This window comes from Peromyscus maniculatus, chromosome 15 (assembly GCF_049852395.1).
Source record: "Peromyscus maniculatus bairdii isolate BWxNUB_F1_BW_parent chromosome 15, HU_Pman_BW_mat_3.1, whole genome shotgun sequence".
Lineage (NCBI taxonomy): Eukaryota > Metazoa > Chordata > Mammalia > Rodentia > Cricetidae > Peromyscus > Peromyscus maniculatus.
The window spans coordinates 59,462,611-59,534,699 of record NC_134866.1 but is presented as its reverse complement, the minus strand read 5'-3'; positions in this window follow the sequence as shown (position 1 = coordinate 59,534,699).

Here is a 72,089-nt window from a genome sequence, read left to right as displayed (position 1 = left end):
AGAAAGAAAGAAAGAAAGAAAGAAAGAAAGAAAGAAAGAAAGAAAGAAAGAAAGAAAGAAAGGAGAGAGGGAGGGAGGGAGGAAGGAAGGAAGGAAGGAAGGAAGGAAGGAAGGAAGGAAGGAAGGAAGGAAGGAAGGAAGGGAAAATATGTGTATGGATATTTTTTAAAGCAAAGAAAACTCCATAATTATTATTGTTCATAGGATGATTTTCAGGATATTTGCTATTTTTTTAAATCTGTTTTTAGTTAGTTCAGCAATATAGTTTTTTGTTGTTTTATTTTTTATTATTTCTTTATTCATGGGGTTTTTTTTGTTTTTTGTTTTTTGAGACAGGGTTTCTCTGTGTAGTTTTGGTTCCTTTCCTGGATCTCACTCCATAGACCATGCTGGCCTTGAACTCACAGAGATCCGCCTGGCTCTGCCTCCCAAGTGCTGGTATTAACAGCGTGTGCCACCACCACCCAGCCAAGCAATATAGTTTGAAAGAGATGAATTGCTTCAAGAATCTTGTGCATAAACAAAATTTTTTCAAGAGAGCTTCTTTTAAAGTATTCTGTAATCAGGCCAGGTGGTGATGGCACACACCATTAATCCCAGCACTGGGGAGGCAGAGCCAGGTGGATCTCTGTGAGTTTGAGACCAGCCTGGTCTATAGAGTGAGATCAGGGACAGGCACCAAAACTACACAGAGAAATCCTGTCTCAAACAAACAAACAAACAAAAAAGTATTCTGGAATCATTATTATTCACTCAATGACTTACATAATATGTTGGGGAAAGAATTTAAACTGTTCATGCAGTTTGATTAAATAACTATAAATTCCTCAGTAAAAATGATAGATATATTTTGTCAAAGTAAGTAAATTTTAATTGCTATGTGTAAATAAATCCTTGAATACTGTGTTATTTCTTGTGGCTTCTAAGGCAACTTCCTTTTTAGATCTTAAGTTTCTCTTAAATATAAAATGTGGAAGAACTTCCAGGTTTTGACTATCAGAAGAGCTTATTGTTCACAATAACATATCAAATAACTATATAAAGAGACAAAATAAGGAACAGAAAAAGTAGATATTTAACACGAACTTTTATGAAATCATTTTACTATAAGTAAATGCCTAAAAGGAAAAAGACAACTGATTCAGAGTCCAAAGAAAGCATAAAAGAGAACCACATCTTTCAGCTTCAGTATTAGTATCAATTTGGCTGTGTTGGCTTTTGCAGGAGATGAGGTGTTAAATAAGTATAGTGGGATTTTGAATTAATGTTGTCTTGGGTGATACTGTTGTGTTCTATCACTTTTTGAATTATAACTATAAGTTAATTTCTGAATTGCTAGATATAAAAAAATCAGATTTACAGACTGAGTTACAAATGTGTATGGTATTGAGACTTTTTTATTAAGAAATTTTATATTCATTTTAGAATACCAAAAAGGTAAGGTCTTCCATGAGAAGTCACCATAACCTGGTACATTCAGTTGAGGCAGATCCAAGCCCCTTCCCCTGTACAAGGTGTTCCACCATAGGTAGTGGGTTCCAGAGAGCCACCTCATGCACCAAGGATAGATCTTGATCTCAGTGCCACCGGGCCCCTATAGCAGACCAAGCTACACAACTGTCTCGCTTATAGAGAGGGTCTATTCCAGTCCCAAGGAGGCTCCACAGCTGTTGGTCTTATGTTCATAAGTTCCCACTATTTGTAGATTTCCCCATCATGATCTTGATGCCCCTTGCTCATAGAATCTCTCTTCCCTCCCTTCAACTAAACTCCTAGAGCTTGGCCTGGTGCTTGACTGTGGATCTCTGCATCTGCTTCCGTTACTGGATGAAGGCTCTATGATGACAGAATATTCACCAATCTGATTACCAGGGTAGGCAGGCTCAGACACTCACTCCACTATTGCTAGTAATCTAAGATGGGGAAATCCTTGTGGATTCCTGGGAACTTTCCTAGCACCCAGTTTCTCCCTATCCCCATGATGTCTTTTTCTATCATGGTGTCTCTTTCATTGCTTTCCCACTCCAGTCCTGTTCCAGCTCAACCATCCTGTTTCCTTGTGTTCTCATCCCCCACCCCCTACCCTCTATTGTGCCACACACACGCACAGTTTACTCATGAAGATCTCATCCATTTCTCCTTGCCAGGGAGATCCATGAGATCAATGAGGACTCTTACGGTCCTCATTGTTTCCTAGCTTCTCTGGAGCTGTGGGTTGTAGTCTGGTTATCTTCTGCTTTATATCTAGTATCTACTTATGAGTGATTACATACTATGTTTGTCTTTCTGAGTCTGGGTTACCTCACTCAGGATAATATTTTCTAGTTCTATCCATTTGCCAGTAAATTTCATGATGTCATCATTTTTTTAAACTCCTGAATAGTATTCCACTGTGCATATGTACCACATTTTTTTTATCCATTCTTTGGTTGAGGGGCATCTTGGTTGTTTCCAGGTTCTGGCTACTACAAACAATACTGCTATGAATATAGTTGAGCAAGTGTCCCTGTGGCATGACTGAGCATTCCTTGGGTATATGCCCAAGAGTGATATCATTGGGTCTTGAAGTAGATTTATTCCCAATTTTCTGAGAAACCTCCATACTGATTTCCAAAGTAGCTATACAAGTTTGCACTCCCACCAACAATGGAGGAATGTTCTCTTTGCTCCACATCCTCTCCAACATAAGCTGCCATCAGTGTTTTTGATCTTAGCCATTCTGACAGGTGCAAGATGGTATCTCAGAGTTGTTTTGATTTGCCTTTCCCTGATGACTCAGGATGTTGAGCAATTCCTTAAATGTCTTTCAGCCATTTAAGCTGAATATATTCTGTATTTTGAAAATCAGTCCTCTGTCAGATGTGGGGTTGGTGAAGATCTTTTCCCACTCTGTAGGCTGTCATTTTGTCTTATTTACCATGTCCTTTGCCTTATAAATGCTTCTCAGTTTCAGGAGATGCCATTTATTAATTGTTGCTCTCAGTGTCTGCTTGTATTTCTGCTCTCTCCAAGACCTTTATCATGAAGTTGTGTTGGATTTTGTCAAAGGCTATTTTAGCATGTAATAAGATGATCATATTTTTCCTTCAGTTTGTTTATATGGTGGATTACATTGACAGATTTTCATATGTTGAACTGCCTTGTATCTCTGCTATGAAGCCTACTTGATCATGGTGGAGAATTTTTTGATGTGTCCTTGGATTCAATTTGCCAGTATTTTATTGAGTATTTTTGCATTAATGTTCATGAAGGGGATTTGTCTGTAATTCTCTTTCTTTGTTGCATCTTTGTGTTGTTTGGGTATCAGAGTAACTATAGCTTCATAAAAAGAGTTTGGTTATGTTACTTGTATTTCTATTGTATGGAACAATTTGAGGAGTGTTGGTGTTAGCTCTTCTTTGAAATTCTGGTAGAATTCTGTGCTGAAACCATCAGGTCCTGGAAATTTTTTTTTTTTTTGGTTTGGAGACTTTTAATGACTGTTTCTATTTCTGTAGGGGTTATAGGTCTATTTAAATTGTTTATCTGGTCTTGATTTCACTTTGGTATGTGGTACCTATCCAGAAAATTGTCCATTTATTTTACATTTTCCAATTTTGTACAGTACAAGTTTTGAAGTATGGTCTCATGATTCTCTAGATTTCCTTAATGTCTGTTGTTATGTCTCCCTTTTTATTTCTGATTTTGTTAATATGGATGTTCTTTCTTTGCCTTTTGGTTAGTTTGGATAAGGGCTTGTCTATGCTGTTGATTTTCTCAAAGGACCAACTTTTCCTTTCACTGATTCTTTGTATTTTTTTTTGTTTCTGTTTTATTGATTTCAGCCATCAATTTGATTGTTTTCCAGCATTCATTCCTCCTGGGTGAGTTTGCTTCTTTTTGTTTTAGAGTTTTCAGGTGTGCTGTTAAATCACTAGTGTGAGTCTTCTCCAACTTCTTTATGTGGGTATTTAGTCTTAGCATTGCTTTCATATTGTCCCATAAGTTTGAGTATGTTGTACATTCATTTTCATTGAATTCTAGGAAGTCTTTAATTTCTTATTTCTTCCTTGACCCATCAATGAATCAATTGAGCATTATTCACTTTCCATGATATTATAGGCTTTCTGTAATTTTTATTGTTGTTGGAATCTGACTTTAAGCCATGGTAGTCCAATAAAATACAGGGGGTCATTCCAATTTTCCTATAGCTGTTGAGATTTGCTTTGTGACTGAGTTTTTAATTTTACAAAAGGTTCCATGAGGTGCTGAGAAGGTATATTCTTCTGTGTTAGGGCAGAATATTATGTAGCTATCATTTAAGTCATAACATCTGTTAGATACCTTATTTCTCTGTTAAGTTTCTGTCTGGCAGACCTGTCCTGTGGTGACAGTGGGATGTTGAAATCCCCCACTACTAGTGTGTGGGGTTGGATGTGTGATTTAAGCTTTAGTAATGTTTCTTTTACATATGTGGGTGCCCTTGTATTTGGACCCTGTTTTCGTATCCATTCTGTTGGTCTCTGTCTTTTTATAGATGAGTTGACTCCATTGATATCAAAGGATATTAATGACCAGTAATTGTTAATTCTTGTTATCTTAAAATAGTGGTAGTGTGTGTATGTGTGTATTACCCTTCTTTGGGATTTGCTGCTGTGGGGTTATCTATTGCCTTTGTTTTCATGGGTGCATCTAAATTCCTTAGGTCAAATTTTTCCTTCTAATGCCTTCTGTAGTGCTTGATTTGTGGATAGGTATTGTTGAAATCTGTTTTGTCTTGGAGTATCTTGTGAACTATGTCTATGGTGATTGAAAGTTTTGCTGGGTATAGTAATCCGGGCTGGCATCCATGGTCTCTTAGTGTCTGCATTATGTTTTTCCAGGATCTTCTGGCTTTCAGATTCTCCATTGAGAAGTTAGGAGTTATTCTGATGGATATGCCTTTATGAGTCACTTGATATTTTCCTTTACCAAGCCCACAGTCAGGACAAATCTTTGTCACCCGCCAGCCAGTCCCGCAGCCATTCAGACCCAACCAAGTAAACACAGAGACTTACTTATATTGGTTACAAACTGTATGGCCGTGGCAGGCTTCTTACTAACTGTTCTTACAGCTTAAAATTAATCCATTTCCATAAATCTATACCTTGCCACGTGGCTCATGGCTTACCAGCATCTTCACATGCTGCCTGTCCTGGCAGAGGCTGACAGTGACCCTTTCTGCCTTCCTGTTCTTTCTTTTCTCATCTCTGTTAGTCCTACCTATACTTTCTGCCTAACCACTGGCCAATCAGTGTTTTATTTATTGACCAATCAGAGTAACACATTTGTCATACAGAACATCACACAGCATTAGTGTTCTTTCTTTATTCTTTATGTTTAGTGGTTTGGTTATTTGATTATTATATGGAGAGGGGGCATTTGGGGGGGGGGCTAGTCTATTTGATACTCTGTAAACTTCTTGTATCTTCATAGGCATTTCCTTTTTTAAGTTGGGAAATTTTTCTTCTATGGTTTTGTTGTGCCTTTGAGTTCATATTTTTCTCCTTCTATCCCTATTATTGTTAGGTTTGGCCTTTTCATTGTGTCCCAGATTTCCTGGGCATTTTGTGCTATGACTTTTTTGGCTTTAGTGTTCTCTTTGACTGTCAAGTCTACTTCCTCTACTGTGTCTTCAGTGTCAGAGATTCTCTCTTCCATCTCTTGTACTCTGTTGGTTATGCTTGCATCTATAGCTCCTGTTTGTTTACTCAGATTTTCTATTTCCAGCATTCCCTTGATTTGTGTCTTCTTTATTGTTTCTATTTCAATTTTCAGTTCTTGAACTTTTTTGTCTCCTGTTTAATTACTTTTTCATAGTTTTCTTGACTTTCTTTAAGGGATTTTTTTGGTTTCTTCCAATTTTTTGTTTGTCTTTTCCTCAATTTCATTAAAGGAATTTCTCATTTCCTCTTTAAAGGCCTCTATCATCTTCATAAAGTTATTTTTAAAGTCACTTTCTTCTATTTCTTCTATTGATGTTCAGGCCTTGTTGTTGTAGAATCACTAGGTTCTGGTCATGCCATATTGCTCTTTAAATCGTTATATGTATTTTTGCACTGGCATCTACCCATCTCTTCCTCCAATAGTTGCAAAAGGTAGCTATGTCTGAGGGAGCTGCTCTTGGTCAAATCTGTGCTTGCTGTGTCTGTGTCTCAGGGGGCTGCTGTTGGTCTAATTGGATCTGGTGGATTCTGTGTCTTAGGAAGCCACTGAGGTAACAGGGGGATGGATGGGTTTGTGTTAGAGTGCAGGCTCTGATGGAGGTGGTGGTGGGGAAGCCTGCCTGCAGGAGTCTTCCCTGATGGCTGACACCTGGGACAGTGATTGGTGGGGGTCGAGGGCACAAGTTGTGCCCTAGGGCCTAAGTCTTAGAGGCGGGACTCTCTGGGTGGGGTATCAAAACTTAATTTAAAAGATAAGTGATGATAGCCTAAATGGCTTTAAAAGTCTGAATACAGACCTCTGGGACCTGGCCCTGGGACACAACCCATGCCCCCCAACCCCCACCCATCACTGCCCAAGCTGCCAGTCATCAGGGAAGACTCCTGTGGGCAGGCTTCCCCACCAACAACCCACATCAGACCCTGCAATCTACAAAACCCACTCCTCACCCCAAACCCACCAATCCCTCTGCAACCTCAGCAGTTTCCTGAGATACAGAATCTGTCAGCTCTGATTGAACCAAGAGGTGAGTGACTCTTCCCCTACCCAGAGCTGGTGGTTCAAAGAAAAATCTCACTACATATAACTGTAATTGTAACTATAGCTATAACTATAAATATAATATATAACTATATATATAATATTTCTGGATTATACTCATAAATATTATTATGATCTAAATTAAGAATATTTTAAACATTTAAAAACTATGTAGAAAACATTCCAACTTGGAACCAATAAAGCAAATTAAAGCACATGCACTAATTCTGGAAGAATTCATGCAATATTTTTGACTATTTTCACTCCACTCTTCTCCCCTGACTTTTCACAGTTCCATCCTCCACCTCCTCAAACTGCTATAATTTCATTTCCTCTGTTTTTTCAAGCCACAAAGTCCAACTTATGGTGTACTCATGTACACCTAGATGAAGTGAGAATATTGACTAGAACATGTGGCACCTACCAAGGGCATACCAAAAAAACAAAACAAAACAAACAAACAAAAACCACTAGCTCTCACTTTGCCAGAAGCCATCTATTCTCCAAAACTCTTCAGTTAGAGGTGGATGTTCCAGAGACCCATCTGACCCATGCTAGGATATTGACTGGCTTGATCTTCTGCAAGTCTTGTGCAGAAACCAAGTTCTTGTGAATTTTAATTGTCTAGGTGATGGTACCTGAATTCTTGTCTCTGTGATGAAAAGCCAGTGATTTAATGCTGTGAAGAAACAAAAGCCACTGTCCTTGGTCGATGCTGTTCATGTACTGGTGGCAAGAAACTTTCCTCTGAGCCTTTCCACTAAGTCATAACTTGTTCCTGACTCCTTGGATCTGGATCTACTTCTGAGATATGTGATCTGTAGCAGTAGAAAGAATTATCCCAGGCACAGAGCTGACAGGTAAAAAGCCGTAAAGAAGTAATGTCATTTATATGCCTGAGGAGACACAAAGAAGTATGCATGGCTGAAAATTTGGTGAAATGGTAGGATGCGACATCAGAGAGGTCACCTGGGTGGATGTCTATGTTGCTTTGTGAGTCCTTTTCCACTTGTCCTAAACCCACCAAGCCACTTACCCTCTGTGAACTTCAGGACAACTGCTGTATCTTATGGGCTGGAGACATGGCTCAGCCATTAAAGGAAAGGCTCACTTAGTTCTTACTAACAATACACATGAAGCCACAGGGGAAATGTACTGAAGGAGATAAATGGGGATGCGGAGAATAAAATGGGGATAAATATCATAGTTGGTTATACACATACATGAAATTCTCAAGAATATAGAAAAATTAAAAATATTAAAGCAACAATAACAAGACGACCATGATTTTAATGTTTTCTTTCTTGGTTCCACTGCATGGTCGAATGCTGTAGCAATGGAAGAATTATGCTCTCTTCCTGTTATCAAGTGGACCATTTTCTCAGCCCTAGCTGAGAATGGTTTAAACCATTGCTTCTGGTGCCTGCCTCTTACAGTGAAAGATGGTTTTTACTGTATCCTAAAAATTCTGGCAAGAGGGATATTCTTCCATGGATTTTATATCAATAGGATTCCTAAGATACACCCGGACAAAAAAAATCAACTTACATTATTAATATAGTTATAAAATGTTCAAGGGGAGGGAAGTATATCCACTATATAAAAAAAAGAGAAAACATGAAAATACTTTTATCTTTGATGATTGAGTAAACTTTTATTTTTATACTTTAAATGAGTTACATGAATGTCTACTTCTTAAAGAATGAACTCACTGACACTTTGTGGCAAAGGTGTTCTGTAATCATTAAGGTATACATACATCTCATTCTTCTTATGGGCTGTGAATTCAGTGTGACCAGCTGCCTCCACAAAGCTCCGTGCTTCTTCACCATGATGGACTGCACTGGCAAATTCACTAACCATTAATGTGTCACCAGCACTGTAATGTGACATGTGACTCTTCTGGAGAAGAATTGAAGCTTCCAATGTGTCCCTAAAGAATGTTTAAAAAAAAAACATATGCCAGCAGCAAATATACAATACAACTGAATCTCAAAAACACAGACAGCATGTACGGTGGTCCCCATAATATTCATGTTATTATGTAACATAACATAGATACAAAAACCTAAGTAGGACTTTGCCTCAAAATTCTGCTTTAACCAAAGACAACTTAGTGGTTGGTACAGGCAAATTATCTGTACTGTTTATTCAATCTGAACAGACTCCTATAAATAGTTCTAAACACACGGTCACACTTGGCCCTGTTTAAATTTAGTGCAAGGGGTAGAGCAGATAATAGAAATGAAAGGGCATTTGTTAAGAGAGGGTGAGATGACAGTAATCAGAATGCAACTATATGTGTATGAAATTATCAAAGAAGAAATTTAATAAAAGATTTTTAAAAATCTTTACTTCTAAACAGTATACTTAGAAAGCAAGAAAAACTATCTCATGATTATTAAAAATAGAACATGGTAGCTTGCCTCAAAAATGACGTAAATAATTATCTATGGTATTTCTACCTTCATAGAGTGCCCCATTTTGAGTCAGACTAACCTATGTAAGCAAAGGATTGAGAGAGTAAGTGTGTAGTTTCCAAAACCAAGTGGTTAAAGGATATTGAAATGTTTTTTTCTCATAAGCTCATTCCTAGGGGATCTAAATACTCTCTCATAAGGACACGGAACCAGTGTTATAAACTATTGGTCTCTTGCCAGAATTCAACATCAGCAGCAAGCTCTGGAAATGGAAGGGTATCCTTGAGATTCCATTATGTTCTCAGATGACTGCAACCCCTAACTAACTTCAGAATTATGAGACACCCTGTAATTCTTAATATTGTGAATGTGTCTGAATCTAGAATCACCTACAAGATAAAACTTCCATGTCTGTGAGGTAGTTTCTAGACTAGGTTAATTGAGATGAAACAGCTCACCTAAGTAGATGGAATAAAAAGAAATCTAGCTCAGCATTCATCATTCTGCTTCCTAACTGAACGATGTGCGCTCAGCTACTTTCTCCTCTTGCATCTGTGACTTTTCCCCCAAATAATGTACTCTTTTCCCCCAAATAATGTACTGAAAACGTACCACTGCCATGTTGGGAAGCTGAAGTAGGAGGAGCCAGCAGCCACAGCGCCATTTCAGGCTTAGAAGCCTGCAGTTTAAAGCAATAGGCTCAAGGTAATATAAAAAATAAGCCATGTAAACATGGCTGCCACCAGAGAATCTGGATTATGTTGTCTTTGATATTCGTAACTGAAGAAAAACATTTGATAATAAAAGCTGTTCAGTTATGCGAAAATGTATATTTTAAAGGTAACTTGACTTCAAAATTTAGATATAAGGATATGTTGTTTTAGAAAAGAGGCTCTGCTTTTGTTTCTACAGAAAGACAGAGGCTATGGATTTGTTCCAGATTAAGATACATCAGGTTTGACCAGCCAAGATCCCCTGAAAGGTCTCTGATGACACCATGGTCCAGATGATCCAACATCCAGAATGGTTTGAAGGCAACTGGCTCAGACAATACAGTCTCATGGACTACTTCATAATCCTAAATTTTCTTTGTGTCCCCATAAGATACAGAGCCCCCCTCCAGCAGGAAGTAGTAAGAGAAGCTATGCCCAAATTCCCAAATATACCAAGCTGGCTTTGGCATACTTAGGATTATGAAGTAGTCCATGAGGCTGTATTGTCTGAGCCAGTTGCCTTCAAACCGTTCTGGATGTTGGATCATCTGGACCATGGTGTCATCAGAGACCTTTCAGGGGATCTTGGCTGGTCAAACCTGATGTATCTTAATCTGGCAAAAGTTAAAACCTTCCTTTAAAAAAAAAAGAAAGAAAGAAAAGGGGGAGTGCTGTGGGATGGTCTGTATGTCAAATTACTCTGATTGGTCAATAAATAAAACACTAATTGGCCAGTGGCTAGGCAGGAAGTATAGGCGGGACTAACAGAGAGGAGAAAAGAAAGAACAGGAAGGCAGAAGGAGTCACTACCAGGCGCTGCCATGACAAGCAGCATGTGAAGATACCGGAGCCATGGGGCAAGGTATAGATTTATGGAAATGGATTAATTTAAACTATAAGAACAGTTAGCAAGTAGCCTGCCACGGCCATACAGTTTGTAACCAATATAAGTGTTTACTTGGTTGGGTCTCAGCGGCTGTGGGACTGGCAGGTGATAAAGATTTGTCCTGACTGTGGGCCAGGCAGGAAAACTCTATCTACACTCTACCTTCAAGCTGTGGGTCAGAACAAATCCCTCCTCTCTAAAAATGACCCTCTTTTTTATTAGTTTAACTTAAAAGGTGAATTAAAAGTCAGTGTTGGAAATGTTTTATTATGCATTATATCCTTAATTATTTTTCTTTCTTAAATTTAAAGCTTTGAGATATCTTCCTATCAACCTATATTGGCTAAATATTTTTTTTCTATTTATAAAACTAAACATGTTACTGCCAAAAAACTTGCTAGCAAAGGTAGTCGTAATAATAAGTTGGAATAGTTTTGGTTTGAATCAAAGATGCCAACAAGTTAGTTTCCTAGGTAGTCTTCTGCTCAGTTCAGTTACCATTAAATGCATTTAAAATCTTTGTAAGAAGTTAGAGACCTTAATAAATAGTTTCTTTACACATAATCATCCTTGAAGGACAAACAGGATCTATTGCTATGGATACATGAATGAATTTTAATAATTTTTCTGTTTTTATAACACACCTTCTCCTTGAAAATATATTTTCCTATTTGCTTTCTTCTAAATTGAAGTTATATTGTAGGGACATGTTTAATTTAATTTTACATGAAATATCTAAGTTTATAAATCCTTTCCTTTGGTACTTTTGTTATCTCTGAATTCAAATTAATGTGATTTAACTACATAGTTCTAGACAGCAACTCTGAGGAAAACACAGATACAAAAGATTTTACCTCCCCAGGCCAATGGCTCATCTATCAGAACACGCTAGGTCCCTGGTGTGGCATGATAACACTCAACTTCACTCTTGCTTCAAAAGAAATACCTCTCTACAAATTGGTCATGTAACACTTGATCATTCACAATGGAGAGGCCACTTTAAACCACAGTAATACACCCAAGAGAGTCATGGTTTCTACCCAAAAATCACAATAGGATTTTATAGTCATTTCCGGCACCAGAGGGAATAACTTCTTCCCAGAGAAATGCTTCAAAATGAAGTAACATGTTCCAGAAGGAACAAAATGTCTTCTTAGAATGAAGAAGCAAATTGGTTTGCTACAAGAACAACCAGGTTCTTCCAAAACTGTGCCAGACTGAACTTACTTTATTTTCCTCACCTTAAATCATCACCACTTTTAAAGTCAATGCCATTGTGTGAAATATTTCAAAACCTTAAAACATAAAATACTTTATTCATGGGCTTGAATAATTCTGTAATAAAATTTATTGTAACATTGAAGTAAAACATCTAGCTCCGATGAAAAGAATATTTAGGATAATCCAAAGATATAAAGCTATTTCTACCTTCATAATTGTGTGAAATACTTGAATCAGGTCTAAGAAACATGAGGAACTGCAGTTCCCGCATCTTGAAATGAGTCTTGACCAACAGAAGTTCAAAGCCGAAAGTGTAAGATATTCTTGGGAATGTTCCTTGGAACAGATTTGCAATCATGTATGTGTTAGGCACACTTTTACATGGAAGTGGCCAGACAGAAAACAAACCAAAAATACAGATAAAATGAACTTCAGGTGATTCCTGGACCATGTCAAACAATCAAGGTTTATTTAGGAATTCACTGACTAGAGGATAGCGTATTTCCCTCTGTGATCACAGGAAATTCTGAACTGCCAGCCATTCCAATATCACAACCAACCATTTCCATTGGTAAGTTTTTAATGCCCTCTGAAAGTGTATTCAGGCTTAGTAGATAAGGGTACCATGACTACATATAATAATTTACATACTGGATTACCATTTCCCATGACCTGGCATGTAATTTGCCATTAATGGCATGTTGTACATTAATTATAAAAAGTATTTTTTCATATTTTTAAACAAGTCAAATAATGTTGTGTCTATTAATTGAAAATATGTATAACTGTACTTCATCGACTCTGTGCCCTTGATTTTAAAGTCATAAACACTTTAAAGAAGGTATCTTGTAGTCAAGAGCACAATCAGCATAATATGTTTCTTTCTCAGCACCGAAAAATTGTTCCACAATGACAAGAAGTATAATCTTATAAAGAACCAATAAAACATATAGAAAAAGTTGATAAGAAGTTTGTATATATAGTTATATGTTATTATATTCTCTATTGCAACGCATAAATTATCTATCAAAAATGTACTGAAATAAAATCTATTGCAAACTAATAATTTTTTTATATATTTCTCCTTTTCTTTTCTTCCTTCCAAACCCTTTCATATACTTCTAACTGATACCATTAAAATTCATGGCCTCTTTTGTCAATAATTGTTATCAGTGCATATATATATATATATATATATATATATATATATATATATATATATTGTAAGTTATTATCTAAGAATACTATAACAAACACAGTTTTGTGTCTAACTATACATATATTGCTTAAATTAACTTTTCTTATCTGAGCTGGTCTTAATGTTTCCAGGAGCCAAAAGGCACCTGTCTTTGTTTGGCTTTCTATTGCTGTGAAGAGACACCACGACCATAGCAACTCTTATAAAGGAAAACATTTAATTGGGGCTGGCTTACAATTCAGAAGTTTATTGCATCATTGTCACAGTATGAAACATGGCAGTATGCAGGCATTCATGATGTTGGAGAAGTTGCTGAGTGTTCTACACATTGATCTGCAGGCAAGAGGAAGTGAACAGTGTGCCACACTGAGTGTAGCTTGAGCATGGGAGACCTCAAACCCACCCCCACATTGTCACACTTTCTCCAACAAGGCCATACCCACTCCAACAAAGTCACATCTCCTAATAGTGCCATTTTCTTTGGGCACCATTTTCTTCCAAACAATCACAGCACCTAACAAAACATGAACAGGCATGAGAAGTACTCTTTTAAGTTGTTGACCAGGGCTGTCCTAAGGACTTCCAAAACATTATAGCCTGTTGATTTCTCTTGTTTGCCTCTTCCCCCTGCCCCCCAAGGTGAAAGGTAAATCCCTTCCTGTTACTGATAATATCATGCATTTTAGAAATAGTGACTAGAATCCACTGAGCTGGAAATTACTTGAAAAACCCCTCCCTGAGACAAGCTTGCATAGTATCAGAAGGCATTATACAAGCTTCCAAAGGAAGAAAGAAACTAACAGTCCTAATTAAGTATGATGCCTATGATCCACATAAACAACCATCATGGTTCAATAATTCCAAGGGTACAGTATTGATCAACACATTTTTTAGGTAAACAACAGCTCTCTAAATGGACTTAATAGTTACCTTTGAAAGCAGCTAAAATACTTTAGTTATCTACTGAAATGTACAAAGAACTCACTATCTTGACAATATCCTTTTAATTTTCAAATATTGCAAAATGTTGTTATTTATCACTTTAACTAAGAAAGAATAGAAAAGCATATAGATGTAACCAACTGTCTTATTAAATAAGAAACAAAGAACCAATGTAAAAGAGAAAGCCAAGAGGTCAGAGCTCAGAGCTAAAACCTTACCCTTCCTCCTGCAGTGCTCCTACTTCTCCAAATGAGACCTACTTCCTGTGTGTATGTCTTTACATAGTCTTTCTGTTCTGCCTTCTCATTGGTTGTAAACCCAAACACATGACTGCCTGTCTTAAATCCAGGTCTTAAAGGCGCGTGTCTCCAATGCTGGCTATATCCCTGAACACATAGAGATCTACCTAGCTCTTCTACCAAGTGCTGGCATTAAAGGCATGCACCCCCACCCCCACGCTCTTGCTATGGCTCTAATAGCTCTAACCCCCCGGAAAGTTTATTTATTAACATACAATTAAAATCACATTTCAGTACAAATAGAATACCACCATAAAAGCAGGTTGCCATGGGAGGCTTTACTATAAATTGATTAACCATTAATTCTATTTCCTTTCCTCTTCCTTCCTTCCTTCTTCCTTCCATTTTTCCTGCCTCCCTCCCTCCTTCCCCCCTCTCTTCCTTCCTTCCTTCCTTCCTTCCTTCCTTCCTTCCTTCCTTCCTTTCTTTCTTTCTTTCTTTCTCTTTCTCTTTTTCTTTCTTTCTTTCTTTCTTTCTTTCTTTCTTTCTCTCTCTCTCTCTCTCTCTCTTTCTTTCTTTCTTTCTTTCTTTCTTTCTTTCTTTCTTTCTTTGATGTATATGAGTACTCTATCTGCACATATGCCTGCACACTGGAAGAAGAGATCAGATGCCACAGCAGATGACTGTGAGCCACCATGTGGTTGCTGGAACTTGAACTCAGGTCCTCCGGAAAAGAAGCCAGTGCTCTTAGCCACCAAGCCATCTCTCCAGCCCTATCTACTTTCTTATCATAGAACCTAAATTTGAATTTTGAAAATAAAATTTCCTCATAATATAAGCATTATTTTAATTTTGGAAAATATAAATGATCTTCTCATAGAAATTCATACATAATGCATAATTGAATTTATTGAAAATGAAATCCAAATTTCTATTTATAACATCAAAATACACATATCATTAAGATAAAATTAAATATATAGCAACCAATACCTGTGATATTAGAGGTTATAACTCACTAATTTAAGAATGTTTTATATTAGCAAATAGTCATGTACATAAATGAACACCTATATGAATGTTCTTTTCTCAATACTGAAAAACTTACAAAGCTAGCTGATGCATCCAGGTACAGTGATTTTAATAAATACAATATAATCTATTCATATGATTGAAAGCATTTATTCTGCCAAAAATGCTATTAGTAACACAAGCAAGCCCTACCAATGAACATGGAAGCAGTCAATGGCTGAGTAATAGTTGTCAGTCCTTTGATAGTAATATTTGGAGAAATGCAGGTCTTGATTTTGTTGCATTAGGAACTGCAATATAAGTTTTCTTCCAGATGTATTTCTTCTTCTGATTTATAATTATACCAAAAATTTGACATGGTGATTTGCACATGTATAGATACTTAAGTATTTTCATTGTGGTTCATTTTTATTTTGATGTTAAAGCCTTTCATCCTTTCTTAGTTCTCATGTAAACTTAAAGCTTCCAATAGAAACAAAATTAAAATATAAATACCACTAGAAAGCACAATGTGTGCATTTCAGAGTTTTCTATAGTGAACATACTTATTTTGCTATCATTATAACATAAGAAAACTTAAGATGGGAAATATACAACAATGAATAGAACTTAATTATATATGGTTTAAAACATATTAAACCAAATATGAACCATAATTAAAGACAAACTGATACTCTTATGCACAGTATCCCTTAGCTTATGTAAGGAAATCAGGAGCTTGTCATTAGTAGACACAAATTTAATTTTCGGCAGCAAAGGAGTGTTGAAGCCAGTCCATGTATGGAGCAGAACTTGGCACATGTAGGCAGTTCTTGACAACTTATACAAGTTACGTGACTTCTTCTTCCCATCCCTTCCACATTTCTTTTGTTCCTTTCCCATGGTTCCATTCTCTCATTTCTCTTACTTTGGAGACATTTCACGCTCATATTGAAAGTCACAAACTAAAGAAGTGGATTCATCCTGTACTGGTGACATTTGCCCTGGCGGCACTGACCTGGTCTGGGAGTGGGGCCTTCTTTGATCCTTGATGTGCTGTGAGGCTGCCATCTAAACACGAGTGCCTAAGCATCAGCTTTTGATTTGTTCTCATAAAAGTAAATTACATACTCAGAACTAGGATATGATATTTATCTCTAACCAATATTGTGAAGTAGTTGGAGGCAATATTTAAGTCAAATGACCAGGAAAAACACCGTAATCTGTCAGGTTCATTGTGTGTCTAGGAAGTTGTCTTATTCATCCTCAGTGTCTGAGACTTGTCTGATTTGATATTAAGCTTACAGAGCGCCTGACAATAGAGTCAGTTGCTATGTGGACTTTGGGAGCTCATTGGTTAACAGCATATGGAAGCAGTTTCTCCTCTTTTCATATGAATATTTAGCAGCTATACAATTTCAGAAATTATTAGAAAACAAAGTACTGAGATGCAAACAAAGAGATATAAATTTCTTATAAAGCTCAAGTGTAAATGCATTGTGCTACATATATATTTTTTTTCTGTGTTTGTCATGTGTGTGTAATTTTTTAATGCCATGATTGATATTTTAAAGGAATGGGAAACCTTGAGAATTTTAAGTCAAAGTGAATTTATCCAGAACAGCAGCGTAAAACTCTGCTTTAGGGAAAATTGAGAGCATATGTTCCAGAAGTCAGCTCTAATTTGCAATGAATTGCTTCAGTAAAACCACTTGTATCAGTACTGTTAATCTTAATGGTTACAAGTGACCCATGCTTTAATAATCCAGACCATGAGTTGAGGACAAATCTCTTTTTCTAATTAAGAATGTTTGACCACAAGAGGGAGTTCCTTGTCAACTGTTTACTTAGACTTAACAGATCTCACAGGCCGGAATTTACAAAGAAAATACCTTCAAATATACTTAGCCCCATAAGTAATTTGATACTGAGAAAATGATGACAATTTACTTAAATTTGTATCTTTTACAAAGTTCTGGAATGAAGCACAATTTATCATGAAATTCTAATTCTAACAGACTAAGAGTTGTTCGGGAATAAAACCATGTTTTAAAGCAGTTCCCAGACTTGTAAAATCTCAGCTCACCATTTTGTTGGTAAGATCTAGTGCGGACACACAGACAATACATTGAGGTCAAAGAGTATGAAATTATTTACCAATTTATTGAAATGGAATGTGTAAAGATACCTTTGCCTCTATAAATTTATGAATATATTCTATTGAACTTTTTATCACTAATAAGTAAAGTAGAATGTGACTTTGATAGTACAAACTAAACCAGCATTTTTAAGAAATAAAAAAGTTAATCTTCCAACTAGTAGACTTTTTAGAATACAAATTAAGTCTATTTTCTCTGTGAATAAGTACATAATATAAACAATAACTCAAGAATGTATTAAGACACTAAACATATTTTATTCTACCAAAGTTGTTAATAACTCAGAGCATTGTAATAAAGTGTGCACTGACCACAACTTCAAAGTATCAGCATAATTGAGAAATGATTTTGTCATACACTATTTCTCAGTGCCTGCTTTTAGATTCAAAGAAACTTTTCATTTAAAATGCATAATTTTTTCTGAGTATTATTTCTCTTAGTTTTATTCCCAAAATGCTGCACTACTAAACCCTAAACCTCTACTCAACAGCATCCTTCTTCATCTTACAAATGCATCAAAACTGCCTCCATAAAAATGTGTGAACTTTTAGACGTAGGCACTCAGGCAGTACATATTGAGAAAATTAATAAGTGTAACTGTAGTAAATGTAGTAATTTTAGCAAAACTTATTTGGAGAAAATGACTGCATCTCACACATGTTCCTGGTGTGCCTTGATAGCATTGACTATAAATATGGGATACAGAAGAGGAAAATACCAGTAATTCCTTTGGCTGTTCCCTCCCACCCCCTATGGTTCTTAGGATTGTATTATTTTGCACCATTTTTGACATATTTTGCTGCATGAAGTCATGCATTTTTAAGAGCTTTTCTTTCACAGTAACTGGAAATGACAAGTAAAGAAAGCAGAATTCTTTGGTGAGCCGAGTGGTGCCAAGTTCACTAAAAGGATTCTTCCTACCCATTTCCAATACACTCTCTCTCTCTCTCTCTCTCTCTCTCTCTCTCTCTCTCTCTCTCTCTCTCTCTCTCTCTCTCTCACACACACACACACACACACACACACACACACACACACACACACACACACCAAGTGAGGGGAAGGATTATGTGTGCCCACACATATTTAAGAATAGGACATCAAATAGGAGAAAATACAGAGAAAGATGCAAGACACAGAAAATACACATACACTGAACAATGTACAAAAAATAGGTTTGAAATGAACACCTTGTGAATAAATCATTCCTATAAATCAAAGACTAAAGTTAGGATGAAAGTATCCAGGACAAATGGAAAATTTATCTTAATCTCTTCAACAAATGGTTGAGAGACACACTGTATTATATTCTATGGCAATGAAAAGTGGTTCATTTTCTTTCCATATTTCATTCTGTCCCTTCTCTTTCCTCCTCACTCTGCACATGCTTACTTAAGCTCTCTCTCTCTCTCTCTTTCTCTCTCTCTCTCTCTCTCTCTCTCTCTCTCTCTCTCTCTCTCTCTCCCTCCCTCCCTCCCTCCCTCCATTTCCCCCTCCCCCAACTCTCCAACTCTCTTTTCTCTAACACATGCAAATATGTTCACACAAATACTTAAACACACACACACACACACACACACACACACACACACACACACACACACACACTACCTTCTTTGGGATTAATAGCATCAAGATTCTCAGGGGATGTCTTGAAAATATGCCTAGCAGTGAAACTTAGTGAAAACATCTGAGTGTTTTGGTCCCATGATGCAAAAGATCCAGATGTTTGAAACTCTGCCTGCTAACTGACATGTGTATGTGTGAGTACGTGTGTGTAGGTGTATGTGTACAGTGCATATAACCTTGTGCAGAGGTGTGTGTTCAGGTGTATATAACCATTTGTTTCAGTTCTTAAAGTTATTCAGATAAGGCCTTCATCTTTATATATTCTTGTTTTGAAATATAACAACTTTTAAAAACTCAATTTATAAAGCATAGTACATTTATATTTTGAATATTTTATTTTTGAAAGTACCTTATACTATTGACATAGAATATTCAAAACTGAATTAAAAAGCATACATTAAAAAGTGACATTCTCATGGGATCATTTCTTCAGCTCTTTCAAAGTCAGGCCAAACTCATTCTCAGTTTTTCCATCCAAGAATGGCATAGTAATTATAAATATGAAAGAGTAAAAGGGAAAATGAATTTAGCCTGACAGATTATAAGAAACTCATGTCTGTATACATCTTTACAAGAGAGTTGTCCTTTATAATAATATTTTAATAATGTCTTAGTTTTGCTTTTACTTACAAGTTTTAAATTGCACTAGGCCTACTAATGTCTTTGTCATTATTATCATGACATTAATAATTTCTAACTCTTTAAAACCAATTTACACAGAGGCATAAAAATTGTTTTCTTAATCAATGTGAATCCCCAAACAATAAAGCATACAACTTCCATAAGTGTTTCAGGCCTATTATGATGAATGCTTTCTATATCAAAAGTATCTTAAATAAATTTCAGCCAGCCCTTCCAACAATGTGGCTTAAAATACACCAAATATCCACATGCTGCCGCTGGACTGAGGGCTTCAGTTAATACTGCAAAAAGCTATCTTTAATAGCTATTGGTTGCTCAGCAGGACAAGCAAGCCTGGGATTAGAGATAATGATACTTGTTGGAACTGCAGGGAGGCAGAGGAGAAAGCGATCGGCCTCCCTTGGCTTTGTAAAAGCATATTGGAAGAAACTTACATTCAGCAGAACATGATACTAGATGGCGATACACCTGAACATCTAAATGTTTCTTTTTTTCTTTCATGTTGATCTGAGACCACAATCTGAAATTAAATGCAATGTTGAAATACTCAAAAGTCAGAAATCCGCTTGGAAATCTTTCATTTTGGTGCCTCTTTTCTACATCACTGTCGCCATTCTATTTAAATCCTTGTCATAATAGTGAATATCGGTGCAATCACTCTGTTTCCACTGTGATTGTGCCACCCCAAGTGCCTATCAAAACTAGTCCAAAATAATTACAGAAGTCATCCAACCTTTCTAATCAGCCGCTGTGGTTTTGTTACCCTCAATTCTGAAACTTGCAGAGCGTCCTGTCACATTCAATAAAAACAAGTTCTTTATAAAGATCCCTTTTGTTCCTTCCTGAAGATAGCAGCTTACTTGATATTTTCACTCAGACTCTTCTCATATGGAGCAATCCTTTACAGTCTTTGCCACTCACAATTCTTATACCACAGAGCATTTCCTACAGGTAGAAGAGTATATGTTCTGCCTATGGAATGGAAGCTGCTGACCACTTAAGGAAAATGTCATTTATTCTAGGTGACTTTCTTTCCCACATTGTAGATGCATCTTTTACTGTTCATTTCTTTATTGTAGTTAATTCAGAGCTCTGATAAAGTTATTAGGCCAATATTAAGTATATTTATTCAATGGGTATTCTCTCCTCAGCAGATTTTGTTCATGTACTCAGTATAGGTCATTTTGTAACAAATTTAATTTGAAGACTACCTGTGTGCTCTATAGCAAGCTCTATGGAACTTGTTTGTGAAATGAAGAAGTAATCTAAGTTTGAGTAAAGGATTGGAGTGTGCAAACATGGACATTCAGACAAATAGCTTATATATTGGTATATGCATCAAACAAATTCATCAATGCTACCTTTGCTGTCTTCTTCTGACCTCTAATGGCTGGCATGAGCATCCATCCCAGCAACATGGAAGGAGATGGAAGCAGGTGTACACCTCTACTGTTCAATGCTCCTTCTGAGACATGACTTTAGGAAGGTAATTTCTTCTGACCAAAGAAAGAGCTTCTGCTAAGCACTTTCTCAACATTTAAACAATTTCCTTCTTCTTGCCCTTTGGTTCTAGATAGTGTGTAAGCCTCTTTGCTGCCAACCTAAAAGACTTCTCTACTTCTTACAGCCTGTCTCCAACCTGCTCATGCCAAAAAGCAAAACACAAAACAAAAATAAAAAATACAACAACATAAAAAACATTGTTTTCTGCCTCTGACCAGATCCTATGAAAACATCTACAAATGTGTATGGATCTACAAATATGTAAATACAGAATGCCATCAGAATTACTTAAATGATTATCTTTTTTTTCAGAGGTATTACTGTTTAGATATGAAATAACCCCCCAAAGCTCACATATTGAAGCCTCAGTTCCCAGCTTGTGGCACTACTGGGAGGTAGTTGTGTCACTTGGCATGAGGATGTTAACCTCATCAGTCGGTTGAATCACTGATGTGCTGATTGCTGAATGAGATAGTAGATCACTGGGAATGGCCTTTACAAACTCGCCCTTATTCCTGGCCTCTGGCCTCTGCTTTCTGGTTGCTGTGGAAAGTAGCAATCCTCTTTCATGCCCTTCTGCTTTGCTGTTCTGAATTGCCACAGAACTAGAAACAATGGAGGAAGATGTGATGATACAATGAATGCCCTGAAACCGTGCACTAAAATAAAATATACCTCTTTGACTACCACAGGTAGTCATAATTATCATAATCACCAATTCTTGCATTGATTAATCTAATTTCTGTTCTTAGCCATTATTGTATAACAATATATGTAAGTATAATATATACTTACATACATGCACACAGTGCCCTTCATTTTATAATCTAAAGTTTGTATATTCTACTGACAGTTCTGAATATGTGTGCATAGTCACCTTTCCTTAACAACAAGTGCCTAGTTCATCATCACTATTTATAACTACGTCTTTGATCATAAGCATTCAGTTAAAGTCTTTTAAGTTGCTTGCCAAGCTGTCTCAATGCTGAAGTGATCTGTCATTCACGTACACAAAGGAAACTTTGATTTTAGTATTTCTCTAATATCTACATATTGCCTGTCTCCTTAGGAGTCTAATAGAACTAAAAATTAACACAAATTATAAAATTTATCAAGAGTTCATGTGATGAAACCTCTTAAAAGAGATTTATTTCAAGTAATTACAAGAAGTTTTTAAAAAATTAAAATCAACAATTTTTTACAGTATTAGTCTCTTATGAAAACATAACAAAATACTAAAATAAAGCAAATTTTCTACATCAAACTGCATATTTCACTCTACACATTGAGGCTAAAATACTAGATTTAGGAAGGAAATAACATTTTTGTTTGTGTTCTTAAACGTCTTTCCCTAGTTGAAACATAGCTGCATGAATCTGAATCCAATTTTGTAATTAAAAATCGCTCCCCTTCTGTGAACTTGTAGTAATGTTTCATCAAAAAGCAGATTATTACAACCAAATTATAAACTCCTAAAAAAGAAGGGGGGCATTATAAATGGAAACACCCACCCAACCTTAAGTACAATATAGCAGTGAAAACAGCATCCCGCTAATGACAGGAATCCCACTTGCCTTCCCTGCATTCAGGCAAATGACAATTTAGTACAGATGTGGCACACATTTGCATGGTTAATGGCACCATTTTTTTGTCCTTTTCTTCTCCTCTATAGTATGATCAGCTGTTATGCTTAACATTACAAATTCTATGGGCTGTTCCGAACATTAGTGGAAACATAAGGCTGGTGGTTTCCTTGTCAGTGATTTAACTGAAACATGCATATGCACAGAAAAGCAGGAGGTGTGGGAGGAGGTGGGAGTGGGCAGAGATGGCTGGTGCCTGGCTGGCTTCTCCTTATTAGAAATAACCTCTCAATTTCACTTTCAAATTCAGACAAGTTTTAATATCTGATAAACTTCAATAGTTTCCCTGCTTCAACTGCCTGTACAGATTATTCGACTTACAGGACCTGGTAATGGGACTCAGTGGTAGGGTGCATGCTTCACGTGAAGAAGCTTTTGTTTGACTCCCCAACACTGAACAACAAATATGAACAGAATATTCTATATGCAACTTCATCTCACACAGAGTTCTCAAGCTAGCTCTGTGTCTGTATCTCTCTCCGTTCTACGTGAACATTGCATCTGAGGTCACGGAAGTAATAGATCTGTATTTTGAAGGACTTGTATTAATTACCGTGTGAAATAGCAGCAGATAAATTAAAAGCACCACTATTCCAAACGTAACATATTATTCTTATCATTAGAGATAAACCAATGCTAAAATTTCCAGTTTAAAATAGTAATGGCCATATGAAGGAGGAGATACATTTCTGGTCAAGACAAAGGGTATGTAATCTAATATTCTAATGCTGCAAGGAATGCACTACCTGTTAACTGACAGAGTGAGCAAGACAGAAAGAAAGACAGAAAGAGTTAAGTTTTATATAATGGTGAGCAAAATAAGGGGATTTTTTAAAAATATGAGACTGTAATACAATTTATTGATTTTAAAGAATTTTAGACTATTCTCTTTTTCTTAATGAAAATTTAAATAGAGCATTTCAAATGTTGTATTCTTACCACTGTAATTCTAACTTTCAGAATTTCATCAAATATTAAGCCTACACCAGAATCAAAATTACACTTATTCTAAGTTTTACATATTTATATTTTCCTGCTATTTTTCCTCCTTTGTGTTCCTTCCTCCCGTCTCTAACCCCTGCACTCCAATATACACTCTTTCCTCACTGTTCAAAAGCAGCCTCTCCTTCCAAGTGCGATGCCAGCAGTTAGATTATCTACTATGAGCTGTACCTTTTCTAATTCATCCTGTGGTGTGTTAAACAATTTATACAACTTCTCGGTTATTTGTATGTATTTATCTGTTCATAATTATATCACATATATCTGAATCTACTTCATTCTTAGAAAATCTACTCCCTCCATAAACAGATTTCTCATCTAGTTATTTACACAACTGTAGAATATTATTTTAAGATGTGTTACATTTGCTTATGCTCTGGAACATTCGTTTAATGATGCAAAGATGTGTTGCATTCTTTTATTCTACATTTGTTTAACTCTGTGAAGCTATGTTTCTGGGCGCCATTTGTAGCTGGAGGGCTTCTCTCCAGGTTCCCCAAGCCCCGCAGTCCCACAATCCACTTATAAAATAATCACTCAGACGCTTATATCACTTATAAACTGTATGGCCGTGGCAGGCTTTCTGCTAACTGTTCTTTTATCTTAAATTAACCCATTTTTATAAATCTATACCTTGCCACGTGGCTGGTGGCTTACCGGCGTCTTTACAGGTTACCTCTCCTGGCTGTGGCTGCAGTGTCTCTCTCCTCAGCCTTCCGCTTCCCAGAATTCTCCTCTCTCCTTGTCCCACCTACTTCCTGCCTCGTCACTGGCCACCAGTGTTTTATTCATATAGAACAATATCCACAGCAGGGGTGCAAAATTATAATGACACATGGAAGGTCAGCAAAAGTCATCTATTAATGTAAGCCACCGGGACATAGTTATGGCATTTGCTAGACAAAAGAAATGGAAAGAATGGAGTTTTTAAAAATATGTATTTCTAATTTATTCTTAGCTGACACATAAAATGCATAATAAGTAAACATATTAATGGGATGTCATATAATATTTTGATTGGTGTACACATTACCTATAGAATGTTTATATCAGCTTAACCATTTATTTCATTAACATTCCTTTGTGTTGAAAACTCTTAAAATAATTCCATGGGAGGCCTGCCCATTTCTGAGTTAATATGGAGGAGAGGTGGATTGAGAGGGGAAGGATGGGAGGCTGTAGTTGGGATGTGAAATAAGTAAATTAATTAATAAAAATAAATGAAGAATAACTTCTTCAATACTCTTAAATACATAGTATTTTACTGTTATCTACAGACACTCTAAAATAACTTAAAAGAGTCATTTAATTACATGAGTTTTGTGTGGGGGTGTTTTGCCTGTATGTATGTCCTTTCATAACATGTGTTCAGTTCCCATGGAGTCCAGAAGAGGAGTTACAGACACTTGCAGCCACCATTTGAGAGCCGGGAGTCAACCTTTGGCCCTCTGGAAAAAAAGTCAGTGCTCTTAACTCCTGAGCTGTCTCTCCAGCCCACACTGGAAGTTCCTGCTCTTACTTGTGACTTGGTACCTGCTGGTCAGCTTTCCCACTGCTCATCCCTAATATGCTCTTCAGACCTTGACATCTCCCATTCTATGTTCAACTCTGATGACAGTTAAAATAAACGATCTGTATAATGATAAAGCAGTATAGTTGTGAGAAAGCAATGGCAGATATAATATGTGATATGAAGGATGGATTATTGCTAGATAACTGGAATTTCTAACTCAAGTGGGAGCATAATAACAAGGAAATAGAATGCAGAAAATGGGAAACAAGCAAGGATATCCACTGGAGTAAAAATGAGAATGTTTTACAACAGTAACATAAAACTTTGGACACTGGCCCAGGTGTGGTGGCACACACCTTTAACCCAAGTGCTCTTGAGGCAAAGTCAGGATGATCTAGTGAGTTCCTGAACAGCTGGGACTATGTGGAGAAGCCATGTCTCAAAAACAAACAAACAAACAAACAAAAAACAAAACAAAATAAAACTGGAGGCACTGGTACCAAGGAGAAGGAAGGTTTAACTAAGGAAGATAAACAAGATTTGTTTATTAATTAGTCAATTTATTTATTATATTTAAGGAGACAGTATGAAGCTAAATGGGGACAGAAATATCAATTAAGATCAAATGCAGAAGATAGATACAAAGTAAGGATTTTTTGTAGAAGAAACTTAAAATGTGTCAGGTGACCAAGATAACCAGCATGGTAAGCAGAGAAAGCCTACTGTGGTAGGCTGATATCTCTTCCTAGTGCCACGATTTTCTGCTAGCATCAAACAGATTTCTTTCACACATTACTCATATGTCCTCACACTCAGAAAAGCAGCTAGGAAACTCCTATAGGAGTTTCATGTATTTTATAAGTAGCAAAGGAATACGACACTTATGTGTTGAGAAATAAAAGCCATTCCTTATAAAAGCCTCTTCATAGATGTTTACAGCTGCTGCACTGCTAGAGTGTGGGTTAATTTAGAAAACAAAACATTGTTGATACATTGAGCAGCTTAAATTTATCTGCCATGAGTTATGCTGCAGGGGAAAAATACAATTCAAATTTGTAGAATGTGTAATTCCATTTGAAATACTCTTGAAGATGAAGTTCTGGAGATAATGATTGATATGGGTTAAATATATGTTTATAGTAACAGGATGCTGTTATTATAAAGAGAGAAAATGAAGATCAACAAGGTGATGAAGCTAATTGGAATGATTATGATTGGAAACAAGCATTTCTTTTCTGGAAATCTATTACAATAAAAGACTAAGTTTATGGTATGTATATTAAATATTTCAATTAATTTTTAAAAATAGCCAAAAAGTACATGAAAGTGACATTGGGATTTAATTATAATAAATTGCTTAGGTTTGTTTATTTGTGTGAACTATGTAATCTCTGTTGGCATTCAGGCCAGCCCCTTGGGGACCTGTCCTCCTGACGTCATCTTGTGTAAAGCCCACTGTAATAGGGAAGAACCCTTCCATTTCTCCTTCTTCTTCCTCTCTCCCTCTCTCTTCACAAAGCTGTGAGCGCCTCCGTTCTCCTTTCTCACCTTTTCTCTCTCCCTTTCTTTCTCTTCTCTCTATCCCCTCTCCCCTCCCCCTTTAATAATAAAACTCCCCATGTGGATGCCATGCCTGCATGGTGTGAGTAACTTCCACCGCGCCCCCTTGGCCTCCGATCTCATGGCAGGTCTCCTTGGCTCAAACCCGTCCAGGCTCTCCTGTGCCCTTTCACAACATTGGTGCTGCATGACTCAGCAGGCCCTCCGGGCATTTTCTTCTACCTGCCAGCAGTCTGAGAGATGCTGGGACCCTGGACTTTCCAACCCTGCCAGTTTTCCAACTGGAGGATGGGGTGGGTGGGAGGGATCCTTCATCCAATCATTAAGCTGCCAAAGCCTTCTTCAGACCGTGGACAACAGGACTCTGGATATCCATTGGCTCACTTTTGCCTCAACAAGGCAGACTGGTCCTTCCCACAAGTTCTTACCCTACATCTGTCGGATCTTCTGAGGCCTGGCAGGCCTAGGCCTGGCAGCTGAAGACTGAGGTTGTTGCCATAAGACCTCTGTCTTCAATGACCATGGAGAACCCTAGGCTGGCTGTCTAGGTAGCCAGCAGTTAGTCTCTGTCACTGTCAACTGCTAACTCAGGTAAAATTCATCCTCCTCAGAGCTTTGGTGTCATTTGACAGCCAGGTTTTGTCAGTTCAACAGCAGCCACCAAGGCTTCAGCTGCCTTTTCAGTTCTCTGTTTTAATAAGCTGACAGAGTACTGGCCACAGACAGTCTTTAAATTTCTTTGGACTTTACCAGTCCCAGCTTTTGGAGACAGACTAGCATTGATAAGGGTAGGAAAGCCCCGCTTCTCGTTGATTACTCACTAAACCACTTCCAATCAGTAAATTTCTCCTGGCTATAGGTTTAAAGATGTGTTTCATAGGGTGGAAATCAGGCCCTAGAAAATGTTCATGCCTTTTAACCCAAAGCCATAGCTTTTGCTATGACACCAAGATGTTGTTTTACAGACATGGGATCCTGCACAGATCTACCCCTCCTGCCAGACTCATGCCAAGGCCAGACCCTCAAAGGCCCTCCAGATACACCACCAGCTGCTACACCAACCAATGACACCAAACAGGTGAATACTGGCAGGTTGGCTTCACCCACATGCCCATTCATAAAAACTCCATTATCACCTATTTCGTTGATACTTTTATAGGATGTATAAAGGCATTTCCCATCTCCAGAGAAACAGCAGATGTGATGACTCCTGTATGCCTGCCACTTCTCCAAGCTCCTGGAACATCATTCCAGACTTAAGGGCATACATGCTCTTTTGTTTGGCTCATCTACCCTTGCTTTTCTATAAAACAAGGGCACTTCTCTGTCACATTCTTTCTGGCAGTTATCACTCTTCCTATGGCTGCCCCTACTTATGAGGTCAATGATAACAATCTATATTTTTTTCTATCAACCTGCCTTCTCAGCTCCGTCAAGTGGTCTCCAGGATGACAACCAACTGAATGCTTCTTCACTCAAACCTCCCACTGTGCATGACTCCCAACCTCCCCCTCCCCATTTCACACCACAATCAGCAGGAAGCAGTCTCCAGACTTTGGAACCCTCATTCTTCCCACACTTGCTATCCATAATTCACCTTTTTACAATAATCAAAAATCGAGGGATGTTGGCATTCAGTCCGCCCCTTGGGGACTCACCAAGCCTACTGACGTCATCTTGTGTAAAGCCCACTTTAAGAGGAAAAAAATTCCTCCCCTTCTCTTCTCCTTCCTCTCTCCCTCTCTTTTCATGAGGCTGCATGCACTTCTGTTTTCCTTTCCTTCCTTTACTTTCTCTCTCCCTCTCTTTCTCTCTTTCCCTCCCCTTTTCTCTCTATTCCCTCTCCCCTCTCCCTTTAATAATAAAACTTCCCATGTGGAAGCTGTGCCTACATGGCGTGAGTAACTTCCACCATGCTCCCTTAACCACCATTGCTGTGGATATCACTCTATATAAATAAAACACTGATGGCCAATGACCAGACAGGAAGTATAGGCGGGACAAGGAGAGAGGAGAATTGGGGAAACAGGAAGAAGGAAGGAAAGACACTGCAGCCACCGCCAGGACAAGCAACGTGTAAAGACGCCGGTAAGCCACAAGCCACATGGCAAGGTATAGATTTATAGAAATGGGTTAATTTAAGATATAAGAACAGTTAGCAAGAAGCCTGCCACGGCCATACAGTTTGTAAATAATATAAGCGTCTGAGTGATTATTTTATACTTAGACTGTGGGACTGCGGGGCTTGGTAGAACATGGAGAGAAGCTCTCCAGCAACACACCATCTCCTGTATGGCATGCCTCCTCTGCTCAAATCTGCCAAAGCCTCTGGCACACCGTTTCACAACGGTGTCTATGATATTGTCTCCTTGTTTAAAAAGATCATAGAATTAAGAAGTCTAACATAATTCTGTTTTTCTGATGTGTTTACTACAGCAATGAGCCAAACAGCATTATATATCAGTTAATATTTGATGTCTTAATATTTTACTTTATTTATTTTATCTTTATGGAAGTGTATATATGTATATGTGTGTATATGTGTGTATGTGTGGGGGTGCATACTTCTGTATATGACCACATAAAGAGACCAGAAGAGGGTGTAGCTAGCAGGCCTAAGTGAATCTCCTTTCTCCATCACCCTTCATTACCACACACACAGTTTTGGAATACATTCAGTTCTCATCATTCTTCAATGTTATGTAATGGAAACTTGATTGAAGTGATTTGCAGATGAAGAAATGGCTGGTACCCTGGAAACAGGCACACTCAGAACTTTCTTATTATTCCTACATGATTCTTCCACTTCCACATTTCAAGGAATGGGGCATTGGACACTTTGTGGCCCAGAATCCCATTATCAATATGTTATATGCAGGAACACTGTACAAAGGACCCCAATTTGACAAGACATATGTCTTCTTCACAATGTAGAAATAATGTGTAATCAAAGAAGGCAGTTTACCATCATGCACAGAGGAAAATGAGATGAAAACAACAAATTCTTCACAACCCACTAAAAGATGTCATTTTTCCACACCCTACTTATCCACCAATGGTTACTGGAAAGCCCATGGTGATACCAGACCTTAGTTTCCTTGTAAGACATATAATTACACCTAGGATCCAGAGATCTCACTTACTTCCAACCTCAAGTCATGACCTCCATCTGAAGAACTCTGCTCTAATCCTGAATTTAGAAGACTACTAGTCTTTTCCTACTCCTCAGGAAATAGGTTTGCTGCAAGAAAATCTTCGCAATTGATGGTTACTGGAGCTATGTTGATTGGCTCCTTACTTGGAGCTGGCATAGTCTTTCCTTCTTTCATATATCAGTGCAGATATAGCAGACATCAGAAATCTTACTGAACAACAAACTGGTTATTAACACCTTGTCTGATGGACTAGCTACCACCCACAAACTGATTACATGCCTTCATCAATCATTGGAAGATACTATCAAATATACTGCTAAAAATTTGAGATTAGCTGTAGCCAATAAGATCTCTCAAAATTATCACCTACAACTTATTCAGAGGAGCATACAAAGAGAAGAATGTATGCAAGCAAGACTTGAATTTCAAAGAGTAGAGACAGACAAGACTAATGGACCCAAGGCAAACCTCTTCATATGAGCATTGATTCTATAAAATACATTTATTTACTTTTAGTCTAGATGAACAATGCAGTACCAGCTGATTGCACAGCTGTGGTCTAGAAATATTGGGAATTCTTTCCTATGGATTAATTGGACTAATGCAGAAGATGTCTACTACCCAAAAGAACATACCTTCTCACTTGGGCCAACACTTTTGTGGCCACCTACCCACTGTCTAATGAGCTCCAAATATCAGAACTGGCCCCTTTGTTCTTTGCAAACCAACTCACACATGTTGGAAATTGCGTCTTTACTGTGTGCTACATGAAGGCCTTCAACCTCACACTTGACATCTATAACATCATCATGGACACCTTGGACTCCACTTTTCATTCTGTAGAACATGGTTATTTGGCTATATACAATGCTACTAGAGTTACAGCTCATTTCTCAGGACAGGTAAACATGTTCAAAATCTCTGTCCTAACCTTTGAACAAAGACATGCACCTCAGGTCCTCTATAGAACAATGAACACAAGGATGACTTGCTAGGAAATACTAGAAAACTATTAATGACATTTCCACTGATCTTTCCTTTAACATGCCACAATTACTGTCAATGAATTATGAGATTATTTAGGGATATGAAGACACTGGGAGGACAGACTGAGAGAATCCAGCATTTATGAGCTGTACTTAGAGCAGATACTATTGCCTATAACTATAAAGTTAGCAACTTTAAAAGTGTTCTTTATTGATGTGATTGGTATAATATTTATTTAGATTTGAGTATGCTTGCTTCCCACATGGAACTTAATTCACTAGATAAAGTAGAGCTTTTGGACTTTTATACACATTCATTATATTGGCCCTCTTGGCATGTAAATTCTTTGTAATTATTTTGAGATTGTTTAATAAATTTCATTTTAGAAGGAACTATGGCAATAAGCTCCAGAAAGTAGTAGAAAAACTACTGTCACACCAGAAAGAATAAACCAGCTATGTATGGTTATGACAGACACATTTGTGCAAACTGTGATTGGAAAAACTTCTTCAGATATTTCTTCTCCTTGGTGAAACCTCAGGCCAGAAATATTGTATTCTGGATTTTTGGTTCTATCTCAAGTAGTTGCCATTTTTGCCAAAAGAGATGGTCTGTACACATTGGTCTTAGACTGGAGATGGATGCCTCTGGACACTTACCAGACTTCATGATGCTTTACATTCATCACTTAATTTTTCATAATATTAGCACACACAAAACCAAGAAACAACAATGGATGCTAATTATGAAGCTTACTAGACTCTCAGTTGCTCTTTTCATTACAAAAAGAATGGGTAATGTTGGGGGGCACTCACCAACCTAAGACAGAGCACCTGTGTGGCCTGGGCAGGTGTCTCCATGACTGGTAAGGTGACCTGCTGACGTCCCACGCAACCTAAGTCAGAAGCTCATTTTTAGTAAAAGGGGGACCTGTAGAACCCTGGCTCCCATTTAGGGTAACTGTTGCCTTGCTTGCTGACCTTGACCTTGATATCCTCCCTATGCTAATTCCCTGCCAGGTTCTACCCTCCTGAATGCTTAAGGGAAGTTCCCTGTCTGTGTATCCTGCATAATGGGCATTAACAGCTTAAATGCAAGATTGTAAAACATCAGTAGCGAACTTCTGCCCTCCAGGGTTCTCCCATTGTGCTGTAAGCCTTTATTTAAAAAAAAAAAAAAAGAACTATCTTGCCCACAGCCATGATTCACATGTTTCTATTTGAGACTGATCAAGTTAAGATGATGGTTTACTATGATTGGCTTAGCTCAAAGTCCTACAGCTCCAACCCTGGTGCCCCCCTTTATAACATTTTTGTCTGAAAGTGATTGCATTACCTTTTATTTATGAATGGGTTTTTCAGTTTGGTGCATAGAAAATCTGAAGAAAATATAAATTTTGGGAAATACACATATGCCATAGAGATCATGGCAAAATACTGTGATCTAAATTGTTTTGACTGTTTTGCTTAATAATTGTATGATTTAGTACCTGAGATTTATTTTTTTTTTATTTATTTGTCATTGGTGATTTGAATACTTATTGTACACTTTCCTCTCTTAGTGCAAAATTTGCCTGATTTGCTGCAGGAAATTTTGTTGTAAATGATCTGGATTTTACTTCACTGGTCACATGAGTATGATTTGTTAAATGGTGAGGACTAGCTTTAACCTTACTGGCAATTACAGATAGAGAGATCTTGGTGTCATTGAGCATCTGTCTGGGGCACTTACCAGACTGCTCCATATCCTCTCTGAATGGGTTGTTTCTCCATTTTTCTGCTATCACATATTTCTACTATGGGAAAAACTTTACTGTAGACTGAAAACTGAGGGCAATACTTGCCATCCCTGACCATCCTTCAGATGGGCCAGCTCTCTCTGTTCCTGGACCCTGGACAGTGGAGGTTGACCAAGCAGAGCTCCAGAGAACACTGATGGACTGCGATACACCTGCCCCAGACCCTGAGACCTACCTATCCCTTTATTTGTAAGTTACACCACTAATAAACTTTCCTTTTAACTACTTGGAGTGGCCTTAATAATTTCACCAATATACTTTTACCAAGCAAGTTATCAACATATGTTTTTCCCTGTCTCCATTTTATTTCATCTTAGAAGATGCAGCACTGGTAGTGGACACTGTATTCCTTTCTTCAGCATCTTATTCTGACTATTACATGGTTTATTGTGTTTTGTGTTGTGTTTCAGAATTAAGTATTTAATCTTCAGAAATAAGTGCTATAAACGTGAAAGTCTTTGATTGTCATAGGTGTCTATTAATCCTTTCTTTTTCCATTGGTTTGCATTTAGAAGGTCTTATGACTAAATCAGCTTATCCAAACTGTAAAAACACAAGCATAAAAAATTTCCAAAAAAATGATAGCTTTTGGTTAGAATTACCATTTTTAAAACACATATTATTCTTCAAAGTCACACTATAGAATTAGCAACTCCCTGGTTGAAAATCTGGAAATATCTTATCTTTGGAATTATTCTCCAATGCCATACTAGCTGAACTCCTCCTACTGCTAAAATAACTTCCTGATATCAAGCAATTATGACCTGTGTTAGTCAGGATTCTCTAGAGTGACAGAACTTATAGAACGAATCTCTCTGTGTTAAAAGGGGGTTTATTAGAATGACTTACAGTCTGTGGCCCAGCTAATCCAACATTGCTTCCTATTATTGGAAGGTCTAAGAGTCCAATAATTCTTCAGTCCACAAGGGTGGATGTCTCAGCTCATCTTCATTATATTCTGGAATCCCAAATAAGTAGTCTCTAATACCAGAGAAGAAGTGGACTTTCAAGGGCAAGAGAAACAAGTAAACAGCAAAAGTGTTCCCTCTTCAAAGAAATTCTCAAAAACACCCCCCACAAGTGTACCCACTTATTTTCCAGTTTTAGTCAATTACAGACGTAGTCAAGTTGACAGCCAAGAATAGCCATCACATGAAATGAAAGGCACACTGCTCCTGACAGTGGCTGTAAGAGACTACAAAAAGTTTGAGTGGTACTTTCTCAGCATCTGTAATACAGAAAGATACAATAAACAGAACGTGCAATGATACTGAATAAACTAATTTATAGTTCCATTACATAGATCATTAAAGTCAGTGCATTGTATAGAGTCATTTCAATACATTAAAAATGACTTATCTGTTATCTTGTTATTGCTGTTATTATTAAAAGTATTATTTATTCTGTAGTATTAAATTTTTAAATCTCTCCTCATACTGTGACAAATAAATGACTTAAATTCCCAAAGGAGAAGATTTTGTACACTAAGTAGCATAGGAGAATACATTAATATGTGTCCAATTCCAATTTGCCATTATACATTAATGATTCTCTTCATCTCAGAGATGGAGACTTGTGTGTTCTCAGGCTTGCCTCAGACTCTTCTGTCCAAGAAACCCTCCATCATCCTTTTGAGCAGGTGGGACTGTGAACATATTTATGTTATAATGGGATTTTAAAGATCAAAACTTTATATTCAGGTTCCTCAAATTTATTATATGTGAAATATAAAAATATTAAAAGATATTTAGATGTATTTGACATTTTTCAAGGAGCCAGCCAAAATATCATTGCAAATAAACAAATGAATATTTTGTCCTTACTTTTTAGTAAATGGTACTTGATAAATGATATTTAGTAAATGATAAATGATATTTTTTCATTTGTACACTTTTGAATTTATTGTATTGCCATCTACTTTTTCAGTTTATTTTCCACTCCATTTCTATACCTTCTTTTATTCTTTTCCTAATCCTGCCACCAATATTCTCTTGTATTCTATTTCTCCCTTCTACATTTGTATTTCATAGACATTTGTAAAGCATCATCTTATTTGATAGCATTTCCTAATGGGTAGTTAAATTGACTTGAAATATTTAATTTAATTAATTATGTCTATATTAAATAACATGCCAAGAAATAATGCAATGGCCAACATTTTCTGGAGACTGACTTCTTAGTTTAATTCTCCCTTTAGCAATCACAGAATTAAATTTCTATCAAATAGCAATTAATCAGTTAATGAGGAAGATGTTATGTTTCCTTCTTGCTTGAACTACTCTTACCTATTTCTAATACCCACTTTTAAACAATATGGAAATCCTCTACAAGGCATTTTTAAAAGTAGACAAGTCTTACTCATTGTGGTTTGGCACTTGATTTTTTACTTCATCTCTTGGCACTTTAAACAAAATTCCTGAGGAAAATAAGGAATTAACAGCATAATCAAAACTAGGTATCAAATGTACAAAACCAATAGGACTTTAAAGAACCAACAAAAACAAAGGAAAACATAGTCAGTTTACAAATCATGCATACCTGCTTCATATACCTCATTAGGACTTTAAAACAATGAATAGCTTGTATAATAATAAAACAATGAATAACTTGTATAATAATAAACATTGACATTTGTAAAAAAAAAAATTTTTAAATGAGCCTGGAGAAATGTCTGTGCGGTAATTGCACTTGCTGCTCTTCCGGGAGACCCTGGTTCAATACCCAGACCCTCATGGTGACCCACAGCTGCTTGTGTGTCCCGTCACAGGTGATCTAACATCCTCTTCTGGCTCCATGGGCAATGAGCACATGTGGTGCACTAACATACACTCTGGCAAAAACTCATACCCATGAAATACTAATAATTTAAACATATTAAAACCAGCACAAAAAATCCTTGAATTTTTCTTTAAACTTTTCCCCCTCTTAATTTAATAATAAAGCTTGTTAGGAGTTAGCCTGGAACATTTCTTAAATACTTTACCTGAACTTTCATATCAAAGTTAAAAGAAACTTTAAATAGTTCTATTCTATCATACATATATAAATGAGGAAACTGAGGTGCAAAACCAATCAAGTTAACGGTCGAGATTTTATAGCTGTTAATGACAGGCAGTAATGAGAATAAATTTGAGCCAATGAACTCCTGAGTAAAAAGTTAGTGTATTTTATCTATGAAATACAAATTTACTTGTCAAATCAAATGAAAACTTTGTGCTTTCTTGGAAAGCTTTTCTCCAAGGTATTCTCATATATTTGTGGCTACCCTGTGGTCTGATATTGGTCAAATTTTTTTAAATTTACAATCCCATTGAATATTGACATTGAATTGACACATTTAATGTCAATGTTTATTTTGCTATCAATTGACACATGCTCTAAGTCAAGTGAATGGATTTTTTTCTTTTATTTAAGTGAAATGTTTCTGTTTGTGTAAGCTTCTTTATATACCTCAGCAGTAACAGGGGTGAGATTTCACTGTGGAACTGAAGAAAGAGCCACTAAGAAAGTTCAAGTATGTTCAATTAAAAACCCTAACCTGCTAGTTTTATGCATTGCAAAGTTAATGAGCTAGCTCAGATTTCAAAAGAAGTACTTTTATGTCATCTAAATGGCTCATGGATCTCATATGAATATAGCTAATATTTCTGCAGCATTACCCCTCCAGAGTTATAATCATACCATGTATCAATAAAGATAAAAAAATCACAATAAGTGTACATTTGCATTCCGTTTACTTGGGACTATGTGGCTAGATACCAGGCCATTACAATGGTAGATTCCTTAGGTCTGAGAACATCAGAATAATTCCAAAATGCACGATCAAGTAGAGCATAGAGTGGGGGCGAAGGTGACGTGTTCATAAATGACTGGAAGTCTTGTTTTTCAAATGTCCAAGCAGCAAGGCTGTCCAAAACACTGCTTCAGAACAAACAGTAGACAAATGAACCATTGAAGAAACTGTAACGTACATAGACCAACTACACTGCCTATGTGGTGTAGTTTTGTGAAAGATGGACAGACTTACAAGAATGGGGACTCACATCAGGCAAATTGAATGGCTTTAGGTGATATATGTATTAATGAAAAGTATAATCACTTGAGATAAATGGCAGAGTATGAAAAAATTAGAGGACTATAGAAATACTCTGCAAAATTATTACATTACTAAGTCCTCTCATGTGATTGTCCCTCTCATTGATGTAAACTGTGTAATCATCTAGTAGCTTTCCATAGCATTGTGTGTGTGTATGTGCATGTGTGTGTGTGTGTGTGTGTGTGTGTGTGTGTGTGTATGTGTGTGTGTGTGTGTGTGTGCAATCACTGTGTGAAGGATTCCTGGTATGGTTTTAATGAGAATGGTACCCAGAAGCTCATATGTTTAAATACTTGGTCTGTGTTGGTGAACAATTTGGGAAGGATTAGGATATGTGGCCTTCTTGAAGAAGTTGTATCATAGGGGCTAGGCTTTGAAGATTCAAAAGGCTAATGTCTTTCCCAGTGTGCTGTCTTCCTCCTGTGTGTGGATTGAGGTATGTGCTTCCAACTAATTCTGTTGTCATGTTTTTGCTCCACTACCATGGAGTTTATCTCTTTGAAATTATAAACCCAACTAAATTCTTCATTTTATAAGATTCCTTAGTCATAATGTTTTGTCACAATAGAAAACTAAAAAAAAATCCTGAAAAACTTTGGCATATGAGCATCTGTACGGTTGTGAATGGTTCTGATTTTACACCAGAGTAGTGGATTTGCATTCTCAATGGACCTCTGAACTTTCAAATTGTATATGTAGAATTTCCTTCTATTTGAACAGTGATGAAAAGATTACTCAAAGATAATGATATAAGCAATCAGTAAAGAGACATACATGACTACCCCAACAATCAGTAAAATTACTTATTTGAAAAACAAAAACATTGCTAAGTATTTGGAAGGGAATATATTCCTTTATCAAGCTAAGTTTTTATTTTACTTTAGCTTTTATGTTGCAAGGCAGAGACAAGTTGCTCACAAGTTTTAAGTCAGCATAGGCTACATAGAACATCTCCAAAAACTCATAAAACAAAGAGCAGCCTAGAATACTGATACATAAGTTACAGTCCAGAATTTCATATTCCTTTGGTTGCTAGTAGCTCTGAATATCTGAATATTCAAAAATTAGGATTTTACATAAGGGATATCCTGACCTATGTAGTAAGACTGTTTTTAAAAAATGGAAGTATACACGGGAAGTTGTCTTAGCCAGGGTTTCTATTGCTCCAACAAAACACCATGGCCAAAAAGCAGGTTGTGAAGGAAAGGGTGTTTGCACTTCCGCATTCCTGTTCACCAAAAGAAGCCAGGGCAGGAACTCAAGAAGTGCAACAATTCAGAGGCAGGAGCTGATGTAGAGACCATGAAGGAGTGCTGCTTACTGGTTTGCTCCACGTGGCGTGCTCAGCCTGCTTTCTTATAGAACCCAGGAACACCAGCCCAGGGATGGAATCACCCACAATGGTGTAGGCCCTCCCCCATTGATCACTAATTAAGAAACTGCCTTGCAGCTGAATCTTATGGAGACATTTTCTCAAATGAGGCTTCTTCTCTGATGATTTTAGCTTGTGTCAAGTTGATGTAAAACAAGCCATTATATGAAGACGCTGAAAAATATGTCCTCATTGGCTTACTGCATACCAAAAAGCAAAGCACCAAATAATTATTGTCTTAGTTTATTTTCCTATTACTTTTTAAAAATACTTAAACCACAGCAACTTAAAACAATTAGGTTCCTTTTAGCTAAGAGTTCTACTTTATGGTCCTTCATGGTAGGCAAGTTCTGTCATTGGGAGCTTGGAACGGTTGTTTGTGGTGTATACATAGTGAAGCAGCATAGAATGATGACTATTTCTGCTCAGCTAAATTTATTCTGCTTTTTTAATCCAGAATCCTAGCCCAGATAGTGAGTCCATTAATTAAGGTGGGTCTTCCCATCTTAACTAATATAATCAAAGTAATTCCTTATGGACATTCCCAGAGGCTTGGTTCTGGTGATTCCTGATCCTGTCAAGTTGAAAATCAACACAAAGCATCACAAGCCTACTCCTTATCAACTGGACACCCAAACATCACATTCCCACCATACTCTTTCACTCGTCTACAAGATTCATGTTGATCTCATAATATAAAATGCATTCAGTCCAATTTCAAAAGCTCCTATAGTCTTTAATATTTCCAGCACTGCTTACAAGTACAAACATACTTTTAGTTTATGTTTCCAGAGACTAAGGCAACCTCATAACTTCATACTCATATACAATTAAAACCAAATTATGTAATTCCAACAAGCAATAACACAGAATATACATTTGCATTTCAAAAGACAGGGCGGAGGCATAGAAAGATTGGACAAAATGAAAATTAGACGCCACGACAACAAACATCTACGAATCTTTCTTTGAAGTCTTTCTGCTCCAGTGATTGCTTCTTTCCCTGTAGATCTGGACAAGAGTGATGAGTATTAACCACTCCACAGTCTGAATACTCACCTGGCTTGCACTTTTCTCCCTTTACTCCAGAACAAACTAGCTCACTACTTTTAAATTCAGCCTTATACAAGTTCTCAGTATTTGAGCATAATACATCTATAATCTTTGTCAAAATAACAAACAAATGGCCTATAACTCCCCATAGAGTCATTTTCCCATCTAATACTCATGAGCCAAACTTCCAGGGTCCATATTTCTTTTGACATTCTGGGCTTCCAAACCCCAACAGGAATGGCCCACTAGCCCTCTACTAATAAGGAGTAGGGGCTTTCAATTGCTTAAATTTCTAATCCCTTTCACATTCTTCTCACAACCCAGTTCCAAAAGCTAGAGCCTTGTGGTCAGGTTTATTGTAGCAAGGACCACACTACAATGCAATTGCCTCACTACTAGGCATCAACTTTTTTTTTCTTAGTTACTTTTCTTTTGACTGAAACAAAAGATCTGAGCAAAGTGCCTAGAGGAGTCAACAGGTATTTTTGTTCACAGTTTAAAAGTAAACTCCACTAGCCAGGGAAGTCACAACAGCAGGAGCTAGAGACAACTGGTCACAGTACATACACAGATAGAAAGCAAATAACAGTGAGTGAATAAGTTCATCTAAGGGGCTCCATCTTATTCAGTAGAGGACTCCATTGTAGAGAGCTGTGACCAGTTAAGGTCAGTATCTCCTTCTCAGTTTACTAACTGAAGATAACCACTCACAGGTGTACCTAGAGGCTGCTCTCTGGTAATTCTAGGTCCAGTGAGGTTGTTAGTATTTACAGTCATAATTACTTCAAGTCAATTCTGTGTGGTAGCTACAGATTAAAAGTTTCTATGATAAAAGTAGCCTTATACATTATCATATCTTTTTATTGAACTGGGTATGGTAATAGTGGTTTATATCTTAACACTAGAGATGGGTAGGCAGGAAGACATGAAGTTGAAGTTCATTCTTAGCTACCTTGCCTGATTTATTGCTTCTTGTGGCCTTTCCTCAAAAAATGAGGTACACAAGTATTTTAGGATTGGAAGGAAGTGAGTATGCATGAAGTTCCATTTCTCTGGGCCCTAGGTTAAGAAAAGAAGACATTTTGAAATTAACACATATTTATGCTCATGATTCTTATCCCAAAGCATTTTGCATGTACCTTGTTTCTTCATTATAAAAACAGAAATAAATCCAAATCAAATCTGTGAAGAATTTGAGTTGTAAAAATACTTCCCATTATCCTAATTTAATAAATGCATCCACATTTATTCTTACAATCAAATATAAACAATTTTTACAGTTCTAAAAGAATTTGCTTGAAGTTTCTTTAAATAGTGAGTCATTTATTTATTTGAGGTTAATGATTGATTTGTAATATAGTTATGCTAATTCCATGTTTATTATATGACAAATATGTTATATTTATTATATAAATCATGAATTTAATTATACAATTATTGCATAATGATTAAACATGATCATAATTCATTCTAGGTCATTGTGCAATTGCATAGTGATATAATTATATAATTGAATGTGTGATTTCATGTTTATTATGTAATAGATATATTCATAACTATCTTTGAGTTACCTGAGAAATTTCTGTTCAGAGTGACTCTGAATTTGTTAGTAAATAGATAAAGCATAAAGAAAGTATTATTAAATCCTGGGTAAGATGTGACACTATGATTATACTCAACAAGCAGGGCACATCATAAAAATTTAATCTGATACATGGTATTTACTTTTGAGCAAGGACATAGGCTAAACTCTTGAACAACATAACCCAAGTGATATTGGAGAAGTAACACAGGGTAGAAAATGCCTGGCATTGTTTGATTATAGAATAAAACTAAAGAAAATATCTAAATGATTTTTATTTTGAAATCTGATTACTTTAAACATATGATATATTCTGAGATCTCCTTTTATAAATTGTCTCCCAAAATCTTTCATCATGTTTTTTACATCCATAATAGTCAACAAAGTTTAAACATCATTGAAAACAAACTGCTCTGGGTAATATGCTCACTGTGTTTCCTGTTCTCTGTATGTCACTAAATGCTTGCCACATAGTTAAACACTTAACAAAAATTTGTTGAATGAATACATGGTAATTTTCAATGTAGGAATTATTTTAATATATCAAAGAGAATTGTTCCATTTTTGGTCTTTAAACATTTTATTAGAGGAATAAATTCTTCCTGAGGATTTTAGTGATCACAGCTTTCTCATCTCCTGTTTATTGTATGTGCTCGGCAGTAAGCAGACACTAGGATATTGCTTACTCAGCAGATAAGCTGCCAGGGAATTTTTCATGTTAGTATAATGAGTTAAACAAAGAAATGTATAGAAAATTTCAAGAAGTGCTTTGATAAATCAACAAGTAGTGCATCCTAATTATGACTTGGATTCTTGCAATTCAAACAGGAAAACAAATACTAGGAAAGTCATAACTATAAAATCTAGGAGCTGCAAATTGACTTTCTTCTAATATTAGCCAGGTGCTCTTATCGCCTTTAGGTAGTTGTATTACCCAAGGAATTATTACCTGTGTACCTTATGTTAGAAGAATGTTGATGGCACCATCAATGTAATAGAATTACATAAATAAAACACAAGAGAATGTTGGTTATTGGCAATAGCTGTAGTTTTTTTAAATCTAAGGAATTTTACATAAATATTAGAAACGTGCTATTTTTGCAGATGTGGCCCTTCTGCAAAAATTTTTCTGCTATTATTTTATGACCCTTTGCATATAGGTAATCAGTATTTAGGATGCTCTATGGAAGGAGAAATCTGTCTAGATTGCTCACACTTGCTTTGGAAGCTCTTTGTTAATTATGCTTGTGGAACTACAATGAAGCCTCAGGCAACATTGAAGGGTAATTGAATGACTTGATTCTTGGTACTACATTGCATAAATTAAGGAATAATTTTCCACACTATGTTTATTGACTCAATGAAAGCTATTAATGTCATTAAAAACCTGGATCACAAAGATAATAAGATATCATGGTTGACTTGTGTTTTATGCTTCTACATACATCTAACTATCACATCAGAGGGTCATTTCATTCATTCTTTCATTCAAAAAGTATTTATTGAGTTCCTCTTAAGTGTTAAGCTTCTAACTTGACATAGGACTACCAATGAATGATAGGATTACTTCTGTAGCTTGATACTAGTTACTTAAGAAAGTGAAATTTAATATTGGATTTATTTTTGTCTTAAATACAGACACCTTCACCTTGTCCTTCTGGATCTGAGCCTTGCTTTCTAGCTTGATATTACCATTTGTTAGGAGTATCATTTTGTATATGCTATCTTTCAAATATTCCCAAGATGGGGGGGGACCTCACCCCTGACACTTAAGTCTTTGATCCACAATCTCAATCTCCACATCATTACACATGTAAAATCTAAAATATATTGACATGTTTATTGCAACTCAAGAAGAACCAGCTTCCAGGCTGCAGACAGGGCTCAAAGGGAAAGTCTACAGCATCACACAAACTAAGACTGTTCTGTCTGAGGGTTTTTAGTGAAGGAAATGACTCACACATATTCTCTTGATTGTTTCTTGTCTTTATTATCTCACCTTTTTCTCATCAGACTGTTATCTCATGTTGTTCTCTCTCATTGCTCCTTGGTTCCCTTTCCCTGCACTGCTTAAATACTATAACAGAAGCTCTCAGGCAATACAAAAGTCATGGAAATGTCACATTCTGAGGGAAAAGATATGACTGAAAAACAGAGACATCCCAATGATTTTCATGCAATATATATTATCTATGTTGAGAGCTAATCTTATCCAAGATGCCTGGTGAGTTTTAAGGGTAATGCAGAGTCTATGGTTCAAGCTCAACAAGTTACCGTATTATGTTTAGTATCAGCTCAGCAGGCGCTTTCCAAGATACTATGACCATAATGTCTAAAAGTCAATGTGTACTTTCTGCCCTGTGTGTAATTTATCTAAGAACACCTGCATCCCTCATTTGGGGCTATAGAGTCAATTTATTTTCTATAGCCTTTCTAATTCTATAGAAAATAACTTGACTCTATAGCCTTGACTAGTCAGAATATATTTTCACAAATTTAGGTCAGAAATGGATGTAAGGACTTAACCATTTGCCAGCTAGAATAACTGAACTGTTTTGTATTTACAACCTAGCCAGACAGTTCAGTATGTCCTTGTGAACTAAGTTAGGAAATGTTTATCTAAAAAACCATTAGCAAGGCATCTGGTATAGTCTAAAGTACTTTTGAAGTTTTGTTTCACCTAATGATGTATAAGAAACCTGTAACTTTATATCTCAGCATAATGATTAAGGAAATTTGAGCCAGTCTGGCTCCAGGACTCAAATGTTTTCCTAAATCATAAATTTGAACTGTAATCTAAAGCAGGTCCTAAGTATCTCACAGTCCTCATGGAACAATAGGCATTAGTTATGGAACATATCCCAGTATAATTTTTATTCATCAAAACTGTGTCAATTAGACAACACAGTTTAAGGAGGACTCATCTTTTAGATAATCCTCAGAAATAGATGCCCAGAAGATTGGGATGTATTCATGAGATAAACATACTACAATGCAGGTAGTGAGGGACTCTCCACACAATGTATACATTGTATCAGATACCAGAGAAAAGCATGTAGCAGGAACATGTGAAGGCATAGCATAAGCAAAAGACATTCTGGAATCTGTATTCTCATAAGCCTTGCTTGAACAAGATAGGTTCATCAGAGAGGGTTTCTTCTGGTGGTCTCCCACCTGAGCTTCAATTGTCACCTGCTGCTGCTCTGACATGGCCATGGCCACTGGCACATATTCCATTAACAATTCGGCTTTTCTATTCTTGGAGCATGGAATTGATTATACTACTAAAATGTGCAATGTTAAGTGTGGATCTGCTTCAAATATAGTTGTTTCTGTAGGTTGGGTGAGTGTACTACCTATTGTATATTATTGAGACAACTGCAACTTTGTTGATACATTCATCAGAACTCATTTATTCTCAAGGATTCTCTCTGGACACTTTCAGTTTTCCAAAATTAAAAACAAAGAGTGAAATTTAACACTTAACTTTAAGAAATAAAGAAATAAAATATATTGTTAATGTGCATATTTAAAACATTACAGTCTGAATATTTTTATTAATTTTGAATACTATTACCAAAACTAAATATTGCATATATTACCATTTACATTAACAGCTAACATTTAGAGAAATTTTCTAGCCATTTCAAATTGGGATGTCTCAAAAATAAAAATGAAAAATTCAGTTTAAGAACAAATGTCAGAAAGTTTATGCATAAATACAATATTTAATGTATGAGTATTTTGTGGAAATATTCTCATTTCCTCTTGTAAAATAATAATTGGGTAGCTTTGAGAAATAAAAGAGATAAAATCATAGGGAAATTGGCAAATTTATTTAAACTACTACTTTAATTTTATGCATATATATTTGGATAAAATATTCACATGCTAGTAAGCAATTCTGAAAAAAATTCAGAGACATTTACATAGATGACTTTGCATTTTTTAATTGATAGTAAGAGGTAGTTTAATCGAGACACTCAATTTATACATCTCAAAATAAGAATCTAGCTACAAGTACTGTTAGCTTTAGGATAAGTTTTTAGGAGTTCAAATGAAGATAACTTGATAGACTATTGTCAGCATTTAGAAAGTAACCATACATGTCCTATAATTCTTTGCCCATATTCAATGTGTATCTTTGGAAGGGAGAACTTGATTTCTGATCCATCTACGATTCAGGAAATTCAGAAGTACTGATTAGAGAGATGCTTAATAAGCACATACATGGCGATAATGCCACATAAAGATATGGGAAATGATCCCTGGTTTTTGATAGAGTGGTTATAATGTGTCTTTGTTTTCATTCACTCTACTATTTCTGCAATATCTGAGTCCATTGAATTCACATGTTCAGACACACCATTTACTAGAATGTTGTAGCATATTTTAAGTAAAATTATTACAATATAACATAGCCAGGATGGTATTTCCGTTCAAAATAACCAAAACACAGCTGTAGAGAAGCAGCACTCTGGCTATGCAGACTTGCAGTATTGAAGTAGATTTACTTTTTTCTCCTTCAGTTAACCTCTCATGTTCTCTGACTACAACTTTAAATCTATTTGTGTGATGTAATCTTGATAGTGTTCCTCATTTTCATATATCAATTTGATTATGAATGTCTTTTTTAAATTTTTGCTGTTACTAATCCTTATTTAACATTTGATTTCAATGGACTATTTATGTGTTCATTAGAACAAAATTTTTGTGTGTTTCTTTCTATTTAAATTCCTAAAGCAACAGATATATACTTTGAAAATAGGTCAATAATATTTTGAAAATGCTGTTTCTCACAGCACAGAAAGAATCAAATATTAATTATCTCATTCATAACACACAATTTTCCAAGTAATAAAGAACAATTATGAAACAATCCAGAGTTTTCTGGCCATTGCTAATGTTTTCTAGTCTTATCTGAGCAGCAATCATAGAGCCCTTCTATATTTCTCTTCTCTGCCTTGAACAAGGCATTCGTACTTTCTGTGACCAGCACCCTCAATATCCATATATTTGCTAAATTAGCATTCACCTATCTTAATTATTCAGAAAAAATAAATTCCCATGCTGATACTTCCATGCCTACTGGTCTCCAGGCAGTGCACCAAATATATTCATTAAAGGAGTACTATTTCACATCCTTTAGAAAAATATTGGCTCAAGCCTTCCAATGCTGGCCTCCCAAGGCTTGCCAGCCTCTCCCTTCACTGTCCTTGTGCTTTAGGAAGCTCAGCTGCTGTCCTGCACCAGACACTCCAGAAGAGGCTTATGGTGGGCACTGTCACCACTAGAGGGAGGCTGTTGCCAATACAAAGACGAATTCAACCTCTTCAAGATGGTAAGGGCCTTCTTTAACCCCAGCTCTGGCATTGTGGAGGACAGGCTGGGTATGGACCTGGAGGCTGGGGAAAGCATGGAGCAAAAGCAAATCTGGGTGCATGGCATCCTGTGGATCATCAAACCCTATCTACAGGAGGTTCCTCCCCATCTGGTATGGTGAAGGCTTGTAGAACACCACTGAAGGCTAGAAGGCACAGCACAGCTAGGATCTTGGCCTGGCAAGAGACTGAGAACTGATGTGAATGTAAATAAACTGGAAATGCTTGCTTCTTTCTTTTCCCCCCTTTGGTTTTTAGAGACAGGGTTTCTCCATGTAGTTTTGGTGCCTGTCCCTGATCTTGCTCTACAGACCAGGCTGGCCTCAAGCTCATAAAGATCAGCCTGCCTCTGCCTCCCAAGTGCTGGGATTAAAAGCATGCGCCACCACCGCCCGGCTGAAATAATGCTTGCTTCTTTTGTTTGTTTGTTTGCTTTTTCGAGACAGGGTTTCTCTGTGTAGCTTTGCAAATTTCCTGGAAGCTTTGGACATCAGGCTGGCCTCGCTTCTTAATATTAGTGGCTGATGTGCCATTTGCTGGTGCTAAAGTGGGTATCAAGACAAAGTCCCAGAACCATAGAGATAATGAATGGGAAAACATTGCATGGAGATTCACCAATGGTGCCTATAAAGAAGGGTTTTATTGGTCCTGGCACTGATTTGCCTGTCTCATATGTGAGCACAGGAGAGCAAGGGATATCTTGGAAAGCTAAAAACCTACGCTAGCAGCATAGGATACTGTGAAATTAATGTGCATAAAAGCACTACTCATAAGCCCCTGAGTCCAGGAGGTAATGGAGACATCCCTGCTACTGGCTGTGTTATTGTCCATGGAATTGAAATTTCATTAATGAACCTTTTTATGTGATCATATTAGGAATGACACAGCTGTGTTGATTAGACATTTTTTTATTCAAGGGTTTGATAGCATGACCCTACACTTTATAAGATTTTGCTTTGTTTAGATATTAAAAGAGTGGACATTAATTAATATGATGGGAGTTGTCTTAATTAGTGTTCTTTTGCTGTGAAGAGACACCAATATCACAGCAACTCTTATAAAAGAAAGCATTTGATCGGGTCCTGCTTACAGATTCATTGGTTTAGTCCATTATCATCATGCCAGGAGTACAGCAGCATGCAGGCAGACATGATGACGGAGAAGGTATTGCTGGGACAGACCTTACCGTGGTACTTTTGGGAGGATTGTGGAAAGACTTTGGAATTTGGGGACAGAAAAGCCACTGAATGCTGAGAGCTTAGTGAGCTGTTGTTTAGGGGCTTGGAAGATAAGAATGTTGAAAGCAGAGCAAAGGATGGAGGCCTAGCCTGTGACAGTTCAAAGGGAGGTAAAGACTCTACCAGACCTATTGTGTGATGCATTTGGTTGTCTGTTTAGCTGGAGCTGAAGAATAAACTAGGATTCACAAGAGACCAGAACCACTAAAGTAAAAACTTTGCCTTACTACAACAGTTGATGTTTGTTAACCGGATCTGAGAAGTAAGCAGTGATTAAGAAGAGACCAGCATCACTGAGGTGAAAATCTTCTAGGAAGCTGTTCCTGAGTGTTAGCACACAGAAGCTGTGTTCCAGAGGTGATGAACTTAGTGCAAGGGTCACCCAGGTAGCACTGGTTTTGAAGGCATGAAGGGGTTACAGAGTGCAGCTCAGGCTTGGCACTGGGGAGTCACTGGTCAAGGTGCAGCCTCCAGAGCAGTTGAAGGCCCAGGATCTAAGTGGTCACACAGAGAAGTGGAGGCTTGGTGCCGTGAATAGAACCCCGATGAGGCTATTGTTGAAAGTGTATTCTGGTTCCAGCAGAGGATCCCAGCTTTGGCGACACCCGTACCCTAGGGTGACCTCTGAAAACAGCAACAGTGGTGGAGTGAAGCTGGTCAGAGCCAAGAAGACAAGCTGTGTGTGCTGCTGAGGGAAGAGCCACAGGAGTGACCCAAGGCTTTATGTCCCAGTACGGGTTGGCTTTGCTCAGACTGACTGTGTACTAGTTCTTCCCTCTTAAAGTGGGAAAATATTTAATTTAATTTTTATTTTTTTACTGGAGCCTACAGCTAAGAGTTTGAACTTTTAAAAGAGATTGGATATTTTAAAGAGACTGAACTTTTTCTTTTTTCTTTTTTCTTTTTGGTTTTTTTGAGACAGGGTTTCTCTGTGTAGTTTTGGTGCCTGTCCTAGATCTGGCTCTGTAGACCAGGCTGTCCTTGAACTCACAGAGATCCACCTGGCTCTGGCTCCCGAGTGCTGGGATTAAAGGCATACACCACCGCCACCCAGCAAGACTAAATTTTTATTGTGTTTGAATTTATAAAGACTGTGGGACTTTTAAAGTTATTCATTTTTTTTTAATGTGAGATCTTGGGGATGAATGAGAAAGGAAAGGTTGTGGCTGAATAGTGATGTGTTTCTGTGTCAAATTGACAAGGGGTCAATTGTGCTGGATAATTTTATGACAACTTGACAAAAGCTAAATTCATCTGAGAGGACAGAACCTCAATTAAGAAAATACTCCATAACAGGCTGTATGCAAGCCTGAGGGAATTTTCTTAATTAGTGATTGTGAGGGAGACCTCAGCCCATTTTGGATGGTGCCATCCCTGTGTCACTGGTCCTCAGTTCTATTAGGAAGCAGAATGAGCAAGCCATGTGAGCAAGCCAATAAATAAGTAGCTCCCCTCTGTGGCCTCTACATCAGCTCCTGCTTCCAAGTTCCTGCCCTGTGTAAGTTCGAACCCTGGCTGCTTTGGATGATGAACTGTTATATGGAGGTGTGAGTAAACTAAACATTTGCTCCCCAAGTTGCTGTTGGTCATGATATTTTTATCACAGAAACAGTAACTTTAAGACCAGAGTAATTGGAGTCCAGACAGTATTGACCCAAAGAACCTGGAAAATATGAAATTGCAACATGGATCAATTCTTGATTTTCCCACGTCTACAAAGGAAGTATTTAGGAGGCTGACTGGGATATACTGAACACTGTTGCCCATGTTGACCAAATAAGTCCATCTAGAGTGAAGCCAAGATCACTGCTGAAGATGCAGATAGACAAACAAGCCAGAAGCTGATAAACTTTTCTGGAAAGAATTATCCTGGCTATTCCAGATCTCATCCCAAAAGGTGTATCTAACTATAAATCATGGCAGCTATTTCCATGTTTAAATGTGAATGGCACTTGAACTACCATTTGCTCATGTCTGTTCCAGAGAATTTTAAAGAAATTTTGGAAATATGGGAGAATTATTTCTGTGGTATCCACAGAGAGTTCCAGAACGTGGTATTAGATGCATCTGAGAAAGACAGCTTGCACTCTGGCTTAGCCTACACGATAGAGTGTTGTGTCAAGCAAATTATGCACATAGTCATGAAGTAAAACCTGGGATCGGACCTGAGAACAGGTGCCTGGCCCATGCTGTTGAGAACGTTTTCAAAATGTAGAAAGAAGCCGTGTGAAGTTAACCTGGACAGGACAAAGCTGACTTTTTAAAATATGGATATAGATGCTTTTTTTCACATAAGGAACTATGTTGACTGAGTATATGATAGGGAAGAATGTAGAGCATCTTCAAGATTCTTCACAGTTAATTGATAGTGTGAGTTTATTATCATCAATTCTAAGAACAATGCTTTGCATGAATACATAGTGCAAATTAGTAAAGTATTTTTTGGCCATTTGGGGAATTATTGGAAATTCGATGTGTGTGTGTGTGTGTATGTGTGTGTGTGTGTGTGTGTGTGTGTGTGTGTGTGTGTGTGTGTGTGTGCTTACATATATATTCTTTATCCACATGAATATATTCCTATGTATAGAAGAAGAACCTGCTCAGTGTGTATAATGTTAGTTCTATGTACATTTTCAGGGATGATTGTTATTACATCGCCAGTTGTGCTCTTCTTGGGGAAAACAGCGTCTTTCTCAGCATTTCTTACATGCTTGAGTCACCATTTTCTGAAGGCCTCATGGACATAAACATGTCTACCAATGCCATCCTTGTTCAGCTCAAGTCTAGATAGTCGTGTTGGTGAGACTTTTTGTTCTTTCTGACCTCAGGACATGTTTTTGTAAGCCCTTTGGCTTTAAATATTTCTGTTAAACAATCCGGTGTTATTCTGATGTGCTTGCCTTTATTGTGGACTTGATATCTTTCTTTTGCATTTTTCAAAACCTTCATTGTGTTTGTTTTTAAGCATTTTAGTTATAATATATTGTGGGGAGTTCATTTTCTTGTCCTGCCTGTCTGGTGTTTTAAAGTTTCTTGTTTGCTGGCTCGTTATCTTTTTCTTTAAATTTGAGAAATTATCTTTTATGATTTTGTTGAAAATATTTACTAAGACAGATAGTGGTACCACAAGTCATTAATCCCATCATTTAGGAGACAGAAGCAAGCAGATCTCTGAATTTTAGGTCCAGCCTGGTCTATAGAGCAAGCTCCAGGATAGCCAGGGCTACAAAGAGAAACCCTGTCTAACTCCCTCTTCATCTAAATTTTTAAGTAAAGAAAATAAGAACTTTTATCATTTTGTTCTGTCACAGAGCCTTTCAATGTCATATATATATATATATATATATATATATATATATATCATTGATTTTTATTTTCTGATCAAATTCCACTACCTTGTCTTCAAGCCATGATACTGCTGCCTATGGATCCAGTCTAAGTGAGGCTTTCCACTGAGTTTTATTTTGGATGATTATGTTTTTTGTTTTCAGAATCATTTCTGTTTAGTTTGTTTTCAACACTTCAATCTTTTTTGTTAATTTACTTTTCATGCCTTGAATCAATTCCTTATTTCATTCAGCTTCTTGTGTTTGTTCTCTTGGGGTATATTTATGTATTCTTTATGTTGTTTGAACATAGTCAAAATTATTCTTTAAATTCTTGTTACTTGAGTTACATAGAATCTTTCCTAATGTGATACAAATTGACTTGTATATTTTACTTGATTTTTATATTCATTGAATATCATATTATAAAATAATTGTCAAGCCTAAGATCAATGAGCTCTTTCCATATATTATTCTCTATTGTCAATATTGTCTTGAAATCATAAATTTCCACTCATTTTTAAATATGATATAAAATAAAAGTCCAATTTCATCTTCTTTTCCATGTTGACACACAGTTTTCCCATCATCACTTAGTGAAAAGTGTTATCTTTTTCCTATTGAGGATTTTTGACATATCAAAAATATCTATTCTGCTTCATGATAGATCTATGTATGTCTTTATTCTATTATTATTTAATTTGGTTACTAAAGCTTTTTGACATATTTTGAAATAAACAAGTGTGAGTCCCAAAGTTTTGTTCTTTTTTTATATATTTTTATGATTGCAGTATCATTTCATCATATTCTCTCTTCCCTTTCTCCCTCCAAGCCCACTCATATACCTCCCTACTCTCATTCAAATTCAGAGCCTTTTTTCTTTCATTGTTGTGGTTTTTGTGTGTGTATTTGTGTGTGTGTGTGTGTGTGTGCGCGCGCGCGCATGCACATGTTATCTTTGAAGGGCTGACCATTTGGTATTTAAAAAAAACTATTTCTCCCACTTTTAAAATTTTATAGTTTCTTATACTACTTTAGTGTTTGAGACCTTGTGATCCCCCTTCTACATTAGGACATTTATTGGTGTCATTTTCTTCAAGTCATGTTTAGAGAGTCATGATGACAAGTAGTGTTTATTACCATATGCACACACACACATAATAAATAAATATAAATATGTTTTACATGAGAAAAGAATATTATACTTCCAGTTTTAAAGCCCATTCTTAAGTATTTCACTATGTTTCCACTATAAATTACTTATTTTTTAATTAATTTCTTAGATTAGGCAACCAGCCAGCAGGTGAGTGACCTGCTGGCAGGCTACACCACCGCCACCACCGCCGCCACCGCCACCACCGCCGCCACCGCCGCCACCGCCGCCACCGCCGCCACCACCGCCATCACTGCCACCACCGCCACTGGCTGGATTCTTTTACCCCGAGACCCACTCCACTGCCCAGCCCCACCCATCTCATCATCCTCCCTGTGGCCGGTCCTCCCTCATGACTCCAGAAGACTCCATAGGCATAGACACAAAAAACAGATAATGAAAGAACAAAACACCTACCCAACAAAGACAACACAAGAATCAACACCTGTGCCTATAATCATCAAAAGCCCAGATGCATAAATGCCAGTGTAATAATACATTCAACAGCAGATGGGACAACATGACACCACCAGAACCTAAGACAGCAAAACCTGAGTATTCCAATGTGGCTGAAGCACAAGAAAGTGACCTTAAAGCACCTTTATGAAGATGATAGAGGCCATTGAAGAAGAAATGAAAAATTCTCTTAAAGAAACTAAGAAAAAGTCAAACAAAAAAATTGGAAGAAATCAATAAATTCCTTAAAGAAAGCCAAGAAAAAACTATCAAACAAGTGAAGGAAATGGTTCAAGACTTGAAAATTGAAACTAAAGCTTTATGAAAACACAAATGAAGGGAATTCTTGAAATGAAAAAATCTGTGGAAGTGAATAGGAACTACAGATATAAGCATCACCAACAGATGATACAGAGATGGAAGAGAGAATCTCAGATGTTGAAGACACAATAGAGGAAATAGATTCATCCATTAAAGGAAATATTAAATCCAATAAATTCCTAACACAAAACAACCAGGAAATCTAGAACACCATGAAAAAACCAAATTTAAGAATAATAGGGGTAGAAAAGGGAAAAGAATCCCAGCTCAAAGGCACAGAAAGCATATTCAACAAAATCATAGAAGAAAACTTTCCCAACTTAAAGAAGGACAAGCCTATAAATATACAAGAAACTTACAGAACACCAAAACGACTGGACCAAAAACAAAAATAGTCCCCTTGCCACATAGAAATCAAAACACTAAACATACAGAATAAAGAAATAATATTAAAAACTGCAAAGGGAAAAGGTCAAGGAATATATAAAGGCAGACCAGTCAGAATTACACCCGACTTCTCAAAGGAGACTCTAAAAGCTAGAAGATCCTGGATAGACATTTTGTAGACATTAAGAGACCATGGAGGCCATCCCAAACTACTATACCCAACAAAACTTTCAGTCACCATAGACAGAGAAAATATGATACTTCATCACAAAACCAGATTTAAGAAACACCTATCCACAAATTCAGCTCTACATAAAGTACTAGAAGGAAAACTCAAACCCAAGGAAGTTGGCTGCACCCATGAAAACACAGGCAATAGATAAACTCACACCAGCAAATCCAAAAGAAGGGAAACACAAACGTGCACGAACACACACACACACACACACACACACACACACACACTACTGCCACTACCAACAAAACTAAAAATAACCGGAATTAACAATCCCTGGTCATTAATATCTGTAGTATCAATGGACTCAATTTGCCTATAAAAAGACACAGGCTAACAGAATGGGTATAGAAAGAGGACCCATCCTTCTGCTGCATAAAAGAAACACACCTTAACTTCAAAGATAGACAATAATACCTCAGAGTAAAGGGTTGGGAAAAGATTTTTCCAATCAAATGGACATAAGAAACAAGCTGATATAGCTATCCTTATATCTAACAAAACAGTCTTCAAACTAAAATTAATGAAAAGAGATGGAGAAGGACATTTCATATACATCACAGAAAAAATCCGTTAAGACAAGATCTCAATTCTGAACATTTATTCCCCAAATATGAGGGCACCCACATTTGTAAAAGAAACATTACTAAAGCTTAAATCACACATCAAACTCCACATACTAATAGTGGGAGATTTCAACACCCCACTCTGACCAACAGACAGGTCTGCCAGACAGAATCTTAACAGATAAATAATGGAACTAAAAAGTGTTCTGACTAAAATAGACTTAACAGACAACTACAGAACATTTCACTCAAACACACACAAAAATATACGTTCTTAGCAGCTCGTAGAATTTTCTCTAAAATTGACTACATACTCAGTCACAAAGCAAATCTCAACAGACACACACATAAAAAATAATAACTCCCTATATTTTGTTAAAGTCTGTATTTGGGTTAAAGTTAGAGTTCAATAACAACACAAATTACAGAAAGCCTATAAACTCTTAAAAAATTAATAACACTCAACTGAATCACCACTGGGTCAAGGAAGAAATAAAGAAATTAAAGACTTCCTGGAATTCAATGAAAATGAATGTACAACATTCCCAAACTTATGGGACACCATTAAAGCAGTACTAAGAGGAAAGTTCATAGCATTAAGTGCCCACATAAAGAATTTGGAGAAGTCTCACACAAGTGACTTAATAGCACACCTGAAAGCTCTAGAACAAAAAGAAGCAAACTCACCCAGGAAGAGTAAAAGTCAGGAAATAATCAAACTCAGTGCTAAAATCAATAAAATAGAAGCAAAGAGAACAACACAAAGAATCAATGAAACAAAGAGTTGGTTCTTTGAGAAAATCAAATAGATAAACACTTATCCACACAAACTAAAAGATAGAGAGAGAATATCCAAATTAATAAAATCAGGAATTAAAAGTGAGACATAAAAACAGACATTGAGGAAATCCACAGAATCATTAGGCCATACTTCAAAAACCTGTACTCCATAAAATTTGAAAATCTAAAAGAAATAGACAATCCTCATAATAGGTACTGCATATCAAAATTAAGTCAGGACCAGAATAACAATTTAAATAGACCTATAACCACCAAAGAATAGAAGCAGTCATTGAAAGTCTCCATGAAAAAAAAAAAAAAAAAGCCAGGATCACATGGTTTCAGTGCAGAATTCTACTAGAATTTCAAAGGAGAGCTAACACCAATACTCCTCAAATTGTTCCAACCAATGAAAATAGAAGGAACATTGCCAGATTATTTTCAATGAAGCTACAGTTAGCCTGATATCCAAACCACACAAAGGTGAAACAAAGAAAGAGAATTGCAATCTAATCTCCCTCATGAACATTGATACAAAAACACTCAATAAAATACTGGCAAACTGAGTCCAAGAACACATTAAAAAAATCATCCACCATGATCAAGTAGGTTTCATCCCAGATATGCAGGGATGATTCAACATATGAAAATCTGTCAGTATAATCTGCCATATAAAAAAAAACTGAAAGAAAAAAACCCACATAATCATTTCACTAGATGCTGGAAAAAAAATTCTTTGATAAAAATCCCCTCATGATAAAAGTCCTGGAGAGATCAGGGATGCAAGGAACATAACTAAAAATAATAAAAAGCAAGCCAACGTTCAACATCAAATTAAATGGGGAGAAACTCAAAGTGATTCCACTAAAATCAGGAACAAAACAAGGCTGTCCATTCTCTCCATGTCTATTCAATATAGTACCCAAAGTTCTAGCTAGAGCAATAAGACAACAAAGGGAAATCAATGGGATACAAATTGGAAAGGAAAAATCAAACTTTCACTATTCACAGATGATAAGATAGTAAAAATAACTGACACTAAAAATTCTACCAGGGAATCCTACAGATGATTAAAAAAAAAAACCTTCAGTAGCCCTACTATGTACAAATGATGGGCTGAAAAAGAAATCAGGTAAACAACACCCTTTACAATCACCACAAATAATATAAAATATCTTGGTATAACTCTAACCAAGCAAGTGAAGGAGCTGAATGACAAAAACTTTAAGTATATGAAGAAAGAAATGGAAGATGTCAAGAACTGGAAAGATCTCCCATGCACGTGGATTGGGAGGATTAATATAGTAAAACTGGCAATCTTTCCAAAAGCAGTCTACAGATTCAATGCAATCCCCATCAAAATCCCAAAACAATTCTTCACAGACCTTAAAAGAAAAATAGTCAACTTCATATAGAAAAAACAAAAAACCCAGGATAACTAAAACAATCCTGTACAATAAAGCCACTTCCGGAGACATCACCACCCCTGACTTCAGGCATTACTATAGAGCTATAGTAATAAAAATAGCTTGGTATTGGCATAAAAACATACACAGGGATCAATGGCATTGAATCAAAGACCTTGACATAAATCCACACACCTGTGTACACCTGATTTTTGACAAAGAAGCCAAAATTATACGATGGAGAAAAGAAAACATATTTTAAAATGGTGCTGGCATAATTGGATGTTGGCATGTAGAAGATTGCAAATAGATCCACATAAATCGCTATGCACAAAACTCAAGTTCAAATGCATCAAAGACCTCAACATAAATCCAGTTACACTGCATCTGATAGAAGAAAAAGTGGGAAGTAGCCTTGAGTACATTGGCACAAGAGACAATGTCCTGAACAGAACACCATTAGCACAAACATTAAGATTGACAGTTAAGAAATGGGACCTCATGAAACTGAAAAGCTTCTGTAAAACAAAGAAAACTATCAATAGGACTAAACAGCAGCATACAGAATGGGAAAAGATTTTCACCAACCCCACATCTGACAGAGGGCTGATCTCCAAAATATATAAAGAACTCAAGATAGTAGGCATCAAAATAGCAAATAATCCAATTAAAAAATGAGGTACAGGTCTAAACACAGTTCTCAACAGAAGAATCTCAAATGGCCAAAATACATTTAAAGAATTTTTCAACATCCTTGGCCATCATAGAAATGCAAATCAAAATGACTTCAAGAAACCATCTTTCGCCTCTCAGAATGACTAGGATCAAAAGCACTCATGACCGCTTATGTTAGAGAGGATATGGAGAAAGGGAACACTCCTCCACTGCTGGTGGGAGTGCAAACTTGTACAGCCGCTTTAGGAATGAATATGATGGTTTTTCAGAAAATTGGGAATTAATTTACCTCAAGACTCAGCTATACCAATCTTGGGCATATACCCAAAGGTTGCTCAACTATACCAACATATACCACAAGGACACTCGCTCAACTATATTCTTGGCAGTGTTATTTATAATAGCCAGAATCTAGAAACAACCTAGATGCCCTTTAACAGAAGAATGGATTAAGAAAATGTGGTACATTTACACCATGGAGTATTCTAAGTGGTTAAAGAAAAATTCAATGACATCATGAAATTTGCAGGCAAATGAAAGAAACTAGAAAAAGAATCATCCTGAGGGAGGTAACTCAGACCCAGAAAGACAAACATGGTATTTACTCACTCATAAGTTAATCTTAGGTGTAAAGTACAGGAAAACCAACCTACAGTCCACAGTCCCAGAGAGGCTAGGTAGCCAGGATGATCCAAAGAGGGATGCATGTATTTCTCTGGGAATTGGAAATAGAAGAGATCTGCTGGGTAAACTTGGGGGTGGAGGGTGGGGAGGCAATGAGGGGATGAGCACATGGGGGAATGAGTTGGGTGGTTTGGGGGCAGGATGGTGGGGGAGAGTAATGAAAGAGATGTCTTGATGGGTGGGCATTTCAGGGTTAGGGAGAAACCTGGTGTCAGGGAAACTCCCAGAAATCTACAAAGATGACCCTAGCTAAAACTCCTAGCAATACTGGCCATCTCCTATAATCAGATTGGTGACCACCCTAATTGTCATCAGAGAATCTTCATCCAGTAATTTATAGAAGCAGATGCAGAGATTCACAGCCAAGCATTGGGCCAAGTTCCAGGAGTGCTGTGAAGAGAGGAAGGAAGAATTCTAAGAGACAGGGGAAGTCAAGGTCATAATGAGGAACTGGCAGAGACAGCTGACCTGAGCTCATGGGGGCTCAGGGACTATGGACTGACAGTTAGGAAGCCTGTATCTGACTGACGTAGGCCTTCTGCATGTGTGTGACAATTGTGTAGCTTGGCCTGTTTGTGGGGCCCCTAGCAGTGTGATCAGGATCTGTCCCTAGTGCTTGAGCTGGCTTTTGGGAACCTGTTCCCCACGCAGGATTACCCTGCCCAACCTCGACTCAAGGGGAGAAGCTTGGTCCTTCCTCAAATTGCTGTACAAGTTTGTTGATGGCCATGGGAGGCCTGCCCCTTTCTCAGTGGAGAGTGAGGAGGAGTAGATAGGGAGGGGAGCAGAAAGCAGGCAGAGGATGGGAAAGGAATGGGAGAAAAGGAGGGAAGGGAAACTGTCATCGATATGTAAAATAAATTAAAAAATTTAATTAAAAGTAAAAAATTTCTCAGATTATTTTTGTTGTGAAAAAATACAACTTTGCTTATAGGCTTATTTTATGTAATTCAAACCTTACTAATTCAAACCGTAATTATGTGTGTAGTGCAGAATTTTATGTGTAATCTCTTGCTATCCTAAAGTAATTTTGTTCATTTTTTTTTTCTTTTCTGGCAAATAGACGATTTTCATGCAGCATACTCTGATTTTTGTTTCCCCTCCTCTTATTCCTGTCAGTTCCTCCACACCACACCCCATCTGGATTCACATCCCTTTCTCTCTCAGAAAACAGACAGGTACCTAAGGAATAATTATACAGCACAGTAAGAAAAATCAAAAACAAACCAAGCAAAACAGGACAAAAGAACCAAACAAGGAAAAGAGCCAAAGAAAAAGCACAATAAACACACATGCAGAGACACACATTGTCACACACAGGAATCCAATAGAAACCCCAAACTGGAAGCCATTATATATACGCAGAGGAACTCTAAGGTAAAAATCAAGATAAAAAAAAAAAAAACCTGACTGATGAGGCAGAGAACCTCCAAAGTTTCTGTTGGTTTCCTTTGTATGGGCTGTCTGCTGCTGGGCATGGGGCCTTCCTTTAAGAGCAGTTTGCTCCTCAGAGACACTCCCTTGGAGAGAAGTAATTTTTTATTTGCAAGTGGCTATCAATTGGAGATTGTGTGTGGGTTAGGGTTGTGGGCACGTTCCATTTCTTGCAGCTCTAGGACTCCATCTGCTGCAGACCCATGCAGCTCCTGTGCATGCTGTCAAGTATCTGTGAGTCCGTATTTGTGCCAGTGCTGTTGTATCTAGAAGGCTTGGATTCCTTGATGTCCTCTATCCACTCTGACTCTTACAGGCTTTCTGCCTCCTCTTCCACAAAGTTCTCTGAGCCAGCGGGGAGGAATTTGAAGGATATATCCCTTTTAGGGCTGAGTGTTCCGAAGTCCCCACCTCTCTACATATTGTATGTCTGTGGGTCTCTCAGCTATTGCAGCTACCCCAAGCCAGCAACACCTTCATGTTTACAATACAATTGCAAGGTCTCTACCAGAAGCCTCCTGGCAACTTCATTTTGCAACCCAAAAAGGGGAAGAGAATAAAGATGGAGTTAGATAGGAGCTGGAATAAACCAGAGAAGAAATTTGTGTGCTAGGAATATATCCTTACTGTGGTTAGGTGAAAACATTACAGGTCTATCAGGAATGTGCTCAAACTATAAACTTTCAGGTGATAGGGTAAAGAAAGCTATAAGTCACTAAAGATAAAACTGCCACTATTTTCCTCTGCTACCAGTTTCCTGACAGGGCAGGGGAGGAGTACTGATAGCTAGTCAATCTGCATCACAGCTTGAAGCACTTGTTGAGAGGAAACCCCTTTTATCCAAGAAGTTGCTCTGGGGCAGTGGAAGATCTCAACTTGATTTGCACAAGAAACAAAGCTATACCTCCCAGTAGCCTGTTAGTCTCCTAGGCTAGAGGGGAAGTTAGTACCTAGTGGAACAGTGTCTGAGAAGCTTAGCTGTTTGCCAGAATGGTCTGGAAGTATTTGGCCATGCAGGAATTTCATAGAAGAAGACTGCTGAACTATTAAAAACTATATACACCAAATATTCATAATAAATGGCTTGCCTTTTGACAGACCATTGACCGGTCAAAGTATAGCTTTAATACACAGCTGAATGTCTGTAATATATTCTTGCGGCCAGCAAGAAGTGCATAGAAATCGTTTTATTTCATTTTTTTAGTATTTTCTATTTTTTTGAGTCTATTTATCTGAGTAATTACTCATTCTAATCAACTTGACTAAAGATTTATAAATTTTGCCGGGCGGTGGTGGCGCACGCCTTTAATCCCAGCACTCGGGAGGCAGAGCCAGGCGGATCTCTGTGAGTTCGAGGCCAGCCTGGACTACCAAATGAGTCCCAGGAAAGGCGCAAAGCTACACAGAGAAACCCTGTCTCGAAAAACCCAAAAAAAAAAAAAAAAAAAAAAAAAGATTTATAAATTTTGCTGTTTTAAAAATTGAAGGGTTCACAACACGCCCCCACGGTAGCATATACCAGGCGGACACTTCTGCCTAGCCAATTCCAGGTCAGGATAGGCATTTCCGGATCAGGGCGTCTCTCGTAACCAGGATACCCGGCGGACTTGGACACCTCCGCCTAGCCAGTTCCATGTCAAGATAGCCATTTCTGGGTCAAGGCGTCTCTCATAACCAGGATCCGTGACATTTCATGGCCACGTAAGCGCGCAACGTGACCATGTGATCTAGGCACACGCGTGCAGTAGTGACATGACCTGGCCATGCCCCCAGCCGGTTTTAAAGCAGAGCGCCATGTTCCCGGTTCCTTCTTCTTCAACACGCACGTGTCTCTCCCACAGGCCTGCGCCCTCTCTATCCCTTTATCTCTAATAAAACTCTTATAAGCGGATTCTGTCGTGTTTTGTGACACTTCCTTGCAGGGTAAGAACACAACGCCGCTAAATAACTAACAAAAATAACTAATTTTTTTAACTTCATATCTTTTTTTAAAAAAAACCCTTTGTTATCTTCTACTTTCTGTTAACTTTGAGTTTGGCTTTTCTTTTTCCCATTCTTTGGGTAGAATTATTTTGTTTGAGGTTGTCATTCACTAATTTATGCATAGTTATTCATTCATGTTTGTAGGAAAATCTATTCTTGTTTCCCCTTTGATTCTTTGATCTGGTTTGTTGTTGTTGTTTGTTTGTTTTTAGGTGTGTGTGTTATTTAATTTTCATAAATTTTCTCACTTTCCTGTTCTTCCTAAATATAATGAAACAAAATGAAGATTCAATAGACGTTAATCTTATTTGTTATGAGTTGTGTTGTGACTTGTACATAATCTATTCGACAGAAGGTTATATAAATGCTCAAGAAGAAAGTGTGGGGCTGTGGATAGAGCACAGTGCTAGACTTGTAGCCTACAGTGCACAAGGCCTTAGGTTCAATTGATAGAAGCCTACAATGAATATATTTAGCAGGTGTTGAGTGAAGTTGTGTGTACCACACATGTTGATGTTGTTTGCTAGTTATAGTAAATCCATGTTGCTTTCCAAGTCATTTGTTTCCTTTTGTTTTATCCACTACAGACAGTAGGGCTGGGTTCTGTACTGCTATTGAGTGACTCTCCTTTTCTTTCTTTCTTCAGTTCTGTGAAGGTTTGCTTCATATTCTCAGGTATGCAATTATGTTTATTATTGTCATGTACTCTTGATCCATTGACTCATGTCATTTCATAATGTTTGCTTCTTCTCTTCAAATAGTGTCTGACTTAGTTTACTTTAATACAGAAATAATCACCTTTGCTCACTTTAGGTTCTCATTGTAAGCCACCATTTTTCATTCTTTAACTTTCAACAAAAACATAATTCTCTTGTAAACAACAAGTAGTTATTATTTTAAAAAAATTGGTAACTGTGTGTCTGTTCTTTCAGGAGTTCGATCCATTTAAAGGGAAAGAGTTACTGCTGTCACACTGTCGTTTTCTTCATGGTTGTCTGCTTTGTAGTGACTTTTCTCTGGTTTTGCCTCTTGCTACTTCTTTGTATTTTACAATAAAATTTTAAGTTTATTTATATTTTATTTGTATGAGTGCTTGCCTGTATGTATGCTTTTGCACCAAATGTGTCTGGTGGTCATAGACTCCAGAAGAGGGTATCAGATCTCCTGGCACTGGAGTTACAGATAATTATGGACTTCACTTGGGCTGGGAACTGAAGCAGGTCCTCATTGAAAATAGTGAATGCTGGGGCTGGAGAGATGGTTCAGGGGTTAAGAGTGCTGCCTGAGGTCTTGAGTTCAATTACCAGCATCCACATGGTGGCTCACAACCATCTAGAATGAGATCTGGTGCCCTCTTCTGGCATGCAGGCATACCTGCATGCAGAACACTGTGTATGTGATAAATAAATCTTTAAAAAGAAAAAAAAGTGAATGCTCTTAACTATTGAGTAGCCCCTCTGGCCCATTTTTTAAAGTGATCCACTTTGAATTTTCTTTCTTGTTTTTTTTTATTTAAATAAAATCTATAAGACATTTTTCTGTAGCTCTCAGGTTCTATACACAAATCACCTTATATAAACTTTACACATTTTAAATGATAAAATGCAACATTATCTGCATACAATGTCTATAATTTCATTTCTCCATGCCCATATGATGATCCACTAAGATCACAAACTATGCTTTGTTTATTCTATGCTCATTACTCTGTTGATACAGTCCTATTTATATCTTTTATTTTCCAAATCAAAATCTAAAATGTCTAAAGCATCACCACTGTAGTATTATGTCACTCTGTCTCGTGTCCTGTGCCTTGTTTTCCCAAACACAAAGATCACGTCTCGCCATTTCCTTGCTGTCCCATGAGCTTAGATGTTGTGCCAAGAGGAACCCTTAAAATTATGACTTTAAGATCAATCTATACAACACAGCAAAAGTGTATTTAAGAGAGCAGACACTTATTTCTGTAAAACTTCACTAGTGTGTTTTACACTTTTACATGTTTCTCTTTTGTTTCTCAGTGTCTTTTTATTTCAACCTGAATGGCATTTTCAGTTGGAGTGTCTTATAATTTAGATTTAAGCGTTGAACACACTGAAATGCCCTTGATTTTGACAAATCAATTATTCTGTCTTGTTATAGCCTTCCGGTGATTCCTACTTGAGACCTTTTATTTTCTTGAAGTTTGATGGATAGTTCTTTCCCCAGATTTGGGAAGGCTTTAGACATTATTTAAGTAACTTTTTATTGCTTTTTGGTGTCTATCCTTTTTCTGTTCTTCTCATGGTGTATACGTTGATCTATTTTGTAGTTTTTCATGAATCTGTTATGTTTTCTTCACATTTTTTTTGGTCTCTTTTATTGAAATTAGCTTTCCCAGCATCACACAGTATATCCCAATTACAATTTCCATTTCCTCTACTCCTCCCAGTTCGTCCCTACTTGTCCTTCCATCCAGATCCACCTCTCTCCCCCACCATTTCTGTCTCTCATTACAAAACAAACAGATTTCTAAGAGATAACAATAAAGTAAGACAAGATAAAACAAAAACATACATTTGCTGAGAAAGATGAGACAGAAATAAGTACCTCAGTTACCCAAAAAATCCAGAACATCCCATGAATAGGTTTTACATTTCTCTATCCAGAACATCACGTGAATAGGTTTTATATTTCTCTCCTCCTGCAGCAGAGATGGACACACTGCAGTGACTTCTCCCAGAGGTACCCATCTGCGATAAAATCTACCCAGCTCTTCCTTGTTGGAAGCAACCTTCAGGGATTTAATGAATTCTGGGTCACCGCCTACTGGTGGTTTATTTAACATATAAACATATTGCACCAAAATCAGACAGGAGAGGAATGGTGCCATTTAGTTTTTCTGCTTCAAGGAGAACTGAAGAGTTGAGAGTTGCCTGCCAATCCCGGAGGCTGAGATGAAGGAAAGGACTTGAGGGGGTTCCATGAACTTTCCTGTCTACACACGTGAAGCAGAATCTAGTTATCTAGCATACAGTAGCTGCATAATTGCTTTTGAGATTCCTCACAGAAGGAACTGCCCTGTGTTTAGCTAGATATCATTATTTTCTCATTGAATATAAAAATACTCATGATTTCTGTACTTTAGGAACTCACACATTAACAAAGTGGAAAAGAGTTTGTGCCACATCTGACTTAAAAGTATACTGTAAAGGCTAAAGAGCTTGCAGAACTATGACAAAGGACCAGTGTTCAATTCCTGCCATACACATTATGTGGTGCATAACCACCTATACACATAGCTCCAAGGATATCTGACATCTCTGACCCAGATGCCATCTGCACTCACAAGCGCATAATCACACATAGATGCACAAAGACATACATTTTAAAAACAAAAAGAAGTTTGGTCTGGGTCTTGCTTTTTTTTTTTTTTTTTTTTTTTTTAGGCAAATTGAGTTCATTGATATTAAGGGATACTAATGACCAGTGATTGTTAATTCCTGTTATCTTTTGGTGGTAGTGTTTGTGTATTTCCCTTCTTTGGGATTTGCTGCTGTGGGATTATCTCTTGCCTGTGTTTTCATGGGTACACCCAACTTCCTTAGGTTGGAGTTTTCCTTTTAGTGCTTTCTGTAGGGCTAGATTTCTGGATAGGTATTGTTGAAATCTGGTTTTGTCTTGGAGTGTCTTGTTCACTCCATCTATGGTGATTGAAAGTTTTGCTGGGTATAGTAGTCTGGGTTGGCATCCATGGTCTTTTAGTGTCTGCATTACATCTTTCCATTACATCTGGTTCTCAGTCTCCATTGAGAAGTTGAGTGTTTTTCTGATGGGTTTGCCTTTATAAGTCACCAGGCCTTTTTCTTTTGCTGCTCTTAGTATTCTTTCTTTATTCTGTATGTTCAGTGGTTTGATTATTATGTAGCAAGGGGACTTTTTGGGGGAACCTAGTCTATTTGATGTTCTATAAGCTTCTTGTATCTTCATATAGAGAAAGAAGAGGAATTCTACAACAAGGGCCTACAGAGACAAAAATTCCAAACTAGTGGGAACTCATGAAATTTAAACCAACACCTGTGGAGCCTCCATGGGACTGGACTAGGTCCTCTGCATAAGTACTACAATTGTATAGCTTGATCTACTTAAGGGGCCCCTGGCAGTAGGATCAGGATCTATGCCTGGTACATGAGATGGCCTTTTGGAGCCCATTACCTATGGTGGGACACCTTGCACAGCCTTGAGGCATGGGGAGGGGCTTGTTCCTGCCTTTACTGAATGTACAGGGCTCTGCTGACTCCTCATGGGAGGCCATACCTTCTTGTAGGAAGAAGGAGGGGGTAAGAAACAATGGGGTGTGTGTGAAAGGCTAGAGGGGTGGTAAAAGGGAAGGGGGGAATCTGTGATTGGTATGTAAAATGAATAAAAAATTTCTAAAAAAATAATAAAACTATTTTTAAAAAAACGTACTATACAGATTACAAGAGAAACAATGTACTGATTAACAAAAATTATAGTTAAAATATACAGATATTCTTAAAACTTACAGACCAAAATAATTCTAATGAAATTCTATTTGTATGATGAAAAGAAATATGTCAATAATATTATTAAAATCAGTGCAATGTTACATCTCATAGAGAGTTTTGGAGACATTTACCAATAGAGATAAAAATTACAGGTTCAAAATACAATCTTCTACAGCTCATTTCAACTATTTGTTCCTGTGCCCAGAGGAAATGCAAAATAATTTACTAACTTTCACATTTTAAATTGACATACAAAAAAAAATCTTTTTGACAAATTTAAATAGTTACACAGAGGATATACTAGCGAGAAACTTCAAATAATAACATTTTAATAAAAGTTCCTATATTCTGACTTTAATTATCCATCAGAAGACAAATATTATGCAACTTTGCTTGTGGATATAATCTATTTAAATATTTCAAAACAAACTTTTATTGTAATTGAAAATGTCATGTAATACCATTTTGTTCTAACAAAATTCACCTAGAATTTGTATTTTTGTCTGAAAATTTTTGCTCTAAAATATTGCATAGTTTATACTTCTGTTATTGATCACATTATTACATCCCTGAAAAAACTGATATTGCCCCATGTTCTTCCTTTAAAAAAATTTAAAACTCTTTTTGTTATCTGTATCTGATTTTATGTATGTTGCTTACGTGTATATATATACAGCACATTGTTACCTGGTGCCCACCTAGGCCAGAGAGGGTACTGGATCTCCTGGAAACTGTTGTGAACCACCATGTGGGTGTTAGGAACCGTGCAAACCATTGTCCTTGGTAAAAACAGCCAGTCTCAGCATTGCTGAGCCACATCTTTAGCACCGAGATTTTTAGTTTTACATTATCATACGATTCCAAAGATATATTTCTTCTTGATTAGGTTTTTGTTATCATTGTTACTGCATATTTGATCAAAAATTGTTATATTTATAGTATATTTATCCCATTGATTTTTTTATTATATTTTTCCATTATTTAAAAAAAGCAAAAGTTTGAAATTCTTAAGTAGAAAAGGCTACTTTATCATTTATTTCTAAATTTTATTCATACATATTTAATCATTTATTAAAATGGTACATATTTTACAAATTGAAATTAAAATTCACATATATTTTATCATTTATTTCATCTATGATTGTTTCATACTTAAATAACAATATTCAATAAGATTTACATTCTTTTACTAAATGCAAGCATTAAGTAAATATGTTTCTTTAAGAACTACATGGGATTGACAGAAGTTGTTTTGTCCTTTCTTCTCTGTCTCTGTCTGTCTGTCTGTCTCTCTCTCTCTCTCTCCTTTGTATAGTAAGTTTGATTAATAGCCACTTTATCTTTGCTCACTTACAAGCTCAATTTCTCAAAGGAATTTATGTGTTAGTAAGCATTTGGCATATATAGATACAGAAACCAAACATTTGTTGAAAACAAAATATAAGGAAATTCATTTAAAATTTCTTTGCATACTTTTAGTGTATAATATTTGTATATAACTCTTTATATTGTTTTATGATTTGTTAAAGATTAAAGCAAGCTTAAATACTAGTGAGTTGTGAGTACTTACTAATTTTTATATAATTAAATACTGAACTCCATTGTTAATATAGAATGTTGAGAATCTTCAGTCTTTTTCAGATTTGATTTTGATTATCAATATCAAGAACAGAAATTCACATAAATACATACTAAAAAGTGGGATACATTTGCTTTTGAGCCTGTGATCATTGTGTTTTATTGCCAACTTGACATAGCCCAGAATTACTAGGCAAGTGAGTCTCAATGAGTGATTGCCCACTCTAGGCTGGCCTCTGAGCATGTGTTTAGGGGACTGTTTTAATTAAGTTAATCAGTGTGAGAAGACACAGCCCACTGTGGGTGGCATCATTTTCTATTCAGGGCTTCCTAAGCAATATGAAAATAGATAAAGCAACCCATTGTTGAGCATATTAGTGTTCTTTCTACTCTTGACTATAGATATGACTAGCTGTTTGAAGTTCTTGCCATGACATCTTTACAATAATGAACTATAACCTAAAATAACCACCTTTTCCCTCAAGTTCTTTATTTTTTAATCAGAGTATTTTATAACAGCAACAAATAAAACTATGACATGATCATTTCTGAAACTGTTGGAAGTTATGACTTAATCTCATGTGAAAACTGACTTAATGACTTTTCCTAAATTTAAAGGTAGCATTTCTACAATTTTTAAAATCAAACATGTTAATACAATGTTACTCAAAGGTATATTAATTTGATACTTATGCATTGAGGAATAACAGTAGGAAAATATGAAAAGCTTTTCATTATTAAACCATTATGTATACTTTGCATATCTAGTGAAAACAGTGTTAACTGAAAATCCACAGTATTCTAGAAACTGAGCAGATTTGCCTGAGGCAATGTCTGTTGGTTTTCATGGTGGGACAGAGTAAAGTGTTCATGTCATATTCTGGGAATTAAGACTACAATGAACATGACTTGATGTTCATGCATAAGCACTTCCAGAAAGACAAGGATTTGTTACAGTTGCACAGTTGATTTTTAATTGACTTATGGTCATGGAATGCTAAGAAATCTTTTGGTGTTCTCAAATTCTTCAATTCTTTAATCTCCCCGTTAAGTTTTGTGGTCACACACGGAGTTCAAACTCATACTTTGAGAAGCCAAGGATTAGTCCAACATAGTAAGATTACTTTAGAGAAAGAATCCTCTCTCATTTAAAAAAAAAAAAACAACAACAAAAAAAAAACCCAAAAACATATGTTTAAAAGAGAAAATAGGAAAGTGGAGCATATTCAACTAGTCATTACCAGATAAGATATAATATCTATATACAAGGTAAATCTGCTTCTGCCTAGAAATTTAAGGAAGGAAAATTAATAGACAGGTCCATTCAAATGTGAATTTTTGTGATATTTTTCCAAGTAAATTGATTATAAATTATTTTGTTCAATACCTGAATAACTTTTTTTGACTTACATCATAAGATTTCTAACAAAATTTCTGTTAAATAATCAGCATTGCAAAACAATTTGCATGCTGTGAAGGAGGCAGATGATAGAAAAGCAAGGACATATATGATACGATGGTACTGGCTAGTGAATTGAGAAGCAATGTGAAGACTATATTTGTGAAGAAGAGTAAAGAAAGGTGCTTTCTAGGGAGGTCCTTCCTGAGGAAATGACAGTTTAGGGATAGGATTGAAGTTTATAAACGAGAAGTTATAGCAATAAGAAAAATTTACTTGGAGACTGGAACTCTTTGCCCTAGACATACCTATTATTATTTGTACATTAGAAAGACCTGCTTCAGGCAGACGATCTACTCCTTTGAAATACTATTCTTCTGAAAAGGCACAATGCAGTTGAGATTTATTTTGTAATAAATTACCATCATATTTCACACTTACATGCAATATTGTACTTAGATATCCTTAATTATTATTCTCTGTTTCTTGTTCATTTGTGGTCCCATTTCATGAGTTTCCATTTTTTTTTTTAAGGAGAGTGGGCCATAACTCACATTCATGTAATGTACTTTGTTATTCAAATTAATCCAAGCATGCAACTATCCATGACAAATGAGATTCTTTAAGTTTAAAGGTATAAGGTAGAAGCTTCACTTTATAAATGCCTCCTTTGTAAAATAAAAGTTTAAATCATTAAAGTATATTCTAAAGGGGGGGATGAAAGCTAAAGATACATCGATGGTCTAGGTCTGTGGCTCTGAACCTTCCTAATGCTGTGACCCCGTAATACAATTCCTCATGCTGTGGTGATCCCCATTCATAACATTTTTATTGCTACTGTTATAAATTGTTATGTAAACACTTTTGGAAATAGAGGTTTGCCACAGTGGCTGTGATCTACAGATTGAGAGTCACTGGTCGAGGTAGTAATGGACTGCAAAGGCTATACATGATTTAGACTTCTTACTGCCTTGTAGACTTCATTGCTCTTTCCTATTTTCCATTTGGTCACACCAACACCTTTTATGTGTTATTAGCATATATGCACTTCACTATATGTTAATCTCATGTCCTTTGCATTTCTTCACCCTTATTACATAGCCCTTCTTCCTGTAACTTTTTCCCAGCCTTAACTAAGAAACTCTTCTACATATCCTCGGGAAACTCTCATTCATACATAATTTCCCTTTGTGCCTTTATGTTACTTTATCAATGTTTAGTGTGTAGCTCTTTCCTTTTCCCATGCGAAGCACAGGAGTGGGTCTCTCTTGTCCAACAGTGTAAGTCAGCATCGGCAACTGTGGCTGATGATTGATCAATCTCAGCCAATTGTACTGACTGAATGACATGTGAAACATTGAGAAAGTTTAAACAAATGCATGGTGTATTCTTGTTTGTTATTTGAACTAGTCTAGCTTTGTTCTTAGAAAGGGCTATAGTAAACTAGAAAGAGAGAGACAGACAGACAGACAAACAGACAGAGACAGAGAGAATGAGACTACATAAAGAATTAGTTTCTCTGGTAAAGTACTAATTGTTACAAAATGTAAGCATGAAATAAAGAAGAAATAAAGAAGAATGAGACAAATGAGTTGGTAATATCCAGGATTTTTGTTTGAGCAAGGTAACTGCCTGGGAGTAAACAAAAAGTCCCGTCTCAGGAAACAGAAACTTGAAGATTTTCCAGTCCCTTCCACAGCTATGTGGAAAGAGTTGTGGAGGAGGCGACTCTCAGCCAAACTAGAGTAAGAAAACTTCTTGGCTTGTGAAGCTGCCAGCAAAATGTGCATGCAGAGTGCACCAAGGTCTCAGCTCCCATGTGTTGTCCCTTGCATTGGGGTATACTTTTCATTGTTCTCATAAGTCACCCTCAGCTCTATTCCTGTGGGTAACACCAATATAAGCCCTGGGTTCACCAAGTTGCCCATTGGCACAATTGTTCCTTTGGCCTGTTATGGTTTCTCTTTCTGGTGTTTGTGTTTGTGTTTGTGTGTGTGTGTGTGTCTGTCTGTGTGTGTGTGTGTGTGTGTGTCTGTGTCTGTGTCTAGTTGTATCTCCTCAGGACATTGTGATGTCATGGTGAATTGAAAAGAAGTGGAATAAATTTCCTGCATGTTAAGTTTGGAAGAATGTTCATCATATATGACAATAGGCAGATATGTTAAAGATAGAAAAACGAAGGATCCATAGTCTCACCTATAGCATCCTATAGATGAAGAAGAACCCAGCTAGGCTTCTTCTGTTCTGCCTTTGCACTGGTGCACCCCCCACCTCTTTTGGTACTAAATCCTGTGCTAACACACCTTAACAGGATTAAACAGGGGTTGTGAGTATTCTTAGCTCAATTTTTAGATGCAGAAATATCCAAAGAAAAATAATAGTTTGTTAGCTTTATTCTTGCAAAAAATGATTTCTAGATTGGCTACTGAAATTTTTTTTATTGTTGTTGTTTAAAATTTAATATTCATTAAAACAAACAGGGAAAGAGATTTGTAAAGGAACGGATGCTAATGCAAATGGTACAGCTCTACTCTCTTTGTAATCTTAAAAAGAAGCATTCAGTCTTCACCATGAACTATAACATTACATATAGGCTTCACAATTTGTCAGCTGAAGGATAATAAATTTTCCAACACCTAGTTTTCACAGAGGAGAGTTTTTCATTGTATTATTGTTTGAATTTTGTTTTCATATATGTAATAAAGGTCACACAAATTTCCTTTTTTCATGCCCATTACTGCTATGGATATCGCTCTGTATAAATAAAATACTGATTGGCCAGTAGCCAGGCAGGAAGTATAGGTGGGACAAGTAGAGAAGAGAATTCTGGGAACAGGAAGGCTGGGTCAGGAGATGCTGCCAGCTGCTGCCATGACAAGTGAGATGTAAGGTACCGGTAAGCCACGAGCCATGTGACAAGGTATACATTTATAGAAATGGGTTAATTTAAGATAGAAGAACTAGATAACAAGAAGCCTGCCATGGCCATATAGTTTGTAAGCAATATAAGTCTCTCTGTGTTGACTCAGTAGGGTCTGAGTGGCTGTGAGACTGGTGGGTGAGAGAGATTTGACTGTGGGCCAGGCAGGCCTGGAGAAAACTCTAGCTACACATTACCATACCTTGTACTGGTTGATTTTTCCCCCCTAGGATAAAATCAGGTTTCTTTAGCTGGAAAAAAAATCTAAACTGTTGTTGACAATTTTGGTATTGATATTTGTGAAGTATATTTTTCAATAGTTTTCCTTTTTATAATGGCTCTTATTGGCATTAGTATCAAGATAATGCAGGGACTTTAACTGCCTAAGTTTATGGAACCAATATGTGTTGCGGTACACCACAGCATAGACTTGCCTAAGTTTTCTGTAATGTCCCCTTCCAGGTTTACAATTATTGAAATTCCTGCTTATGCAGCCCTTTTGATTTTAATACTGATAATTCGTCTTCTCATTCTATCTCGGAAAGTCTGGATATAGATTTCTAAGTTCTAGGGATGTGCCCACAGAACTTGGGGTAGTAGTTTCCCTCATCT